This window comes from Capsicum annuum, chromosome 4 (assembly GCF_002878395.1).
Source record: "Capsicum annuum cultivar UCD-10X-F1 chromosome 4, UCD10Xv1.1, whole genome shotgun sequence".
In the NCBI taxonomy this organism is placed as follows: domain Eukaryota; kingdom Viridiplantae; phylum Streptophyta; class Magnoliopsida; order Solanales; family Solanaceae; genus Capsicum; species Capsicum annuum.
Window position 1 is genome coordinate 227,691,168 of NC_061114.1, and position 70,225 is coordinate 227,761,392.

Consider the following 70,225-nt stretch of genomic DNA (forward strand, 5'->3'; position numbering starts at 1 on the left):
AGTCATAGGCACTACAATAGTAGCAAAAATTTCTAAAAACCATCTATATTAGACTTCAAAACAAATAAAAGTGTAAACTTAGTTGGAGATATTGGCCACTCATGAATAGCCTCAATCTTTGTTACATATTATATAGTCCCATCCTTGGATACCATGTGCCACAATACTGCTAAGACTCAAGCAAGAATTCACACTTTAATAATTGGCATAAAGCCGCTAATCTATCAAAGTTTGGATCATAATCTACAAATACTACTTATGTTATTCTTTACTCCTTCAATAAACAAGGATATCATTAATGAAAATAATCATGAAAGAGTCTAAATAAGGCCTAAAAATATAGTTCATCAAGTCCATGAACATTTCTGGGCCAATGTTCAATCAAAAAGGCGTCACCAAAAACTCAAAATGGACATAGTGAGTCCTGAAAGCTATCTTTGGGACGTCCTATGCCTGAATCCTCAATTAGTGGTAACAAGATCTCAAGTCGATCTTAGAAAACACTATCATACCTTGATGTTGGTCAAATAAATCATTAATATGAGGCAGAAGATACTTATTTTTCACTATCACCTAATTCAACTGCCTATAGTCAAAACACATATGCATAGAACCATTTTTTTTCTTTGCAAATAAGACAAGAGAACCCTTGGATGATGCATTTAGCCTAATAAAACCCTTACCTAGAAGATATTGAAGTTGAGAATTTAGCTTTTTAAGATCGACTGAATCCATACGATAAGGTTTTATGAAAATAGGTTGGGTTCTTGACTAAAGATCAATAGCAAACTCAATATCACGCTTAGGAGAAAGGCTATGTAGGTTGGTAGGGAAATATTAAAAAACTCACAAACAAGAAAGATAAAATCAAGTGAAGGAATATATGTACAAATATCCTGATCATAAGCGAGATAAGACTCATAATACCTCGATACTAGCCTCCTAGATCAAACATAAGAAATAATTCTTTTCGATTTATAGCTACAAAAAACCCCGACCACATAACCAAGGGTATGTCAAGCATAGCTAAGGCAACGATATTGGCAACATAGTCAAGGAATGCATGATAGAGAGATAACTAGTCCATGCCCATAATCATATAAATATCCACCCTGTCTAATACATAAGGGCATGTTTGGGTTTCAGAAATAGTAGCATCAATCTAATTCATCTCTTTAAAGCTTGATAAGGGATCCAACACTTAGAAAATTTTAGCTAAGTGTTAAGGACTTAGTTTCTTTTAAAGCCTTCGATCTTCGAGGATTTATTTTATGACCTTGCAAACCCTTTTTTGTCAATTTTTAAGTTGATTCAAGATGGGGAAGTCAATAGTATATTTCAGGTAAGTTTTGGGATTTTTGGTATAGTATAAGGGCATGTTTGGATTTCAAAAATAGTAGCATAAGGCAATAAACCCGTGTAGCGCCAGCCAGTTTGGGGCTCCAAGCAGGGTGGCGCCCAGCTCAGTCGGATGCTCCAGGAAGGGAGGCGCCCTAGCCATTCCAGCTGGGGCAATTTCTTGCAGTCCAGCTGTAATACCCCGTATACTTCTAAACTAGAAAATGAATCATTCTTCCTACGTGTGAAACCTCTAATCTTGTAATTCATATTTGAGTACAGAATTTACAATGAGTATACTAGTGAAAAGAGAGATTATGATGTGTTTAACGCGTTCATAGGAGTCACTTAAGGTAATGCAAGCTAAGAGCTTTTGAATCCATCAAGTTATAGTATTTTATTTTGTAAGGGTCATATTTAAATAAGTGTAGCTTGATTTTATGTGGTATTTTGTCATATTTAGACCCACCAAATTTTAGAGAATTGAATTAGCCTTCCAACGATACCAATTTTGCCTTAATCCAATACCCGAGCAAAAAGTTATGCCCATTTTCGTGAGAGACAGTAAGGGTATGCGATTGGTTAGGCACCGCCCAACCAAACTTAGGTGATTGGTTAGGTGCCACCCAACTTGGCTTGTGTGATTACTTGGACGCTGCCTAAGTCAGTTCCAAGTGCCAAAAATACTCCGTTTTGACTTATATCAAGGGTGTTGAAGTCATTTCACACCCCTAAACCGTCCCTAATCACTCCAAATCATTGATAAGGGGTTTTTAAACACATAATTACAATCCCTAAGCCCTAAATCAGTTAAGTTACAATCCAAAACCCTTCGTCTCTTCCCAAGAAAAAAATCTAAGTTTACCTCTCAAGAATCAAGAAGTTAAGCTCCGAATTCAATCAAGCTTGAAGGCCCAATCTTTCAGCAAATCCGTTACCATAAAGGTATGTGGGGTTATGAACAAGAACACCTTTTCGTTCTTGTGCCCAAAATATTTATGTAATTATGAAAGATACATGATTTTACATGTTTTACTATGAATTTGAAATATTATTTTATATACCATGTTCTTGTTCAAGAGATTATGATATTTCTAAATGCCTAGAAGATAAATTCCATGAGTTTGATGTTGTTATTATGCTTAAAGCTGAAATTTCCAGATTTTTAAATGAATTATGCATGTTTATGTTATAAAGCATGAACTTTGAGATGTTTTGTCAAAGTATTGATATATGGGTCATTAAACCCTCTTTGAGATTGATGTTTTTGAGAATTTATATGCTACATGCACCCAAGTTTAGACTATTTGGAAGAAATTTAGAAAGATTTGACCTTTTGGTCACAATAGAGTTGAAATCCACTTTATGAAACGAGATTAGAGACTTTATCATTGATTTCCTTATGAAATATGAGATTACCTTTAAAGTGGATTTTCTTGAGATTTTTGAGCATAGTATTGGGAGTAGTATTTAGCACCGAGTTGGGTATGTTACTACGGTTTCATACTCCAGAACTACGTGCCACCTTAGGTTGAGATATTTATTCCCACTATACATGGATGACTGAGATAGTGATCACTGAGATGAGATTGTTCTATTCCAATGGCAAGGGTAGAACAACCCTAACCTTATGGGGGCAAGTCGTGGGACATCATGGATGCACTATGGTGTACATGTCAGTTAGAAGAACCTCCCAAATAGAGGTCCCCCACACTTAAAACGGTTTATAGATTTAAAGCTTTAAGATAAAGTATTTACTATGCATAATGAGTTTCAGAATTCATTTATCCTATGAGTTTTGGGAATAAAAATAGGACTCAGATTTTAGAACTAAGTGTAATGGCTCACAAGATATAGATTTTGTGCTTTACTATTCATGATTTATATCTTCAGATTTTAGATTTACTTGAGCTTTGTGAGTCATTTACATTTAGTATGCATAGTTTTATAAACTGTGATGATATTAAGATATCATTTTATATATGCATTGCACCCCCATATACTTGGTATGTTTCTATGGTACTTACACACATATTCGTATGTGGGCTACGTTTTCTCAGAATGTAGGTACAACGTATAGTGTACATCTTCCGATCCAGTCAGTTCGCAACATCCAGTCAGCAAGTGATGAGTCCTTTTAATTAGAGGGCTTAAGTTAGTTATACTGTTTGAGAAGTGTTGTATTTTCTTTATTCAGTCATATTGAGTTGGGTTAGTCAGGAGTCATGACCCGGCTACCTACAGTCAGTACTAGTAGAGGCTTCATAGACAGTCAGTAGAAGTTGTCATATTCCATTTCAGTTTTGGTTGTAAAAGCAGAGTTGTAATCTTGTAAATTTAGTTTTGTATCTATCATATTCAGAAAAGAGTTATTTTCCGCAGATTTGTATAGATTTATACTTTTTGTTTAGTTGATTATGAGTTATGCCAGTAGAAGGGTTAGCTTGGGGTCACTTTTGATCCTAAGTACCGTGTGATGTCTCGGGACCCAATTTTGGGGCGTTACAAACTTGGTATCAGAGAACAAAGTTCAAGTGTCCTAGGGTGTCTATGAAGCCGTGTCTAGTAGAGTCTTGTGGAACGGTATGGAGACGTCTGTACTTTTCTTTGAGAGGCTACAGGGCATTTAGGAAATTTCTCCATTCTTTCAAGTCTTAAATCGTGCTATAGAAAAGTTCTCCAAGAAACTTATACAGATTCTCATCTTACTCTAGTCAGGCCATCTCTACCTTATTTCCAAGGTATCAAAAACAGTTGAGCTTCATTCTCCATAGATAGTTATGGGACTATAAGAGAGCTAAAAAGTATCCTATCAGTACTTTTGAGTTCCAAAAACTGAAGTGCTTTATCAGGCCTATAGAAATCGTGCACCAAGCCCGAGTCAGATGTACTTTTGAATTTCTCCTCATAATACATAATGATAATCTATACTTCTCTATCTATGTTCTTGAAGTAACATGTTTGTTAAGTTCCAATTCCTCCTCAGATAGTGGTTTTATAATTGTTAGCAGAAGTTTCAGAAGTTTTATAAAGGGGCTTGAGAGGAGCCTTCTAGTATGTTATAAGTCCATCAGATTTGAAGTTATACCCTTGTTCTTATGAGTTATTTAATTAAGACAGAGTAATGTGTATTATTAGATCGTTGAATATTGTGTGTCAACTTTCTATCTCTTGTATTATGTAATCTTATTATCATTATGTTTGTGAAAAATTAAAGTCTAGTGAAGCCGTGTGAGGCCTATTTTGATTCACTAGCATAGTTGCTTTGTTATTCATCTAATTTTCTTGTTCAAAATACAAAACAAAGTCTAGTGAAGCCGTGTGAGGCCTATTTCGATTCACTAGAAACTTGTTGTTTATCTTGTTGTTCTGGTGTTAGTTGAAAGTGTGGGTTTCTATGTAGTGACAGAAGTAGTAACGTTTAGTTGAAAGTCTTGTGTTAGTTGAACTTGTGGGTTTATAAGTATAGTGGCAAGAATGGTGGTAAGGGCGATTTATTGAATATGTATAGCTGAGTTTTTGCTTATGATTGAATTAGTAATGAAGTGATATACCCTTGTTTGTTAGTTTACTGAAGTTAGAGAAGGAGATTATTAGTTAAGGTGGATTGTTGTGTGCTTGAAGTATGAAAAGAGTTATTGATGGTATTTGTTGTTCTAGGAAAGTATAGGTTTTGATGGAAGTACTTGGTGGTTGAGTATTGTTAATTTAGGCTTTCCTAAGATTGCAAGAGAAAGTTTAGTTGAAACTTATAGATCTATGAAAGAAGTTTAGGTGCATGGATGGGTAAATGGTAGTGATGTGTAGAAGGAGGATGTGATAATGGATTGTAAATAAGATAGGCCATATGATTATTGATCAATTATCGTGTTTATGAGATTCTAGTGGGCTAGTGTTTCTTGATGCTTTGTTTTATGGTTTCCAAGTGAGAATAGTATATGAGGTTTTGTTGTTAATCATGCCTAGCACTAGATACTAAGTTTGAATAGTAGATTATCATCAAGGTAGAAATAATGATTGCTTCGTTAGTAATGCTAGCTGTATGGAGGTGAACAAATAGGCTTGTAACAGTGAATGCAAGAGTGTAAGTTTACTTATTTGAGATTAAGTATGATGTTGTATAAATGATGTAGAAGTATGCCTAAGGTAATATGGGGCTACTTTATTTTCGAGGATTATGACATATTATGTGTGGCTAGTAGTACCATTGAGTTGCTAGGTGGAGAAAGACTAGTTAGATAGTATATGGTGTTCTAAATAGCCAAGCTAAGGAGTTTTGATGGATAGTGTTGAGCCTTTTGTTATGGTCTTGATTCTCATGGCCTAGAGATATAAGTTTGGAGATGCAATATTGGTAGGCTATGATGGAAGTATTATGGTTCATTAAGGGTTGAAGATATCTGTGTTAAGTGTTGGAACCTAAGTTGAGTTTCTTAAAGATTGAGCTAATAGAAAGTAGAGTTGAAGAACTAGTTTGTGTGAACTCCTAGTATGGTGATACACCTAAAGATTCTAAGTTAGTAAGTGTTCAAGTTATTAGATGATGAATATTGGGGACATAGAAAGATAAAGTTGTTTCTTAGAATGAAGTATGAGCAGTGGGTTTTACAATTTAAGGTGTAGTCTTTCAGGGTAAGTTTATTATTTATGGGTATTATTATGCCCTAGACTCTAGAGTTAAGGGATTGTAGTTTAGATTAGAGTTAGTAAAGGGTTCCATAGACTTAGAATATCATCTTTGATCTAAGGGGGAGATGGTAGAGTGAAGAACCAAACCAAGTTTTTAGAGTTAGATTGCGTTATATGTCAACAAGAGTTGCGATGAGATATTGATCCTTTATTTCTCTAGAGTATTCCTTGGATTTCAATCTTTATCACATCAGATTCATGTCATGCATGATAGATCCATGCCAAAGTCCAATGCTTATACCTATCATGTGTGCTCAAGCCCATTCTTAGCTTCTAATAAGCATGTAACAGCTTCACTCTGTGATTTGAGTTATCTCTTATGAATCTATGAACTCCAGTCTTATGTTGAATAGCTCATGATAAGTATAAACTCATGCTTCAGAGTATGACTAGTTTTTAAACTCATGATACTAGTGAAGTTCGCATTATATCATGGATGTCCTCAGCTTAGATTTCTTTAATGAATCCATGCCTTTGAAATTTTATTCCTCAGGACAAAGATAAGTGTTAATGTTATGTATTGTAGTTTTCATGCTTCTGGTTCATATGTGTTAGCCCTTCGGTGACCTCTTCCTATGTTAAGATAGTGGTGATGATAGTGGATAAGCAATAGTTTATATGTGAGAGAGTTGATGACCCTTATTAAGAAAGATTATTTATGCTTTTCTATCTAAGGCTAAAGTGTGAAGTAAGATTGAGGCCAAGTCTTTGATACATGTCATGGTTAGTTAGAAATTGTGTGTATGTTTTTAAGAATAGTGCAAGAAAATTGTTGTTGATAAAGGTTTAGAGAATATGCGAAGTATGCCTTTAGGGATATTTGCCTTAAAGTTATATGTGATTTTTAATGATAGGCTTGAATGTCATGTTGGGTGTAAGATGATGCATGCAATATGCACTAGTGAATCCATAGTAAGAGTTTAGAGTTAGTCATTGAAGTGATAAGAAAAATCATCTTAGAGAGGAAAAGTTGTGAAAATTCTTGGGGTATTAAATTCATGGTTCATACTAGTGTTATAATGTTATGTGTAGTAAGTTGTGATTCAAGTTAGGCTTGAACATGGTGAGAGAATTTAGTTCAAATCAGACATTAGTATATGAAGTTATATGAACCCATGTGAGCATGGTATTAAAGGGGAGAAAGTATAGTTGAAAAGAGTATTTGAGAAGTGTTTCTAAGCTTGAAAATTAGCAGTTGCATTGTATAAGGCCTAGTAATTCTAAACTAGTTTATGTTTAAGAAACCTATGTTACATGTTACAAAGTTATAGCTATACTGAGACTTCCTTCTTCAGATATCTCACTCTGATCATACCCATGATTCTTTTTCCCTAATGTTATTATAATTCTTGCTAAGAGTGCTGAAGAAATATTCTAGTTGAGTATAAGCTTTCAGTATAATTCAGTCCGTATAGCCAGCAATTTAGTTTAGTAATCAGACAGATAAGTTTCCATGGTTTTTGTATCTTTCCTATTCTTGAGGTAATTCATTCACGTCCATGCAAGTTACAAATTCAGTTTAGTCCAAGCATCATGTTTAAGATTCAACTATTTAGTCATGATTCAGTTCGTAAGTGCTCAGAGCATAACCTCGGTTTTCCAAGTATACTAACTCAGATAGTGTTGCACTTCTTGTAAAATCTTAGTCTCATTGTCTCATGATTCATGCCTGAATAATTTATCACTTCGTAGTTCTGTATTAATGATTGTATCATGGAAATCTCAAGTGAGTTCTAAACTCCTAGCATGAATCAGTTCCTGATGGTGAGTAAGTCAAGTTAGCTTAGAATTCAGTTTCATGAAAGAATTTCTAATGTTTCAGCTCAGCTATATTCTTTATTAGAAGACACATTATTCCATACCTTAATGTTTCAATAAGTTCCTACCCATCATTCAAGGACGAATGATTCCAACGGGGAGATATTGTAATACCCCGTATCCTAGTGAAAAGAGAGCTTATGATTTGTTTAACGCGTTCATAGGAGTCACTTAAGGTGATGCAAGCTAAGAGCTTTTGAATCCATCAAGTTTTAGTATTTTATTTTGCAAGGGTCATATTTAAATGAGCGTAACTTGATGTTATGTGGTATTTTGTCATATTTAGACGCACCAAATTTTAGAGAATCAAATTAGCCTTCCAAGGATACCAATTTCGCCTTAATCCAATACCCGAGCAAAAAGTTATGCCCATTTTCGTGAGAGACAGTAAGGGTATGCGATTGGTTAGGCGCCGCCCAACCAAACTTAGGTGATTGGTTAGGCGCTGCCCAACGTGGCTTGTGCGATTACTTGGGTGCTATCTAAGTCAGTTCCAAGTGCCAAAAATACTCCATTTTGACTTATATCAAGGGTGTTGAAGTCATTTCACACCCCTAAACCGTCCCTAATCACTCCAAATCATTGATAAGGGGTTTTTAAACACATAATTACAATCCCTAAGCCCTAAATCAGTCAAGTTACGATCCAAAGACCTTCCTCTCTTCCCAATAAAAAAATCTAAGTTTACCTCTCAAGAATCAAGAAGTTAAACTCCGATTCAATCAAGCTTAAAGGTCCAATCTTTCAGCAAATCCGTTACCATAAAGGTATGTGGGGTTATGAACAAGAACACCTTTTCATTCTTGTGCCCAAAATATTTATTTAATTATGAAAGATACATGATTTTACATGTTTTAATATGAATTTGAAATATTATTTTACATACCATGTTGTTGTTCAAGAGATTATGATATTTCTAAATGCCTAGAAGATATATTCCATGAGTTTGATGTTGTTATTATGTGTAAAGCTGAAATTTCCAGATTTTTAAATGAATTATGCATGTTTATGATATAAAGCATAAACTTTGAGATGTTTTGTCAAAGTATTGATATATGGGTCATTAAACCCTCTTTGAGATTGATGTTTTTGAGAATTTATATACTACATGCACCCAAGTTTAGACTATTTGGAAGAAGTTTAGAAAGATTTGACCTTTTGGTCACAACAGAGTTGAAACCACTTTATGAAATGAGATTAGAGACTTTATCATTGATTTCCTTATGAAATATGAGATTACCTTTAAAGTGGATTTTCTTGAGATTTTTTAGCATAGTATTGGGAGTAGTATTTAGTACCGATTTGGGTATGTTACTACAGTTTCATACTCCAGAACTACGTGCCACCTTAGGTTGAGATATTTATTCCCACTATACGTGGATGACTGAGATAGTGATCACTGAGATGAGATTGTTCTATTCCAATGGCAAGGGTAGAACAGCCCTAACCTTATGGGGGCAAGTCGTGGGACATCATGGATGCACTATGGTGTACATGTCGGTTAGAAGAACCTCCTAAATAGAGGTCCCCCACTCTTAAAATAGTTTATAGATTTAAAGCTTTAATATAAAGTATTTACTATGCATAATGAGTTTCAGAATTCATTTAGCCAATGAGTTCTGGGAACAGAAACAGGACTCAGATTTTAGAACTAAGTTTAATGGCTCACAAGATATAGATTTTGTGCTTTACTATTCATGATTTATATCTTCAGATTTTAGATTTACTTGAGCTTTGTGAGTCATTTACATTTAGTATGCATAGTTTTATAAACTGTGATGATATTAAGATATCATTTTATATATGCATTGCACCCCCATATACTTGGTATGTTTCTATGGTACTGACACACATATTCGTATGTGGGCTACGTTTTCTCGGAATGTAGGTACAACGTATAGTGTACATCTTCCGATCCAGTCAGTTCGCAACATCCAGTCAGCAAGTGATGAGTCCTTTTAATTAGAGGGCTTAAGTTAGTTATACTGTTTGAGAAGTGTTGTATTTTCTTTATTCAGTCGTATTGAGTTAGGTTAGTCAGGAGTCATGACCCGGCTACCTACAGTCAGTACTAGTAGAGGCTTCATAGACATTCAGTAGAAGTTGACATATTCCATTTCAGTTTTGGTTGTAAAAGCAGAGTTGTAATCTTGTAAATTTAGTTTTGTATCTATCATATTCAGAAAAGAGTTATTTTCCGCAGATTTGTATAGATTTATACTTTTTGTTCAGTTGATTATGAGTTATACCAGTAGAAGGGTTAGCTTGGGGTCACTTGTGATCCTAAGCACCGTGTGATGTCTCAGGACCCAATTTCGGGGCGTTACACCAGCCCTAAAATTTTCAGGGAAAAAAGGTCATTTCCCTTCACCCAATTCAACCATAACACGAGATTTAACCCTAATTTACAAAAGTATATTCATTTTGTCTTAATTATTCTCAAGAATAAGCCTTAGAGGTGGAAAGGACCATTCAGACCTTAGAATATATGCTAAGGGCATGTGCAATGTATCTTAAAGGTAGTTGGGATGACCACTTTCTTTTGATTGAGTTTGCATACAACAATAACTATCATTCCAGTATTTAGATGGCTCCATATGGAGCTCTCTATGGTAGGATATGTAGATCTCCTATCGTTTGGTTTAAAGTCGATGAGGCAGCAGTTGTAGGGCCTGAATTGGTATTTGATACCTTAGAAAAAATTCAGTTAATCATAGAAAGGCTTAAGACAGCTTAGAGCCACCAAAAATCGTACGTATATGTATGCAGAAAGGATCTCGAGTTTGAGATTGGAGATTATGTGTATTTAAAAATCTCTCCCATGAAAGGAATGAAGAGGTTCTATAAGAAGGGAAAGCTTAATCCCTGATATGCCGGTCCCTTCAAAATTCTAGTTACTTCGGCAAAGTAGCTTATGAGATCGAATTGCCTTCAGATCTAGACTCAGTTCATCCAGTGTTTCATGTCTTCTTTCTTAAGAAGTGAATAGGTGACCCAACAGTTGTAGTCCCTATAGAGGGCATAGATATTCAAAACAACCTCTCTTATAAAGAGATTCCACTCGAAATTCTTGACTACCAGATTTGCAGACTGAGGAACAAAGAAGTCCCTCTAGTCAAAGTTCTTTGGCAGAATCAGTCCATTGAGGGAGATACTTGGGAATCAGAAGTAGATATGCGGACCAAGTACCCTCACCTCTTCTCCGTAAACTTAGACTCAGCTCAAGGTAATAGCTTTCCTTAAGCTTATTTAGTTTTATGCTCAGATTTTCATTACAATCTTGGTATCATTTACCATTTCATATTCAGTCATGCATTTATTTGTCAGTTCAATCATGTATTTATGCATCAGATATGCATGTTTAGTATGAGAAAACTCAGTTTATCAGTAATCCCAATCATGCATTCATAAGTCAATTATTCATGCATCAGTTATACATGTTCAGTATGATAAACTTAGCTTATCAGTTATATCAGTCATGAAATCATGTTTCAGTTGTACATGTTAAGTATATACCTCATTTTATCATTTATCCCGTCTCAGTCAGTCTCATTCTAGGATGAATATTCCCAAGGGGGAGATATTGTAAGACCCCGTAAAATTCCAAAGTCTAATTCAGCCTCTTAAAGTTTGATAAGGGATCCAACACTTAGAAAATTTTAGCTTAGTATTAAGGACTTAGTTTCTTTTAAAGCCTTCGAACTTCGATAATTTATTTCATGACCTTCCTAACCTTCTTTGTTGATTTTTAAGTTGATTCATGATGGGAAAAGACAATAGTATATCTCGGATAAGTTCCAGGATTTTTGGAATAGCATAAGGGCATGTTGGTTTCATAAACAGTAGCATAAGGCGATAAGCTTGCATCGCGCTAGCTAGTTTGGGGCTCCAAGCAGGGTGGCGCCCAGCTCAATCTGGCGCTCCAGGTAGAGTGATGCCCTGGACATTTCGGCCAGGACAATTTTCTGCAGTCCAGCCCCAAATTTTAAGGGCAAAAGGGTCATTTTCCTTTACCCTATTCAACCATAACATGAGATTTAACCCCAATTTACAAAAGTATATTTACTTTCTCTCAATTATTCTCAAGAACAAGCCTTAGGGTTTTTAATTAAAGATCCAAATCCAAGATATTTCACCATTAATCTTCAAGAAACTACTAACCAAGGTATGCCAAGTGTTCATCCAAGGGTCCCTTCCACCCATGGAGTTCAAGAATCTTCTTTTCAAAAGTTGAATTATGATTTTCATGTTATAGGTAGAATTGAATCCATGTTGATGTTTCTATATAGTTTCCAAGTTGAGATCTTAAACGTGTTTCATGATATTATGTTAGCATGTGGATTGAAATCCTTGAAATTTAAGTAATTGATGTAGCCATGATGTATTAGTTGTTATTCATGCCCTAGAAAAGGTTATGTCTTCCATGTGTTTGTTAAAATGCCTAAGTGAATGATAATTGTGCATTATGACCCATTTGTGATCTAAATGTTGAACTCATGATAAACCCACATGTTCAAGATGACTCCTATGCTAAAGCTATGCCTTGAAATTGTTTGATGGAATGCTCATGAGATTAGATTTGTGAAATTATGATATGTTAAAATGCATTCCTACTCATGTACTACATTATGATTATCAAGTGCTTCATGAAATCCCTCAATGATTGTAATATGAATTGTTGACTATGGTCATGTGTTCAAGAATGTTCATGTCTTATTATTTTTATGCTATCGAGTATTGGGGGTATTTAATACCCGATAATTTAGCTGTGTGCCTAGAGCCAGTGTCAGTTTTCAAGATACTCTCAGTCAAGCCATGATCGGTAGTATTCAGTCAGTTATATAACTCAAGAAAACTTAGTAAATTCAGTATCAGTCCATCCCTATTTAATATTCAATTAAATCCTCAGTCAGTTAGCAAAACTCAGTAGTATTCCGTCAGTCAACAGAACTCAGTGAACTTAGTCCAGTTCAGCTCAGTATAATTAGTTCAGTATCAATTCAGATAGGAGTAGAATTCAACACCGAGTGAGCCTAAGGATGCGAACTCACCTGCCAGAAAAAGGTGTGATTCTTAGAAGTAATCCTTGCGTTCCACAACGACGTAGTTAGCATAGGTTGAGACATAAAACCTGACAGTTGAGGTTGATGAGGTGTCTTAACCTGTCAGATGAGAGTCCTACCATTCTCATTAGAGTACCTGTCAGATAAGGGTCACTCACAACTTGTCCTTACCAGTGGCGCGGTATTGACACCCTTCCAATTGGGGTTACAGATTAGACCCCAACTTACCTATAATATCTTATTTGGGGAATGTCGGTTAGATGATTACCTCCCATAGTCTTAATTGTAGTCTTCAGAATAGAACTTAGATAGTTCTACAGAGTTCAAGACTATCAGATACAGTTACTCAGCTCAGTACAAAACTCTGCTAGTTCCATCAGAATCAGGACTGTCAGACACAGTTACTCAGTTAACTGTATATTAGTTATAAGAAATCCATGTTATCAGTATTTAGATTCAGTATTCAGTGTTATCACGATCTCAGCTCTCGTCCACATATTCATACATGTACTCTCAATCAGTTATACTTATGTTATTTAGTTAGTATTATTCATGCATATGAACTCATGCATCTAGCCTACCTGACTTTGCATACCAGTACATTCCCACATAATGACACATACTTTTCTCTTAAGCTATGGTGTCTTATACCATAGGTTCGTATGCTCAGGTTCCCGATCGCATTTAGTAGTTCATATATCAGTAGTCAGAGCCAGTGGTGAGTACTCATAGTTCAAAGACATGATTATTTCATTAGTTCCATACTTAGTCATTTCAGTAGATGGAGTTAGTTGGGGATTGTCCCATCAACTCCACAGCTTGAACAGTTTTAAAGGCTTTTCAGACTATAGCCATTCAGATAGTTGTTTTCAGTTTTGGTATTTATACCTCGTTCAGACATGGTTTTATTCAGTTTTGAACCTTATGGCAGTTTTCTGCTAGATTTTTGCATTTATCTCAGTTATATTGTTATTACAATATTACTATTATGCAGTGCTCACAGCAGGTACCAGCCATGGGTTAGCTAGTGATCCTTCTGGATTATTAGCATCATGTAGCGTTTGTGGTACCAGACATAGGGCGTTACACCATCGAACATTCATAATACATGATCTATAAACCAAATCCGCTACTAAAAAATCACCCACAAAAGTACATACACACAATGGCATAGATAATGACTCCTAAGACAACTCTAACTATAATGCATAATAAGTACGGACATATAAAGAAATGGATCCCAAATCAAATAAAATAATAACTTGTTAACGATATACTAAAATTATACCTATAATAAAAAACTTTTAAAGACTCTACTTCCGTCCTACCATGCACATTATATAATTGACCACGACCACCTTCGAACTAGGTACTTGACCGACCACCATCCTACTTGCCTAAGGACCTCCTTTAAAACCTCAAAGTCTACCCTTATGACCTTGTGCATCACCTCTAGCTATGTAACGATTTAAATTTTGATAAATTATGTGAAATATGTTTTTTGGTTTGATTTAACTATTTTTATGATTGCTTTGTGTTATTTTTGGGGTGGGGAGATAATTGACATGGTTCTCAATGTATTTCGGTGTTATTTATGTGAAATTGTGATTTTGGTAGCTTTGAGAGCCTTAGAGATGACTTTGATTAACATTTATTGATTTGTATATTGGATGGCAAAATAAACTATGCCAACAGATCCGCGTGATTTTATAACTTTTAAATCTCATTTCGACCCTCAATTTGAAAAGTTGTGAAATTGGGTTTTAGGGGTTGACTTTGCGAAAACAACATTTTTTCAAAAATTTGATATTGTCATTGAGTCCGGAGTGTCGAATTTGATAGGATAGCATAATTCATTTGATTTTATGAGATTTCGTATGAATCTCAAGGGGTCCGCAAAGACTTGGAATTTTCCAACTTTCAACTGCTGCACCACTCACTCACTTATGCGACTCGATAGTGCAATCCAAACTATTGGATAAGTGACATCAGCATCACATCCATGACACAGAATAAACGGTGACAAGATCATGATTGTGTTACCCACCATTAGCCAGGTACCACGAATGCAACACCTGGTCACGTATGCGATGCCTAGACCCTATATATAACTTTTTTTAAAATCATTTTTCATCATTTTTGAGACTTGTAGCTTAGGTTTTTGTGATTTTGAGCAATTTATCCCACTATTAATCTCGGGTAGGATCAATAACTCCTATTTTAACTACCTTTCTTTAATTTCATCATTTAATTCTTGTTTTTAATGCGGATTAAGAAATAAAAATTGTGGATTTTGGCCCGAGAAGGCCTATTACATGATCCAAACCAGGTCCTAGTCATGTCGGGTATCTCAAGTCCAACCAGGACCGAAGACCACCCCCAATACCCAACCGTAACTGCCCAACACCCTCTGTTGGAAGAATTTCAAGCATATAACAAGATGAAACAATAATAATTTAAAGACATAAGATGAAGTCTATAACCATAACCAAACATTCACAACTAAGTGTCCAATAAATACCAAACCCAATGCCAATACCAATACCAAGACTAACACTACTACCGACACCGTCCATAACTATAGTAGTCCTACAAAACCTCTAACCAGAATCAAAGAACATCCGATTGGGGCATGCCCCCGACCATATACAAAACCTAAACCAAATAAATAACAATAAATAAAGAAGTTTATAACATGAAGTAGATTTTTCTAGAGTATATAAGCTCACCACTTCACTTTGACTCAAAGTTGGCCCAGAATTCATGTCAATAGACAGGAGAAATGGTAGTATGGCCGATTCCTGCATCGCATGGGGATATAGTGATAAAAAATGGTTATTGAAGTGAATACTATCATGTAAATCAGGGATAAAGGTAAAATAATGCCATTGATCTGATGTGGATTTATGCACCTCAGTGTTGTTATCCAAGCATATTTAGCCTTGTTTTGAGTACTTTTTGTGTGATTAATATGTCGATAATGATATAAATAAACATTCAAGTTTTAAATTACTTGATTAAAATGTTGAATATGTATTTCAAACAAGTTTGTACTAAAATTGGTCACTTAGAGTTCAAACGATAAAACTAGTGTTACTAGCTTGTGCTAGGTGTTGTTCTAGTGATCTCGATGGACTCTAATGTGTGTAATGAGTTCCTAATGATATAATTGTGTAATTATGTGTATAATTATTTTATAGTTTTTAGTTTTCAATTGAATCAAGCCAAGAGTCAAGAAACTAAGTTAAAGATTAAAAGGGCAAAAGTAGTTCCTAGATTAAGTTTCTAGTTCGTCGTCTTGGATGATTGTGTTGTTTTGAGCTCTAATTTGTGTTTTTTAATCATATAGGATGATTTTGAATTGATTATTATGATATTTTAACTGTATAAAATCTGTAAATCAAGTTTAAACAACACAAAAAGTCTTGAAATGGATCAACGAAAGCACAAGACAAGACTTGACGTAAAATGGACACTTTGGATGTCCATGGAGCGGCGTGGACCCAAGAAACTGATATGGGTAACGTGACACACATATGGATCTTCCTAAGGGACCAAATAAAGTGTGTATCCATGATTATGTCACGGATTGGAACCTATATACCACGATAGAGGGAGCGACACAAATCCAAGTCCATTTTCCGTAAATTTAACCTCCTATAAATAAGACACTTAAACATGAAGCTAAACATCTTGGAAGGATTTGAAACTTGAAAAGGGGATGGAAAACACTTAAATTAAGGCTTTTACATCTTTAATTTAGTTTTTTTTTTATGGATTTTAACATGTTTTCTATCTTTGCGATTACAATTATGTTCATGGGCGGTTAAAAGTTTCCTTTCTGGGGTTAAGGCCGAGAACATTAGTATTATTGATTTGAATTGATTTGGTTTTAATTATTTATCATATGTTTTTATTTATTTTCCCTTTTTATCACTATTTTGATTATTCACGACCCTTAGAATACATCTATTGTCGTCTTGTGAGCCCGAGAGGAGAAATAAGAAGATAGAACATGGGGTAAATAGAGTAGGATTATAATATTCTATAGAATGAAGTTATATTTTCATGTATAATAGATATATACCTAAATGACCTATTTGTTTCACATATGGGATGAAATATAAAAGCATTTAACCTAATAACCACATCCCCGCTTAATGATATAATTGTGGAGCTAAGTTAGATAAGTGATTAGAAGCTCGAGAGACCATGATCATAAATTCAACCTCATGAACCAATAACAAAGATAAGTAAATTAACCAATGAAGTTAAATATAATAGTATGATTGTTCGTGGAGTGTTAACCCTGGGTTTCTCTCTATTGATAGTCCAAGCACTTAAATTTACCGCATTGTTTAGTTTACAGACAGTTATAAATTTTGAACTATTTTGATTTCCTTTTCACCACTTTAATCTCAATATTTAAACTTGAATTAGATATTTGTAGATACAAGTCCCTGTGGTATTGATACTTGGCATGTAAAAGGCCACTATACTACTTGGTGGGACCATGTACACTTGCATATACGTAATAAGTTTTTGGCGCCTTTGTCGGGGACTTATAAATAGGCAACTATATTATTTTTAGCTTATATATATTGAGTTGTACATAGTTAATATTTTTTGCTTATTATGTTTTTTTACTTTTTTGTCACACTTCTTGATATGACAGCATGGGATATATGGTTTTCGAGTGGTGAAGATTCTTGTTATTTTTGTGAAGGACCCCACAAGGAGGGTGTTTTTCCAAATTTTGATGGAATTACATGGATGGAACTTTTAATATATGAGTTGGATACTACCCAAATATATGGAGCAGACACAAGAATCTCAGCCACTCAGCTATCATCTTTCTCTAGAGACTGATATTGAAAAGGTGAATATGAGTGAGCGTGTTGTAGATAATGTAAATTTGGAAGTAGGATTGGTTGGGACTCATTCAAAGAACTTTTTTACATTATATTTAGATAATGACATATCTTTGGAATCATCTGAAATAGTAGAAGAGTGTGAAGATGAGGAATAAGAATCCTATACTCTTAAATTTGCACAAGATAAGAAACACAAAAACATACCTCACTATAAGTATGATTGATTTTCCATGCACCATCCATTACTTGGTTTCTTCATATTTATACCACCACCCTATGAGAGAAGCAGAAATATGGATATGAGGTTAGGGGTGAAATTCATATCCTCAAGGTAGAGGAAAAAATTGATGTGGGTCGTGCCGCTACACTAAGGTAGGCTCTACTTGGGAGGCAACCCAAGTTAAGGTAGAATTTAGTTTTAGTATTTTAGTTTTTACTTCACGTAGTTTTATTTTGGTTGGGTCACAAGTTGATGGAAAGTCTAAGTACCGAAAAACTGAGCTAAGGAGCATGTCGAAGACCGACCCTCTTGCTATATAAAGATGCTACTAGGTAGGTCTATAGGCCTCATGGAGTATTTCTATCTCTACTTTAAAGTATATTTTGGGGCCAAAGTAGGTTATAAGTGTGGGATGAGGAAATTCCCATTTTTAGGAGTAATTTTAAAAATTTTGTGTTAGAATGAGTAAGATATTATTGTTGGTGCTATGTATGATTGCATAATGCAAGTGGGTCTTAAATGAAAAGAGCATGTTGATTGTGTGAAGCACTACTTTAGAGACTCCTAGGCTCTAGTTTATGAATCTTGTACTTGTTGGCTTAATGTTGAATTCATGTTATTGTTTGGTTGAGAGTTTATAATGATCTTACTTTAGTTGAGCATGTGCCATATGTGTGAGAGGTTTTTGTGTATTCCTTGTTAAACTTGATGTCTAGAACTTACCTAGTATGTGTGCAAAGCAAAATAAAGAGTGTGGGTTTAGGAGACAATATAGGCATTTCTTTGATAACCATGTTTATACCCTTTTTTTGACCTACCTTTGTGTATAATCCTTGTTAACACCATTGAGAATTTAGCTTATTTTCTTTGGCATCCTCATATGCAGCTTGTATCCCATTCTTTGTTTGACCATAATTTATCCAAAGCTACTAAGCTTTAGTTTAAAACTAATTAAGTTAAGGAGTTTCAAATTCAAGTAAGGAAAAATTAAAATTGAAGACCCAAGAAATAATTATTGGTGTTAAAAATTTAGTGTGATGTGGTTAGGAGTTGTAAAATTAAAAAAATGAAGAATTGTTAAAAATTGAATAAGATGTGAATAAAAACTACTCCCTTCCATATTATGTGTGAGTGATCTTAATGAGATGTGGTAAAATAAAAGATGTGTGAAGATAGTGGAGGTGAAACTTGGTTGTTAGAGGTGAATTGAATGGAAAGTGTGATGTATTAAAGGCTTAGGGAAGATAGTCACTATTCTTGGCCAACATAGTTCCTATCCATCCCTTAGTCTGAATTACAACCCTTAAACACCTATTTGATCCTAAGCTTCATCATTCTGATATTAGTGGTGTACTACTCTTAGGGCAAGCCTACGGTTTATCTTGTGTAACTTGATAGGTTTATCTTGTGTAACTTCTGAATTCTTTGAGAGAGTGAGCAGAATTTGATTCTTGTACCCATTTTGTGATAAATTGCATCTATGTGAGTGATTATGGGTAACTCTCTTATGGTGAGGGAAAAATGTTTGATGATAGCTGGGTGATTTATATGATGTCTTTGATTAAAAAATATGTATGAGTTTTCCAATTTGGTGAGTCAATTCTTGAGACTAGGATATTTTGCAGTAGTATTCTTGAGCTTTCAATTGTGTGTATAAAATGCTTAGTGTAAAAACAAGTCATCTATGTAATCATTGTAGTACTAGCTTGAGTGTCTTTCTTATAGTAGAAGTGATGAGTATTCACTGGTTATGATTATTAGAGTAAAGACTTGTTTGAGGACGAATAAGGTTTTAAGTATGGGGTGATGATCTAAGGTGGATTTATCCACCTTAGTGTTGTTATCCGAGCTTATTTAGCCTTATTTTGAGGAATTTTTGTGCATTTAGTGTGTTGATAATGATATAAATAAGAATTTAAGTGTTAAAGTACTTGATTACAATGTTGAAAATTTATTTCAAACAAGTTTGGACTAAATTTGGTCACTTAGAGTTCAAACGAGAAAACTAGTGTTACTAGCTTGATCTAGGTGTTATTCTAATAATCTCAATGGTCTCTAATTTTTGTAATGAGTTCCTAATGATATTATTATGTAATTATGTGTGAAAAAATTTCTTATAGTGTTTAATTCTCAATTGAATCAATCCAAGAGTCAAAACACTAAGTTAAAGATTAAAAGGGCAAAACTAGATCTTAGCTTATATTCTAGTTCGTCGTCTGGGATGATTGTGTTATTTTGAGCTATAATTTGTAGTGTTTAATTATATAGGATGTTTTTTGAGTTTATTATTATGATATAATAATGATATACAAGTTTTAAATCAAGTGTAAACAACACAAAACATCTTGGAATGGATCTACTAAAGCAAAAGACAAGACTTGACGTAAAATGGACACTTTGGATGTCCATGGTGCGTTGCGGACCCAATAAACTGCTATGGGGATTTTTACACACATAGAAATATTCCTAATGGATCCAAAAGAATGTTTATATATGACTATGGCACATCTCAAAACCTAGCTACCGCGATGGATGGCGCGACACGAACCCTAGTCCAATTTCGGCAGATTTGACCTCTTATAAATAAGACATTTAAACATGAGGCTAAACATCTTTGACGGACTTGAAACTTGGAGAGTCTATTGAAAAAAATTAAATTAGGATTTTTATATCTTTAATTTAGTTTATTTATGGATTTTAATATGTTTTCTATCTTTGTAATTATGGTTATGTCCATGAGCGGCTAAAAGCCCCCTTCCCGGGGTTAAAGCCAAGAACATGAGTATTATTGCTTTGAATTGATTTGGTTTTGCTTATTTATCATATTTGGTTGTTTATTTACCCTTATTATCACTATTTTGAGGATTAACAACCCTTATAATTCTTCTATTGTCACCTAGTGATCCCAAGACAAGGAACAAGAGGACAGAACGTAGGGGTAAATAAAGTAGGATTGAAATCTTCTATAGAAAGAAGTCATAATTTGCATGTAGGATAGAGATATACCTACATGGACTATTTGGTTCACTTAAGGTATTAAATATTAATGCATTTAACCTTTTAATCACATCCCCACTCAACACTGTAGTTGTGGAGCTAAGTTAGATATTCGATTACAGGTTTAAGAGACCATGTTCATAAAATTAACCCCGTGAATCAATAACCAAGATAAGTAACTTTACCAATGAAGTTCAATAGCATAGTATGATTGTTCATGGAGATTTGACCCTGGGTTTCTCTCCATTTATAGTCTAAGCACTTAAATTTACCACATTGTTTAGTTTACAAACAGTTATAAATTCCAAACTCTTTTGATTTCCTTTGCACCACTTTAATATCAATAGTTAAACTTAAATTAGATAGTTATTGATAGAAGTCTCTGTGGGATTGATACTTGTATTATAAAAGGCCACTTTACTACTTGGTGGGACCATGTGCAATTGCTTTTGCTCTTGGCTGCAACAACCATCATTCAAAACTAAATCAAATAACCCTATGCAACCACATATATACATATATATCGTGCCAGGATAGGGAACAAGGTTTAGAATGCATTTAAATCCTTAACCCTGGTTGTATAGCTTGGCTATCCTAAAACCATCCATGCTCTATGGGTTTAGCTCCCCCTGCTGAAAGGGTCCCAGTGTATGTTATCCGCATGGTTGGAGAACAGAACATGAGATGAGTAATACTTCACCAAAATATAAAGTGTGACATCATGCACACGGTCACTAAGACCACCCTCACATTCGGAAACGTGAGTTTCTAGTGTCGAGCCCCCAGGGACCCCCACCTTCCATGACTTTGATGATAAACAACCTTTAAGCCCATATTAAATCATTTACACATTCCCGACCATTTACCAAGGAGTCTTTTAATTAGGCATTAACCATTGGTATCGTCATACCAAAATTAGAGTTTGCAAGTCTATTAGTTTATGCCATAAAAACCATTAAACCAAATTAGACTCCATCGTTTCCAATTAACCAAAACCGTTTATAATCAAACCGTGGCAACCAAGTCCTTTCCAGAAACATATGAAACCAACCAAAACCAATTCATGTTTTTTAACCATTTATGCAATGCAGGGACTCCAAGAATAATTAAACTATGTGAAAAATCATTCTCATTGACAATTTCACAAAATGGTTGAGGCATGCCATTATCAAAGATAAAATCATCAAATTTGGGGCTCAACCATGACCCCTCAATTAAATCACAATTCACACGCACCCACATGCGGAAAACCATAATTAAAACATGAAAAAAAACATAATTAAGTCATGAGGAAGATTAATCAATCCTGAACATCCTAAACCCCCAACCTTTATTTCAAAACCATTACAATACCATGAAAACCATATATTAAAACACATGTTTTTTTGTAAAATAACAATAAGGGAAGATTCACATACTCGAATTACAATGATTCACAGAGAGAAATTGATTCTTAAGTCCTTAGATTACCACTTTGGAGAAACCCTAGCCAATTTTTCTTGAGAGGATTTTTAGAGAGTAAAGAGGATGTTTAATCTCATAAAGTGTGGAATGAGTAACCAAAAAATGTTATAGGGACATGCGGTCTTAAAGGTTTTGAGTGGGAATTGTCTAAAGTTCCCCCAACTTAAAAATGTAAAAAGACCGCAGGTGGTTACGAGTAGACCCCATGACTCGTGACTATAACATACAACTCGTACCATTGAGTCGTCACCAAGACAATGATTTATACACCCACACACTGTCCACCATACGAATTCATGACCCCACCCGTTACCTGACCATATAACTCATATGATCTAGTTGAATCCAAGATAGAATCCAAGGGATTGGACACTAGGACAACATACGGCTCAACCTTACCACTCGTAATCTATCCTCACGGCTCTTGGTGAGCCACTCGTACTCAGATCCAAGTCAAGTGACTAAGTTTCTAATTTGATAAAGGATCAAACAAACGACTCGACAACACACTTAACGACCAGTAACACCAAGTCATAACCATAACAGAACCCCAACCACCATTCACTAGAAATTTAATGACTATGGTCACCAGAAACATACCCAACCACATGACTCATATTATGAGTCGTTACTAGGACAGTGAGCTCAAAACTCAGGAAATTTCCAAGGGTCAAAACCTAGGGTGTTTCAACTCTCCCCCACTTGGATCATTCATCCTAGAATGATGGGACAAGGCAGTGTCTAGCACGATTAAACCCCCAAACATCTCTATGCTTAACTTTAAGACAAAAAAAACATTACCAAGGAATTCATAATTCACCTTTAAGAAAGAAAGAAAACAAATATATTAAGATCAACACATACTTTAAGCAAGATTTTTCGGAACGGGAAATAGGAATGGGTACTTGTACTTCATGTCCTCTTTAGTTTCCCATGTAGCCTCTTCCATCCTGTGGTTCCTCAATAGAAACTTTATCGAAGCTATGTCCTTGGTTCGGAACGATGAGCCTGCCGATCCAAAATCTCAACATGGACCTCTTCATAAGATAGGGAATCCGAAATACTAATATCCTTGATAGTCACTACTTGTGATGAATCTCCCACACACATCCTCGACATAGAAACATGGAACATCAAGTGAATGGAGCTCAAACTAGAAGGCAACTCCAACTCATACTCAACATTGACAACCTTTCTCAAAACCAAGTACGGACTAATATACCAGGGACTAAGCTCCCTCTTTTTCCCAAACCACATCACTCCCTTCATGGGTGACACTTTCAAGAACACCATATTCCCAACCTCAAACTCTAACTTCCTATGCCTCACTTTGGGTGGCTTTAAACCTATCTCGAATCACCTTCACCTTATCCATGGCTTGGTGAACCAAATCCAAACCAAATATTTCTGCCTCACCAACCTCAAACCACTCAATAGGAGACCTAGACCTCCTATAATGCAAGGCCTCAAAAGGAGCCATTCCAATGCTAGAGTAGTAGCTATTCTTATACGCAAACTCTATAAGAGTCAAATGATCAACCCAACTGCCACCATAGTCAATCACGTAAGCTCGAAGCATATGTTCCGATGTCTGAATATTTCTTTTTGCTTGCCCATTCGACTATGGGTTGAAAGCACTACTAAGACTCACCTTGGTCCCAAAATCTTTCTAAAATGGCCGCCAAAAGTGAGATGAAAACTTCATACCATGATCCGAGATGATATAAATAGTCACCCCATGCAACTGCACAATCTCATGGAGGTACAACCTCACATAGTCTCTGCCAAAAAATTTGTCCTCATGGGTAAGAAATAAGCAGACTTTGCCATCCTATCCTTAATAACCCAAATCAAACCAAATTGATTTCGAGACCTAGGAAGACCTGTAATGAAATCCATGTTGATCACTTCCCACTCCCATACAGGCAACTCAATTTCTTGACACAACCCTCCGGGCTACATATGCTCAACTTTTAGTTATTGGCATACCATGCACTTATCTACAAAACTAGCCATATCCTGCTTTATATTATTCCACCAATACATATCCTTAAGGTCATGATATATTTTCATCGAATCAGGATAAATAGCATATCTCGACTCATACGCCTCAGCTAAGATCCTCTCTCGCAATCCATCTATGTTGGGAACACACAATCTTCCTTGGTACCGAAAGGTACCATCGCCACTAACCTCAAAAGCCATTACTTTTTGCCCACCTAAATCATACTTGATCCTTATAAGGATAGGATCTAACACTTTCTTCTCCTTCACCGCAGCACCTAGAGATGACTGGGCCACCTTCTGCACAGACACACTACCATCATCAGAGTCCAAGAGTAAAACTCCAAGGTTAGCCAAATGGTGAACATCTTTCTCCAACTCCCGCTTTTCTTCATTCACATGATCTAGATTCCCCATGGATAACCTACTAAAAGCATCAGCAACCACGTTAGCTTTACCTGGATGGTAGTGAAGAATCATGTCATATCCTTGAACAGCTCAAGCTATCTCTTTTGCTCGAGGTTAAGAACTTTCTGAGTAAACACATATTGAAGGCTCTTATGATCAGAAAAGATATCCACATGCACTCCATACAGATATTGGTGCCAGATTTTTAATGCAGACACCATAGCCAACAATTCTAAGTCATGAGTCGGATAATTCTTCTCATGCACATTTAACTGTTTAGAGGAATAAGCTATCACTTTGCCATACTGCATTAACACTCAACCAATCCCCATATAGGACGCATCAAAATAGACCACAAAACCCTCCACGCCTTCAAGAAAATTCAAGATCAGTGACCAAGTCAGCTTCTCCTTCAGTTTTTCAAAGATACCCCCACAAGTATCAGACCATGAGAACTTTACCTTCTTCTGAGTTAACTTAGTCAACGGGGAAGCTATAGTAAAAAAAAAATCCACAAACCTCCTGTAGTAACCAGCTAAACCCAAGAAGCTTCCAATATCGGTTGGAGTCATGGGTCTAAGCCACTTCTTAACCACTGCAACTTTCTGTGGATCCATCATGATCCCTTCACTAGAAATGAAATAACCTAGAAAAGTGATAGCTTTATACCAGAATTCATAGTTTTAAAATTTAACATACAACTGTTGCTCCTTCAGGATAAATAATACAATACAGAGGTGATTGGCATGATCCACCTCACTTTTAGATTAAACTAGAATATCATCTATGAACACAATGATGAGCAAATCCAGAAACTAATGAAAGACTATTCATCAAATCCATGGATACCACCAAGGCATTGGTCAACCCAAAGGGCATACTAGAAACTCAAAATACCTATACTAGGTATGGTAGGCAGTCTTAGGAGCATCCACCTCCCTGGCAACCACAGAGTCACCCACTGAGGTAGAGACAAAAAAAGGTCTAAAATACACTCGAGATTGAAATCAAAATGCAAAGCCATAAACGGGGTCACATATGAAAGAATGAACCCTGAATTAAGTAAATAGTACATATCACAAGAAAAGAGTTTCAACATACCAGTAATGATATTAGGTGATGCCTCAAACTCCCAAAAGGTAGTGAGAGCATAGAGTCAATTCTGACAAGTGCCGGAGCAAGATGGTGCACCCTTTGGTGCCGTACCTAATGAAGAGGCAACCAGAACCTTGTTTGCCCTAGAAACAACCTTGGCCACTAGACAGTTTCTAATTATATGCTCTGGATGACTACAATTTAAGCACTTGTCCTTACCTTCTTCACAATAACCCCAATGCAATCAACTATAAATCCTACAGAGAGGATAGGATAGAGCTTATTGGGCCCCACTGGCTTGAGATTAGGAACCCTATGCCTAATTATTATCGTCACCATGAAAATATTTGTCACCATAGGACTTTGGTTAGGGAGAACTAGCCATCGAGTGAGACCCAGAATTGACCTACTTCTTCTAGCGATTTAGTGAGACCCAGAATTGACCCACTTCTTCTAGCCATCTAGTGTGACCCAGAATTGACCCACTTCTTCTTAGACCACTTTCCACCATCCCTGCCACTTTACTGTTGTCCACCATTTTTCTCAGAAAATCTAAACTTCTTGCTCTATCTTTCCCCCCCAAATCTACATGCTTCTTCTTCTCTTCCTCAACCTGCTACATCTATACCACTAACCTGGAGATATCTATGTACTTGTTCAACAAGGCAGCCTTTTTATCAAAATTCAAGTCTTGGGATAACCCGAAAGTAAACTTTCTCATTCTATACCTTATGCTAGAAACCAACTCCGTAGCATATTGAGATAACTGGTGAAACTTCAAGGTATACTCCTTGACTAATATCTTTCCTTGCTTCAAGTTAACAAACTCTTCTACCTTTTCTTCCCTCAAATCCTAATAAAAAAAAAGCAATTCAAAAAAACACTAGAGAAATTATCCCATAAGGTTGACTCATCATTGTCACCTCTAGACTGTTCCTATTCCTCATATCATTAGTATTCCATATCTTTCACTTAGTAGTCAAAAAATTCCACACCCTCCATATTAATAGCATGCATAATTTGGAAGATTCTCTCCATCCAGTCAATAAAACCTTGAGGATCCTCCTCAATCTTAACACCTGTAAAGGTTGGAGGATTCAACCTCATAAACTGGACAACCCTTGTGGCCTCATAAGATGCAGTAACAGAAGCACCACGCTCGGCCTGAGAAGCTACCAACTGAGCTAATATATGAATAGACTAACGAAACTCAGCATTCATCACATCAGCCAGAAGAGCTCGAGAAGGACTGGAGGGACCATGGAACTCCAGGAGGGAAATCAGGAACTGTACCCTTAGACTTAGTCTGGACCCAATAAGTACAACATGTCCTATGAACATTGTCCTCAAAAGGGATAGAGGAGTTTCCGTGAACTTCAGATCCTCTGGGAGAAATGATCTTAAAAGTGAAAAAATGGGTATTAGATAAGATTTTAGGACCTTGGACTCTACATCTCAAAAAAAGAACATAATAAAGAGAAACATTCATAAATGCCTTGTATCCTCTCCCTTATGAGGCTGGCGCACTACACACACCTAAAAGAGACTCTACTTGGCATAGCTTTGTGGACTCCCAATTGTACATGAGACTGGGGCTCTAATACCAATCTAACACAACCCAAACCAGGGCCTAGTTGTGTCGGTTATCTTAAGTCTAACTAGGACCGGAGATGACCCCAAATAATCTAACCATAACTGCCCTACTTCGCTCGTCGTAAGAATTTTGAGCATATACTAAGATGAAATAATAATAAGTTAAAGACATAAGATAAAGTATATATCCATAACTAAATAATCATAACCAAGTGTACAACTAATCCCAATCCCAATGCCAATACCAAGGTTAACACTACTACCGACACCGCCCATGCTCATAATTGTCCCTGAATCTAAGTCATGAGCAGGAGGAATGGTAGTATGGTAAATTCCTGCATCAAGTGGGGATAAAGGTAAAATAATGCCATTGTTCAAAACCAAATCAAGTAACCATATGCAACCATATACAAAATTATATATCATGCAAGGATAGGGAATAAGGTTTAGCAAGCATTTAAATCCTTAACCTGGTTTGTATAGCTTGGTTGTCCTAAAACCACCAATTGGCAGTATAGGTTCAGTTCCCCTTGCTGAATGGGCTCCAATGCATGTTCACCACATGACCGGAGAAAAGAACATTAGATGAATAGTAAGTATTCAAAATATAAAGTGTGACATCATTCACACGATCACCAAGACCATTCTCATATCGGCAAATGTAAGTTTCTAGTGTCGGTTCTCCCAAGATCCCCACCTTCCATGGCTTTAATACCTTTTTAATAACAACAACAACAATAATAAACCCAGTAGATTCCTACATCATAGGGTCTGGGAAGAGTAGAGTGTACGTAGTCCATACCACTACCTCTAAAGAAGTGGAAAAGCTATTACCGATAGACCCCCAGATCAAGACAAATAACAGTATACAAAAAACACATCAAAAGCATAGAACATGATAAAATAACATAGGCATGAAATCTATGAAAATATTGTACATTTCCAAAATAAGGAGACCAAAGCCCTATTAACTACTAACTACCACTCACCCACACACCTTAGCCCTCTATCATAATGTTCTTCCTCCATACCTTCCTATCTAAGGTCATGTCCTCAGTCAACTATAACTTTCCCATGTCACATTTGATCACTTCTCTCCAGTATTTCTTTGGTCTACCCCTAGCTTGCTTGAAACCATCCAAGGCCAACCTCTCATACCTACGAACTGGGGCATTCGTACCCCTCCTCATCACATGACCAAACCAACTTAAACTCACTTTCTGGATTTTATCACCCAACAATACCACACCTACCTTCTCCTAAATAATCTTATTTCTAACCCTGTCAGCCCTAGTAAATCCACAAATCCAACACAGCATCCTCATCTCTGCCACCTTCATCTTTTGGATATGAGAATTCTTTACCGGCTAAAAATCCGTTCTATATAACATAGTGGGTCGGACTACGACTCATAGAATTTATCTTTTAGCTTGGGTTCACCTTCTCATCGCATAAAATTCTCAAAGAGAGCCTCCATTTCATCCAACCTGCCTCAATATGGTGGGAGATATCCTCATCTATCTCTCCATTCCCCAGAACCATAGACCCAAGATACTTAAAACTATCTCTCTTGCAAACCGCCGGGGGATCCAACTTTACTACCACCTCCTCCTCTTTCCTCGAGTCACTAAATTTGCACTCCAAGTACTCCATCTTGGTCCTACTCAATCAAAAACCTTTAGACTTCAGGGTTTGTCTCCAAACCTCCAGCTTAGCATTAAAACCTTGTCGCAACTCATCGATCAAAACTACATCATCTGCAAAAAGCATACACCAAGGCACCTTACCTTGTATACTCCGCATCAATACATCTAACACCAAGATAAACAAAAATGGACTAAGAGTTGATCCCTGGTGCAATCTTGTCAAGGTCGGGAAATGCTCGGAATCTCCTCCCACTATCCTTACCCGAGTCTTTGCCCCCTCATACATGTCCTTAATTACTCTATTGTACACCACAGGGACCCCCCATGCCTCCAAGCAGCTCCACAGAACCTCCCTAGGGACCTTGTTATATGTCTTTTCTAAGTCAATAAACACCATATGTAGATCCCTCTTCCTCTCTCTATACTGCTCTACCAGTATCCATTCTAGGTGAATTGCCTCGGTCGTGGAGTGACCAGGCATAAGTCTAAATTGATTTTTCAAAATAGACACAATCTTTCTCAACCTTCGCTCCACCACCTCTCCCAAATCTTCATCGTGTGACTCAACAACTTAATACCCCGATAGTTATTGCAACTCTGAATGTCATCATTGTTCTTATATAAAGGAATCATCATGCTCTATCTCCACTTCTCAGGCATATTTATGGACTTGAAAATGTTGTTAAACAAGTTGGTTAGCCATCTCAAGCCTGCACCACTAGAAAACTTCCAAAAATCCACTGGGATCTCGTCGGGCTCTGTCGCCCTTCCCCTTCGCATCTTGCGCATAGACTCACTGACCTCCTCTATATTAAAATGGCAACAAAATTTGAAATCGCAACACTCCCCGGAGTGCTCCAACTCCCATAACACAACACCTCTGTCCCCTTCCTCATTCAAGAGCCTATGAAAATACGACTGCCATCTTTTCTTAATGAGGACGCTTCAACCAATACTTGTCATCGTCCCCCTTTATGTATTTCACCTGATCCAGATCCTGCTCCTTCCACTTCCTAACCTTAGCAAGCTTAACAACCTCTTTTCCCCGCTTTTATCCTCTAGCCCCTTATACAAACTCTTAAAAGTTTCTGTCTTAGCAGCCGTAATTGCTAACTTAGCCTCCTTCTTAGCTAAATTTTATTCCTCCCTACTCACCCTCTTCTTCTCATTATCCTTACTCTCAACCAACTTTAAACCCCTTTTAATCCCACATTAAATTATTTACATATTCCCAACCATTTACCACGGAGTTTTTTAATTATGCATTAACCATTGGTATCGTCATTCCCAAATTAGAACTTTCAAGTCTATTACCTTATGCCATATAAAACATTAAACCAAATTAGAGTCCATCATTCCAATTAACCAAAACTATTTTTAATCAAACTTTGGCAACCAATGCCTTTCCAAAACCATATGAAACCAATCAAAACCAATTCATATTCCATTAACAATTTATGCAATACAAGGACTCTAAGAATAATTAAACTATGTGACAAAATCATTCTCATTGAAAATTTCACAAATAGGTTGAGGTCATGGCATTATTATAGCTAAAATCATCAAATTTGGGGAACAACCATGACCACTAATTTAAATTACCATTCCTATGCACCCACATATGGAAAACCATAACTAAAACATGAAAAACCATAATTAAGAGGATGTTTAAGAATGAATAACCAAAAAGTGTTATAGGTATGTAGGGTCTTAAGGGTTTTGAGCAGGAAGTGTCTAAAGTACCCCCAACGTAAAACTGTAAAAAGACCGCAGGTGGTTATGAGTTGACCCCCTGACTTGTGACCACAAAACATAACTCAAACCATTGAGTCATCACCAAGATAGTGAGCTAGACACCCACACACTATCCACCATACGAATTCATGACCCCACCCATGACCGACTATACGAATCAAATGATCTAGTTGTATCTAAGATAGAATCCAAGGGATTGGAGATTAGACAACATACAACACAACGTTACTGCTTGTAACCTATCATCATAGGTCTTAGTGAGCCACTCATACCTAGAGTCATGTCAAGTCACTAAATTTCTAATTTGATAAAGGATCGACCAAATGAACCGTACCAAAAAGTCGTAACCATAACAGAACATCAACCACCATTCACTGGAAACCTAATAACTAGGGTCACATGACCCATACCCATACCACGCGATTCGGATGATGATTTGTTACTAGGACAGTAATCTCAAAGCTCAAGAAATTTCCAAGAGCCAAAACCCAACGTATTTCATCCTAAAACTTATATTTCTTTAATTCAAACCCTCTTTTCAACCCATTTTCACTTGAAAAAGTTTTTGGATATAATATCAATTTCATCTTCAAAGCAATTTCAATTTCCAGTTTTTAGAATGGATTTTGGAGATTTTGTTGGTAAAGCTTGAAAATAGGTTTTCAATGATTTAGACCTTGTTTTAACTCATTTTTGCTTGGATTTTTAATTGTAGACTCCTAAAAATATGGAGAGAATATTTCAAGTATGAAATTATGCTTTTCCATTATTTTTTAAAAACTTATTTTGGAGGTTCATTTTGACCCCAACTTGAAAATAGGTAATGTGGGTATCGTTGGCTTTATTTTGATGCATAGATTTTATATTTATCTTATTTAGTTGATTATGAGTCCATTCATGAGGATTAAGGCTTTGGATTGAAGGCTTTCAGATTAGTTTATAGCAAATGAGATAGGTTATGGCTTAACTTTATTCAGACTGTCTGGGTTGTTAATATAGATACAAAATCATGCTAAGGGTGGGGAAAATAATCATGAAAATGTCTATAATAATTGTACTATGCCCATGTGAGGGCCTTTATGTTGATACATTTGGTTGTTTTTGGAACATTGTTTGCTATATATGACCGTGTGGGGTCCTATATGATATTATTGATTTTGTATACATGAAACTAATTGTATCTTATTTAATGAAAAATTCTAATGTGGTATCAATGGTGTTTGTTAATGTACTTATTCTATTGGCATATGGACTATGTTTTTTTTTTTCCAAAATTTTCAGTTATTTATTCACAAAGAACTATACAAGAGGGGGGGCATAAACCTAACCTCAAAATATAACAACATATAGGAGTGAAACAACAATTGACAATAAACCAGTATGCTATACTACAAACATGGAGATGTTTCTTCCCAAATACTGTTTTGTACTATGGTGGATCATAAAGCTTGTTCACCGTCCTTCTTCTGAAGCTTGGCATGTTTACTTTATCCAACTGATAATAACCTGCTATAGTTGAAGGTAAATGACAACTATAAAAATAATGTTGTGGCTGTTTGAACTGATGGCTCACTTTTGACAATCCATCTGCTACAAAGTTGGCTTCTCTGTATATATGCCTACAAATACATAGTTAAAATTGTGCAATGATCTTTAGTAACAATTCCACAAAAGGTTGTAGTTGCCACGGAATGACCATTTGGTTCCTTATCCATTTGATCAGTAATTCATAATCCACCTCCACAATTACCTGCTGAATACCATTATTCAAACACCAAGTAAGACCCCATACAGCAGCCTCCAATTCAGCTTGGTTATTGGACCCATGTCCCAAAGGACCAGCATAGGCATAAATGAGATCACCATTGTGATTTCTAATAACTCCCCCTGCACCAATTCATCCAGGGTTAGTTATAGCACTACCATTCGAGTTCAATTTAACCATTGGAGCTGGTGGTTTAATCCAATAGATAGTGATTACTCTGGTCCCTTAGAGATACTTCTCCACATAATCTATCAGATTGAATCATCCAGTAGGCCAGTGAATGTAATGGAATGCATTGTATAATAGGAGGAAGATATCCTTGTATATGAGAAATTTAGCTCTGGCTAATTGGGGTTTTTTACCATCATATTTAACTGTACATCTATTTTTCCATAGATTCCAACAAATGAAAATAGGAAGAGCCTGAAACACCAGCTTATGAGCTCTATTAGCTGCTCTCATTCTCCACCATTTCAGTAGCAAGTTCTTGATAGTTACAGGAATATGTGGAATTCCCATAGAAGATGAGAAATACCTCCAAATATGGTTTGCAAAGTAACCTTCAACAAAGGTGGGGGAAATATTGTCCCAACCTGACTGAGCACAACATCCACACCTTACAGGTGATATACCAAAGGGACAGAGCCTTTAATTGGTAGGGAGTTTCATTCTTAGGATTCTCCAAATAAGAAAAGAGCATTTGAATAGAATCATGGTGTGCCGGATATGACTATTCAGGATTGTCCTCTCTCTGTGTTCTCTAATCATCTCCCAAGCAGATGAACTACTGAACTCACCACTTGGACTTAGCATCCAGATTGGGAAGTCTTGAACTCTTTTATGATACTGGATTGAAATTCTGAGGAAGAATAGTAGATAGCATCTGAAAATTTCATTCACCATTAGTAAGGAACTTTGATACTTTAGCATTATTTGATTTAACACCATCAAATTTGTAGTTGTTTAATACTCCCAAACCAGACCAGTTGTCCCACTAAAAGTAATAAGAGCCAGACCAGATTCTCCATAAGATATGTTGTTCAGCATCACTCTTGGTCTTCATCATAGTTCTCCACATCAAAGATTGTCTAGTGGATCTTTTTCTGGCTACAGCATGCTTCCTCTTACAGTATTTACATAATAAAAATTTTCCCTAAAGAGTGTTGTTGCTTCTGAATATCCACCATTGCTTCAATTGTAATGCCTTAGATATATCAGCAATGTGCCTAACACCAATACCTCCTTCAGCAACTGGATGACATAACTCCTTCCAAGAAGCCCAATGAAACTTCTTTTTGTTTTCTTTACATCCCCAAAAGAAGTCAGCAAACAAACAAGTGAGTTATTTTAAAGTAGACTTTGGAGATATGTAAGTAGAGAGAATATGGAGAGGCATAGAATATAAGACATATTTAATCAGCACATATCTACCCCTATAACTAAGAAGTTTAGAATGCCATCCAGCTATTTTTGAAGCCACACTACAGACCAGGCCGTTATAATAACTAATTTTTTGTCTGATAATATAAATAGGACATCCAAGGTATGTAATTGGGTTATGTGTTTGTTTAATCCCAGTTAAATCCTTAATTCTTAAGATAGTGGAGGGAAAAACATGATCTGGTAAAACAAAGTGGCTCTTATTCTTACTGATCATTTGACCAGAAGTTACTTCATAAAAGGCCAATGTTTGCATAACCAGTTTGAGAGTATTTCTTCTTCCAGTGGTGAAGATGATGCTATCATCAGCAAAGCTGAGATGGTTAATTTGTGGCCCTGCTCTGTCCATTTGAAAGCCATGATATTAAGGGTGGTGGTGTAAATTGTTAAGAGCTCTTGATAAGACTTCTGCCAGTATGATAAAAAAGCAGGGGAAAGGGGATCCCCCTGTTTCAATCTACTTGTAGAATGAAGAAAAACCATGTCTAGTACCATTCACCAATACTAAATACCAGTTGTTTGACAAGGTTCTCCATATCATATCAATAATGGTTTCCCCAAATACAAACCTCTTTAAAACTAGGTATGTATATGACCAAGACACCCAGTCATATGCCTTGGCCATATCTAGTTTGATAACAACATTACCCCCTACAATTGGTTTCTTGATGTCATTAATGTTTCCTGAGCAAGCATAATGTTTTCTGTAATATTTCTTCCCTTCACAAAGCCAGACTGGTTAAGAGAAATAATGTTGGGAAGGATTGGTGCCATTCTGAGGTAGAGAAGCTTAGATATGATTTTGTTGGTAAAATTGCTCAAGCTGATAGGTCTATATTCTAAAAATTTGTTTGGGTGAGACACTTTAGGAAGAAGGATTAAATATGTATGAGAGAAATATTTAGGTATCTCCTGACCACAAAAGAAATCAAGCACCATTTGAAACAGATCCCTACCAATAATATGCCAACAACATTGGAAAAATTTGCCATTCATTCCATCAGGACCTGCTGTTAAGTGAATATTCATTGACAACACCATATTTGTAACCTCTTTTATAGAAGGAATAGCCTGGAGTTTTTCATTCTGATCATCAGTTATCAATTTGGGAATATTAACAAGCATTTCTTCAGGTACAACCTCTGCTACCCTTGTAAATATATCTTGAAAATGTTGAACTGAAGCCGCAGCTATATCAGCATCCCCTTGGACCCACTCCGCAGCCTCAGTCTTGATTTTATGCATAAACATTCTTCTTCTCCTGCCTCTAATAAGTGCATGGAAATAGTTGGAGTTGGCATCACCATACTTTAACCAATGCAACTGAGATTTTTGTCGTAAAATAACTTCCTCCACCTTGAGGTGTTTGATATATTCAGCTTGTGTCTTGTGAAATGCCATTCTGTTCTCATCAAAGCCATTCAGGACTAAATTTTCTTCAGCAGCCTTGACCTTTTCTTCATAACATTTCATATTGGCATAAATGTCACCAAAAGCCTCCCTAGACCACGTACTTATAGTAGAAGTTAGTCTTTTTATTTCTTTATGGAATCTCCACATGGGAGATCCCTCACAGGGCATTTGCCAGTAGGATTCCATTGTGGTAAGGAATGTGGGATGCTCCACCCAACAATCCAGAAATTTGAAGTATTTAGTGTGTGCATCCACCCTTTCCTGAATGTCTAGCAAAAGGGGCAGTGATCAGACCCCACAGAGGACAGATGAGTAATGTTGGCCATTGGCATGTCTCTCAACCAAGTATCTAATACCATATCTCTATCCAGTCTCTTCTAAATTCTACGCTGAATTCCTCTTAAGTTTGACTAAGTAAACTTAGGACCATTGAATCCCAAGTCAGACAAACCACAAGCCTCAATCACCCCCAAGAAGTCAAAACTTTTCCTCATATCATAGGGGATGCCTCCCATTTTTCACTAACCTCAGTAATCACATTGAAATCACTAGTAGTGCACCAAGGTAGAGTTGTTACAGAAAAATGAACTAGATTACTCCACAAAGGCCTTCTAAGAATATCTCTGCACTTAGCATATACAAAGGTCACCAGGTAAGGTTTGTGCATAGCAACATATGTAATAGAACATGTAATTTGCTGATCATCAATGGCAATACTGTCATATAAGATATCCAAGGACCAAAAGATCCAGATTTTGTCATTAGGGTTACATAGAGCATGTTCTATCTTGAGGTTTTTTTTAGCTGTTTCCAAATGAATGTTGCTAGAGAAAGGTTCCAGTATTGTAATAAGAGAGATGTGGTGAATATTTATGAGATGTTGAAGTATTTCCAAAACACCTTGGGTAAATATACCCCTTGCATTCCAAACAAGATGGCTGATCATTTTCTAATTTTTTGTAGATAAGACCTGGTAATAGGTCTAGTTGTGTGTCCATTCACGTTAGAAACATTATGTTTGGTTCTATTCTTTGACTTACTGAGAGAACCCCTGGGAGATAACCCTTGTTGGTAGGCCAATTGATGCACTTCAGTCACAAACACCTCTTGATCTACTGGATCAAACACATCATTTATCATTCCTTCCATCTTCTCCAATTGACACACACTGGTATCATCAGTCTCATCCTCAGAATGTATTACTCTATACTCATCCCCAAGGTCTTGGAAAAAATCCTGGGGTTTATTTTCATTTGCTTGATCCATCACCTGCTTAGATCTATAGGATACAACACCACAAGGCTCATGGATCAAAATAGGAGTATCATCTTCAATTTTCCTCCCCTCATCATGCATCTGATCATGCAGCTGGTCAATTATCACCTCCTCAATTTCTGGTATTACTACAGGATTCACATCCTTATCAGGCACATCATTATTATCAGTTCTATCCTTCTGGTGAACTTCATCACTAACAGGTCGCAATGTCAGGTCCCTGTCGAGCTCTCCCTTATTAGGTTCTTCTAACTGCTGTGGCAACGACCTACAACTATCCTCATTATTATCAGTATGGTCTCACTATCATGTTGTAGAGATGTAAATGCATTCGATGTGGATGGTACAGACATATATTGATCTTTCCTAGAACACCTATTTGGAGACCTTGGTTTGAATATCATTCTTTGATTATCCTTTCCCCTTGTTTTTTGATTTTGCCATTCATTGATAGGTGTTTTTCCTTTCTCTGCCTATTATTGCTGCGTTGTATCAGGAAGCTTTTGCATCCTTTGGTCAACTTGGTTTTTATTAACCGCTGTATCATTCCCTTGTTGTTTCTCCACCAATTTTTTCTGTTTATTTCATCTTTGGCTTTGACAGGGCAAGATCTAATAGTATTCCCTTAATGTTTGCAGTAGGAACAGTATTCAGGAACATCTTTATATAAAATAGTCAACCATCTACCTTCACCATGTTCATCATCATCATAACCCAGCCATACATGGTGGGGCCTTGATTTTGTAAGATTAATTTGCATCTTAACCTTGGCCACACTACCCCTAGTTTTCCTATAGGTTGCCAAATCCAGAAATAGAGCTTTGCCAATAGGAGATAAGAGAGGTGTCACTACCTCCATACACTTCAATGCCATGGAAGTTCTGGTATACTCACCCATAGAGGGACTAGAGGGGTTTCTTCATCAGGACTAAATGTGGGGGTCCAAATCAATGTACAAATGCCTAGAATTGAAGTGAGAAATTTTGACCTTCCCTTTCAATTCCGTCTGTAATAGAAACTGTCGCCTATCACCTCCATCCTGGGCATGCTGCTATCCAATTTCCCAATCAAGGTAAATCTACATCGTTGTGCTAGTTTCACTTTGAAATCCTTCGAACAAAATACAACTGCAGGGAGGCCTTGTTTGGTTGTTATTTTTGGGGGTTCAATTTTTATAATCTCAGCTTTTATGGCCTTTTATGCCCTTAATTTCATTGCTAAAGAGTGTGTAACCCTAGGAATAGGGGGTTCCTATCCATTACCTATTTTGGACCATACCCCATTATTACCCTTAGCCCCAACCGTTGGCATATTCACAGCCTCCGACCTGGGTATTGGAACTTTTATTCCTTTATTGATCACCATAGGATTCTCTGCTTCAGAATTCACTTTATCTGGTTGAGTATTGGTGGTAATAGGCATACCTCTATCATTAGCCTTTGAACCATTCATTATGGGATGTGGTTGAGTATTCCCCGAATTGGTCTCCAATGTATATTGACTTTATTTTAGTATCATCTCCTACATCTTTCCTTGCAATTTTGCTTGAGCCTGATTGAGAATCGCCTAAGCCCATCGTAATTGTCCTTCAAAAATTTGGGGAACAGCATGAGATGTATGTGATATTAGAGTGGGTGGGGTTTTATCGGGGACCGGATGCATGCATGTCGTCCCTATGAGAAGGTTTCCGGAGGTTGGAGAAGCTCCGCCGGTGATTGAGATGCCATAAACCAAGTGTAGATGGAAGAGATCAAGTAGTAACTACCTAGTGAGAGAATTTCTTAGAGAGAGAAAATATCTTTCCTAACTAACTACTTATTATCAAAAATGCCACCTAACTACCACTTAACTAACACTTAACTAACTTAAGTTGGATTAATCTTAGCTGACTTAATCTGTGAAACGTGAACCTAATCTCAACACCCCCCCTCAAGTTGGAGGTGAGATATTCAATGACAACTTGCATAAAATCTCAAAGTTTTTGGGTCCACTCAAGTCCTTGGTGAGGATATCAGCTAGCTGTTTAGTTGTATAAGTGTTGAATAAATATGAGTCTCTCTTGAAGCTTATCTCTGACAAAGTGACAGTCTACCTCTATGTGCTTTGTACGCTCATGAAATACTGGATTCTTTTCTACGTGGATAGTTGACTGACTATCACAGAAAACTGATATTGGCAAGTTGTATGGCTTAGTTAGTTCTTTCATTAATCTTTCCAACCAGACCAGTTCTCCTGCCACCTTTCTTATTACCCTGTATTCTATTTCTGCTGATGAGAGAGACACAGTAGTTTGTTTCTTAGATTTCTATCCAATTGGACTATCTCCCATGAGAATAATATAGCCACTCACTGATTTCCTAGAACTAGAGCAGGCATCCCAGTCTAAATCACAATAGGCAGTGACCTTGCAATCTACATGCTTTGAGAAGAAAATTCCTTGACTCAGATTACTTTTCAAGTACCTCAACACATGAAAGGCTGCCTTAAGATGTGGTTCTCTTGGTGTCTGCAAGAATTGACTTAGATGTTGGACACTGTAAGTGAAATCTATTCTTGTATGAGTGAGAAAGTTCAATTTTCCAATCAACTTCCTGTAATAAGTAGGATCAACCAGTGGATTTCCCTCATTTGGACTCAACTTTATGTTGGTCTCAAGAGGTGAAGTGTTGGTGCTATACTCCATCTTCTTTATATATGATCTCTAGCCGTAGAAAGTAGTGTAGTCTTCCCAAATCCTTGATCTTGAATTGGTCATGCAAGAAAGCCTTCAATGATTGTATTTCTGCCATATCAGTCCCAGTCATTATTATGTCATCAACATATACAGCAACAAACACATTACATGTTCCATCCTTCTTGTAAAATAGTGAGTAATCACTGGTAGAGTGTGAGTAACCTCTTGAGTATAGGGCTACAGTTAACTTCTCACACCATTGTCTACTAGCTTGTTTGATTCCATATAAGGACTTGTTGAGCTTGCAGACTATGGTTTTGTCACCGATCAACAACCCTTGTGGAAGACTCATATACACTTCCTCATGAAAGTTACCATGGAGGAAGGCATTATTCACATCAAGCTGATATAAATCCCAACCTCATTTCACTGCTAAGGCAATCCATGTCCTTACAGTGGTCATTTTCACCACTGGTGAGAAAGTTTCTATGTAGTAAATCCCAGTCTGCTGTGTATAACCTTTCACAACAAGTCTAGCTTTGTATCTTTCAACAGAACCATCAGCCTTGTGCTTAATCTTGTACACTCACTTGCATCCAATTGCCCTTTTTTCCGTGTGTAAGGGAACTAGGTCCCAAGTATTATTTGCATATAAAGCTTTAAACTCCAAGGTCATGGCTGCTTGCCATGCAGGGTTCAAACTTTCCTCTTCATATGAAGAAGGCTCAATGTCATGTTCAATGTGATTTATCATCTACTGACTGTTATGTAAAAGGGAAGCAAGGGAAGTGTGTTGTGCAGGCAATTTGTAATTATAATCTTTCAGATAGGGTGGTATAGTGTGTGTTCTATTAAATCTTCTAATACTTGGGAAAGATTCATTTATCACTGGTAAGGTACTTTGTGGAAATGATAAAGTGGTGTCAGGCACACCAGGGGAAGTTGAAGTTAAAGATGTGATAGGTTGTGAGGTGTCAGTACTAGGAGCATGGTCAGATGATATATTTGTAGACACAGGGTGGTAAGGATCAGTAACATCTGCAACATTCTCATCCAGCATATAAGCACCATCAAGATTGTTAAAGCCAGGTGTTAGGAAACTATTGGAAGGATTGAGCTTTCTTAAAATAGAACCAAAATTAGTATTAGGAAAACAAAGTGCAAAAAGGAATATATGCTCAAAAAATACCACATCCTTGGAAATGTGTACCCTCCTAATGGACAAATCTAGCACCTTGTATCCCTTAGTGTTGAAAGGGTACCCAATAAAGACATGGGGTTTGGCTCTTGATTCAAACTTTTCCATATGAGTTTTGAGTGTGGCAGGGTAACAAAGGCATCCAAAGGAATTGAGGTGTGAATAGGTAGGTTGTTAGTTGTATAGGACTTCAAAAGGGGTTTTATTTTTAAGTGTTGTGCTAAGGAACCTGTTTATCAGGTAAGTAGTTGTTAGAATACATTTCCCCCAGTATCTTAAAGGTAATTTGGAGTGGTACAACAAAGCTCTGGCAGTTTCAAGAAGATGTTTGTATTTTCTCTCTACCATGCCATTTTGTTGTGGTATGTAGGGACAGGTTTTTGGATGCACAATGCCCTTACTTTGTAGAAAAATGGAAGTTTCTTTATTTGTGAACTCCAGTCCATTATCAGTTCTGATGGACTTAACCTTGGTATTGAACTGAGTTTCTATTAGTGTGACAAGTGCTTGAATGGTCTGTAGAACATTACTCTTACAGTGTAGGAGTTGGGTCCATGTTGATCTGCTGGAGTCATCAACCATGGTCAGGAAGTACCTGTGGTTGGTATGGGTTGGTGTGTGATATGGTCCTCATAGATCAATGTGCAGAAGTTCAAATAGATGTGTGGTTTGGTGTGATGAGTTTTGTGGAAAGGGGAGTCTTGTATGTCTGGCCATAGGACAAATAGTACATGTAAAAGGTTGCCTGGGAGCAAATGGACCAGGTATAGTAATCATTTTTTTTCATTTTGCTGAATGGTATGTGACCTAGTCTAGTATGCCACAGATGGTCTACACTAATTCCTTGGGATGAAAGTGATGCATGAGAAATATGAGAACACAACTTTGAGTCTGAAAACTGACAAGTCTTAAGATTGCAAGCGTGTTTATTACTGGGAAAAATGGATCTTACAAGTGGAGTAGAGTAGGTATTAACATCTTGCTTATTTAATGCAGACAAAACAGGCATAGAAAAAGTAGAACAAATTGAATTGGATGACACTAATCTAGGAGAAATTGAACAAGTAGATGATGAGAAACCACATGAGTTATTTTGAGAGGTGGAATATGAGCAGCAGGGAGGAGAGTGATTGTGGCAGCTTATACATAGGTAATACAGGCCACTTCTTGCTCTACCAATCTCTAGAGGGCTCTTCAGTGAAGGGCCCTGCATGAAGCATGATGAACTATTAAAGCTAACAACACCTTTAAGGTGAGAGGCCAAACAACGAACAGAAATTAGATTGAACTTAAAACTAGGAACAAACAACACCTTTGTAGAGTAATTGCTGGACTCAAATGTGCATCTCCAATTTCAGTTACTCTAACCTTATAACCATTTGGCAAGGTAATTAAGTATGGATAGGCTAGGCTTTTGATTTTAACAAGTAGTGACCTATTATATGTCATGTGATTTGTTGCTCCGGAGTCTAAAATCCAAGAGTCAGCTGATAGTGTATCATATTTACAGGACAAATCACCAATTTCAGTAATAGAAGAGTGACAAGCTAGGATACCTGCAAGGTTCACAACACCCTGTCCATTGATAAAATCATCCACTGACTTTTTGGGATCCATGGGGTTATCTGCATCCTTCACATAGACATTTTCCAACAACCTCAGAAGTTAATTGTACTGCTCTGTGGTCAAGCTGTGTGCATGTGGATTTGTGTGCTTGTTACAACCATCAAAGCTTCTAAGTGGTGTGTTGTCAGTACTTTCCATCACATTAGCTGTTGTAAGACTGACATTTTTGCCTTTGGTAAACTTGAAATCTGGTGGAAATCCATGTAACTTGTAATATTTTGCCTCAGTGTGGCCATTTTTCTTGCAATAAGTGCAAAATAATCCACTTTTATAGGTGAATTGACTTGCAGAGTAATTCTCAGAGGGAGAACCATAGTTCCTATATGAAGTTTTACCCCCATTCCTATAGGCAACATTTGCAGGTCCATAGTTGGTTCTGAAGGTCCCATTACCAGAACTTCCACCTATGTTTCTATGACTATAGGTGTCGGCTGAGCGAGTGCTGGCAACCAATGAAGTGGACTCTAGATGAAGTTTATTGATAGGTCTCACTTCACGTTGTTTTTCTTCCTGGATCGGAATAGAAAAGGCCTGAGCTACGGCAGGTAAGGGGTTCATCAACCGTATGTTTCCCCTAACCACTGTATAAACTTCATTGAGGCCCATTAAAAATTGAATTAGCCGTCTATCCTTCTCAGCCTTGTGCAGTTTATTCTTTCCACCATAATTGTACGCATAGGTACACTAAGTATTAGCATCTAAGGCACTCATTCCCTCCCACAAACGTCTCGCATTAGTGTAATATCCTGTGATATCTAGGGTTCCTTGGGTGAGATTGTTGATTTCTTGTTGGAGTTGATACAACCTAGCACCATTAGTTTGGTCATACCTAGCCTCTAATTCATCCCATAATTCCTTAGCATTAATCACAAACTGTAAACTATCACTAAGATCCTTGGACAGAGAATTCAAAATCCAGGAAGTTACCATATCATTGCATCGTTCCCATTGTGCGAACTCAGGGGAATCAACATTCAGTTTTTGAACTTTTCCATTGATGAATCCAGCTTTGTTCTTCACCTACAGAGCTCGAAGTACTCCTCTCTTCCATGAATTATAACCGGTGCCGTCAAATTGGATCGGAATAATCGAGGATCCAACATTCTCTGAAGGATGCATATAGAACACATTGTTCGAATTTAATGTTTCATGATGAAAATTGGGGATTGCAGTCTCCTATGTGTTATCCGCCATTGATTGAGAAAAAAAACCACGATTAACAAAATTTCAACTGATTGGGGAACTGAATTGTAATTGTGCAAAAAATTGAGGAATGTCGAAGAGAAATCAATTCGGAAAGGGTATATATGAACCTCTATGGCTCTGATACCATATTAAGATGTTGAATTGAGATGAGGAATTGACCATGAACCATCCTAAGCTTTCATGGAAGATTAGGTGAACATAAATGAAGCTGGGAGCTCAAAAGGAATGCAATGAAATGAAATTCCCTTTTCTTACTTAATTGGAAAACTCTGCTGCTTTTGTGATGTAATGTGTATATATATACAAGTAGCTGAATCAAAACTAGAGAGAGAAAATATCTATCCTAACTAACTATTTATTATCGAAACTGCCACCTAACTACCACTTAACTAACACTTAACTAACTTAAGTTGGATTAATCTTAACTGACTTAATATGTGAAACGTGAACCTAATCTCAACAACGTAATTAACCTCGATATATTTTTTTCGATTTTGGGTTTGTCGAGTACATAATTAGCTCCCGAATACATCTAACGAAGATACATAATTAGTTTAGATTTTTATAATTATTTCGTAGGGGTGGAAATTTGTGTACATATGATAAGTTAAGATGTATATTTAGGTTATTTTTCCTAAAATTATAGGACAAACCTCAAATCATAGCAGGATACGTACATATGGGCTCATGTGGCCATTTCAATAAGTTCGGAACATTAACACAAATGGGTTAGCCCAACTCTGTAATTTTCTGTGTAGTGTGTTTTACTCCATTATAGAGGTACCAATTGCACTTTATAGCCACTTTTCAGATAACTATTTACACTTATATCCAATTATCGACTAGACAAATTTCTAACAAAAGTATATTACTCTTTTACTTCTTCTCCTTCTCTTCCTTCAAGAACTTTGCTCGACGTCGGTGACCAACATACCTAATGATCTTTTTATTCGCAGTATTTCGGTTACTATATCGTATATCTTATTAGATATCTCATATCAATTGATGATTAAGTAGCACAAAGAAGTTGAACTAGAAGAACAAGTCAGAAGGATTATTTGAATTTAAAGTCAAAAGTCTCAAATATGAGTTGTATCTTGTTTGTCAGCTTCATACTTTCTTTTGCTAAAAGAATATTAGAAATTATTCCAAAACTAACATCATCATTAACATCCAATCACTACCCTTCCTTTAAGACCTAATATATAAGTAATACTTTCTCCTTTTCTTTTTCTTTCCATTGATTCTTTCAATTTGCCAGTATGTCAGTCAAGCACAATAATGCATGGCATGGTCTGGTCGGATGAATCTGATCTCTTTATTCTTAATTTTGGCCTTTTAGGTCTCAAATTGAATCTTTAAAATTAAATAAATCTTTTCGCAACATAAGTCTTAATTAATTATGCTCTAAAATATACATAGACTAGTAAGAATAAACGGAAGCACAATCAGTGGCGGAGCCAGGATATTTATTAAGGGGTTCATAAGTGAACATACGAACTAACTGAAGGGGGTTCAACATCTAATATATCTACATAAAAAATAATTTTAACCATACATATATAACATAATTTTTCGCCGAAGGGAGTTCGGATGAACCCCTCGGCAAAGGATAGATCCACCACTTAGCACAATAACGTAACAAAATGAAGAATCAAGGCTTCATCATTTATACTTAGAATTTTAAATACTTATACAAACGAAAATTAATTTGTTTTGAACTCTGCAATCAAAATAAATTGTAAATTTGATAACAAGTTCAGAACTCATAAACTCTTCACGTATTGGAAGTTGGTTGAACTCATGCAAAACTATGTAGTCTGGCATGCAATTCAATGTGGAAGTTGTTGAGTGTCATGTTACTCCAATTGACAAAACATAAGAACAGGTCAAAACCAAAAACATCATAAAATAGCCCCCACCACCCCCACAACACACAGTACGTAGTACGTGAGAAAGAGTACTGTGGGTATTCACATGGGAATGTTATCATTGTAACTCCTATAACGACCTGCACGTTACTACTCAATTATTCCCACACTACATATAAACAAAAACATATTTTATATTCATTCCAAAAAAAAAAAAAAAAAAACACTTACCCAATAAAGATTGTGGTGGAACGATAACAGTTTTTTCATCCTTAATCAACACAGAGCAGAATCAGTTTTGAGTTAAAAGGAGTTTCTTCGATTAAAAATTATATTATTTATATATGGTTAAAATTATATTTGAAGTGTATATACTAAATATTGAACCTCATTTGACTAGTTTGTTCGCTTGCTTCCTCACACTTTAAACCTCTCTTAGGTAAAATCCTAGCTCTACCACTGATTAATGGTCTTGGATTAAGCCCTGAATGTGAAATCATCATTGTCAGGAAGCGATTTAAAGTCAATATGAGTCTTTATCATACGAAACTGAATTTAATCGGATTCTAATACAATACCAAACACTGAATGAAACAAAAAAAAAAAAAAAAAGGAAACACGTATATTCACAGTGTGTAACTGTGTATACCATAAAAAATAATGGACAGCCACATTTGATCATCAAATTTCTGTACATATTTCCATTCCTCAATCAACAATAATGAAGTTACACAAAAATAAAAATTTACAATAATCGAATTATTAATAGGAGTAATCACTTAATTAATCTCCTTCTCATCACTTGTCTGTGTTTCTTGAATTTCACTCCGAGCAGAACTCGGGACGACTCAGTGGTAAAATACGACTCGCCCACCGTTTTGCCATCTCCAATCACACCTTCGGAGTATGTACACTTGACTCGTAATAAATATTCAATAAAAAAAAAAAAAAAATTTAACTTTTTTTTTTTAATTAATAGCATAAATATTTTTTACACAGTATAAATTTACTTGTTATAGCATCTTAATCATCTTATTTATCGGATTACTAGCTTCACAAAACATACACAATTATGTGCATTAATGTATTGTGAAACTAGTAACCCAAGAAACAAAACAATTAAATCGTTATAACAAGTGAATATATACTGGCAGGGTAAAAATTATTTACACGATTAGTAAAAAAGTTGAATCCTATAAAGAAAAACCTTTAAACTTACCGGTAAATTTTAGGTCCGGTAAGCAAAGAATAATTCCCTCAATTAGTAAAAGGAAAAAAAAAGAAAACCCATCTACAAACCGAGTCAAGTGAGTTAACTGTTCAGGCGAACCAACTCGGCCGAGTCGAATCCCGAGTCAAAATCAGCAGCATCTTTATTTTTATTCTTCTCGTCAATCAATTTTCTGAAATTTCAACTGTCTCACGTAAATTAAGACAGAAGGAGTTATGATCTACCAAATGGACTTGTCAGAAATTCCATTCAAAAGTGGTCTCGAATCAGCCCAAAAATCGAGGTTACTCCGAATACCAACGTGGCAATATCTCTGAAAATCCTCAAAATTAACGAAACATCCAACGTTATTTTTATCGGATTCGTAGCGAGCTAGGTAACATATTATATCTTCGAATAATGTCTCGTCGCAAGGGATCGATAATGGGCCTGAATTTAAGAAACCGTATTCTTCCTCGGCACGTGCTAGCAACTTTTTGAATAATGGATGATTCAAATAATTCGCTCGCACAACGAATCTTTTACAATTTGCGCCTACAATAACTGCTACGTGACCAGAAGGTACATCGGATGGTACACGACTGCGAGCAGTCATCGCGGCCTTCTTCCTCCATCTTCTTAGCATTTGACGAAGTCGAACAATGTAACGAATTTTACTACAAGCTGACATTTTCTCGAGAAAATGTGAAGGAAAGTGAGAAGGATTTTTTTTCGATATGTTGATGTCGTTTTATGGGTAAATGATTGTCGTTTTGATGCAGTAAATGATTTTCCAGGATTTTCAGAATGGGTACTTCGCGGGTTTATATAAATGTCTGACTTAATTAATAACCCTTGATTGTTGATTTATTTACGATATTTGCCACTATTGCTAATTTTGGTATATTTACAACCTTTGCCACTATATTTTTGCAATTTGCAAATTTGGCATGGAAAGTTTTTGGGATTACACAATTTCGGCGTTGAAGTTTCTCAATAAGGCAATTCTAGCATAGGAGATTTTGTCAAATGTTTTTTTATACTTATGCACTTATTAACATAAATCTATAGTTATAATTTTGACTAAATGATTATGATGTTTGAGCCTAGAGGATAAAACATTCTAATTAAGATAGAAAAAAAAAACATTTTTGTTTACTCGAATTCCTTGCATTAATTTGATCCAAATTGAATTTGATCAGATAGAGTAGGTCCAAAAATATATACCACTAGGGATCGGAGTAGGGACATTGATTTTTCTTCTTATAAAGTTTTATATTTTCATCAAGAGATATATTCACAAATTTGCTCATAGTTCAGCATCTGCTTCTTTAAAGTCTTATCTTTGCAACATCAGATCGAATTACATAACGTTACTAACTAGCCCTACTTACTCAATTGTGTACCTTACACAAGTCATTTTTTTTTAACCGAAACCTCAATTTTCACGAGCTTATTAGCTAAATGAAACATGACATATACAAATAGCTCAATCATTTCCAGTGAATTTTCATTAACCTTAGTGTAAAAATTAATTGTGATTCCTTTTTTGCTTTTCGCTTGCTTAGTATCCTTAATGAATATAAAAAAACTTTGGACTTTTTCTATTATTGTGATCGACGAAGAAGAAAGAAATGAATGAATCCTCATTATAACAATGAATGAAACATTGTGATATCAATTTTTCGATATAGTCTTAACTCTTAACAACATATATGATATATGTAAATGTCAGAGGTGACGTCACTAGAATTTTATAGCAAAAACTAATGAAGGGAGCCAAAGTCAATTATAATTGGAAGCTCTCAACTAAATATTAAGTGGTTCTAATGTTTTACGTAAATCTTTAATTATTATTAATTTTTTGGTTAAGATATTTTACGTAATGCGATAAAACCTTTCCAAATTAATAAAAAGCTAGGCATTATAGCTACTTATCGACAGTTAACTAAATAAAGCAAATTTAAGCACACACGAATCCTCTATGTTTTTTCTCTTTTCTTTTCAATTTATAATTATATGGAGGGATCATTCATGATACTGAAATAAGGGTTCTTTTTCATTAAGGGTTGAATTATTTGTTGATTGAAAATATATTTTTAGTTTTAAAAAGAATAGTCTATTTTAATTTAGCAGGAAGTTTAAGAAAATAATATTTTTTAAAAAAAAAAGGATTGCAGTTTTAATTTAAGTTTATGTCAAATGTACCAAATTTCACTTTAATCTTGTAGTCTTAAATATGTCACGTGGAGAATTGAAATTACAGTATTATCATAAAAAGAAGATGTCATTTTTTTCTAAACGAAATAAAAAAAAAAGTATATCTTTTTTTTAAAACGAAGGGAGTAACTGATAAGCATTAAAGGTTGAAATGATTTTGTAGTACATAAACCGATAGTTACATGTTTGAAAAACGAACTGAAAATGATAATAAACAATTGATATATTTGACTAAAATGTTGATAACGATATTTTTCTAGTTATAGTGACCTTAAATTAAAGTTATTTAAGAATTTTGAATGTTAAAGTAGTATATTTTGCAAGAAAAGTAGTAGTATATTTATCAGTTGGGTTTAACCCAAACTCACTTTAATATTGATTTTAAATTCATTTTTATAAGGTCTAATTAAACTTTTTTCTCTCATTTTAATGTGGGATTCGTCTAAGATGTAGTGTCCAACATGGGCATCATGAAATCGGTCAAATTAGTTGTGTATTTATAGACTAAAAAGTCATAATAATTGTATCATACACGAAACAAGTAAAATTACCGGTTGTTCACATCGAGTTATACTAATTTAATGTAGTTAAATGATTTAATTTAGAGCGGTGAAAATAAAAACGTATTCTCTAAACACGTCATATATCTATTGATTTTGCGTTTAACTACCTAATACTCGAAAATATTTACCGCACTTCTAAATTTTTCTATGTTTGGACCAATTGTAGATCTAATTTAGAGCAATAGCAAGTTCAATAAAGGCCTGCCATATACCAACTTACTATTAGTTTAAAACAAAAAAACAGCACAAAAAAAGAAAGAGTAATTAGACCAATTTATTAATTAATTTATTGTCTTGATTTTCTCTAGTTGACACTTTAAGAACCAAGAAAAGTTAAAATTCTAATTAGCAGAGTTGTTGCTGGAATCTTTTGGTACAGTACTGAACTCTAATCAACCAGCTATGCTATGATCCTTTAATTAAGAAAATAAAAATACAGTACCAAAATCAACAACTTATTAGTTCATTTTTTTAAGAAAGTGAAATTAACATTATCTAATTAGGATTAATTTGGTAAGTAGTGGGTTGATCAGTTGTCTTCATTCGGGGTCTATCGAAAACAATCTCTCTTCCTCACACATATGGTAGTAATATGAACGGCGTACACTCTATACCCTCTTCAGACCTCACTTTGTGGGAATATACTAAATATGTTGTTGTTTTAGCGGGTTCATTAGTTGTCTTGAATCGGGAGTCTATCGAAAATATCACTCTTTACCTTACATACATGATATTAGTATGGACGGCGTATAGTACTCTAACCCTCCCCAAACTTCAACTTTGTTGGAATACATATTGAATATGTTATTGTTGTAGCGAGTTGATTAGTTTTCTTGTGCCGGGGGTTTATCGGAAATAGTCTAGCTTTCCACCTCACCTCTAAAGTAGTAATATGAACTGCATAAACTTTACGTACCTTCTTCAAATCTGCTTTAGAAGAATATACTGAATATATTATTGTAACGGGTTGATTAGAATACCAGGCTAGCCTAAAGGAACAAAAAGACAGTAGAGAACAGGCATAGTGGAGTTCGTGTGCTTTCCAAATGCTTTTTTTGAACGTACTGCACGTATTGTCTAAACTCTAAACTCTAAAGTCGAAGACCCCCCCCCCCCGCTCCAACACCCCACATGTCAGGTATTCATTGCCACACAAAATTAATAATGTAAATAAGTATTAATTTTTCGTAAAGAAAATGAACGTTGAGTCTAATTGAATTTAGAAGTTAGCTTGTGATTTGAGAATGTCTCAATTACAATATAAGTGGGATCAACGAGGGCAGGGGCGACTCTACCTTGTAAAAGAATAGACGGTCGCTTTAGGCCCCAAATTTGTGGGCCTCATTTTTTATAATTATATATATATATATATTTTAAAAAATGAATATTTTTTTATATAAATGAAAAGAATTATTAGAAGAAGTTCATATATCTAGAGTACTATATCTCAAGAAAGATTAAATGCATAGATTATATTATTACTTAAAAAAAATTAAAAAAAATCGACTGTATAATTTTGAAAATAGAGTTTATTAAAAGAAAGTTATTTTTTCTTAAAATTTTAAGGTCTCCATTTGATTTTTGTCTTAGGCCATGAATATGCTTCAACCGCTCATGATCGAGGGTTGATAAAATTTAAACGACGTGAAACATTTATAAGAATAATCTTGTGTAAGAATGACACACTAAATCGAGAAATGATCAGATATCATGTAAGGAGATTGTCATTTTCATAATAAATGTAGAGTCGAATTTTCGACTAAAAATAAATATTTAGAATGTAAATAATTACACATAAATTGAGAAATAAGCAGATACTATCTCTTTTCTTGTTCCTACTATCCACCAACATAAATGGACTGCACTATAAATTGTTATTTGATACACAATTTAGAGTTGGTGTATTTAAAGTTTATATTTACAATTAAATGAACAAATTTATATATATATAGATATATAATTTTATAATCCATATTGAGATATATGTGAGTGTTGAAATTTGATCAACCTAGCAAGGTAGATATATCAATCGGTTGTTCACAAACATATATACAACGAGATGCTCTTTGTTCGAATTTAAATATCATTATTTTACTTTTCTTATTGAAAACAAATTAAAAGAAAGTAGAGTTTATTTTTTAACATTTCTATAAATGAATATTAATTTTTGGAAGTTCTCCATATCTGACCATTACCCATGTGCAAGGATGGCCCATTGTTCTTTTATTAATTTTCCTTAACAATTTTAAGCTAACTTCCAAAATGTGTTTCTCATAATAATCTATTATTGTATCATAGCCCATCTTTTCAAAATTTTAAAAATATTTTTTCAGCTAATTTTTCTCTAATTTCTTTTTTAAGTGGGAGTGTCGAAAAGCGAAATTAAGACGATTCAAGTGTGTGAATAGAGGAGCACGAATATTCCATTGCAAAGATGTAAGCGGCTGATTATAGATGATTTCAGCCTACAAAGGAGATCACTCTAAATAGTAAGATATGAAGGATATATATTAGGATAAAAGGTTAGTACATACGCGCTTGAGAGTTAACTCGCTTATCCTTTCATACAAGTACTTGTAATATTACTCTTTTGGTTTATTGTTATTCGATTTCTATTACTCTTTTATTATTGTTTTACCTTGATTTTTGTCTTATTATGTTGTAGTTATTGTTTCTTTCAATGATATTTTATCATGCTTTCTTTCGTTTTATTTGTCAAGCATAGCTTCTTCGATTAAAGTTACTTTTTTCTTAGCCCAATACCTAAGTTGTGAGATTATATTAGTTATTTTTTTTTAGACTGTATAATCATTTCTATAACAATCATCTTTTATGATAATATTTTTTTTAATTGTCATTTTTGGGGGAACTAATTTTCATCGTGCATTGGATTTTTACACTTGAAAATATGATATTTTCAATAGTGTATATAACAACATTTCTCTATAGCAACGACTAACAAACATTCGTATATACGTTGCCATTACAAAGACGTTTGGCCACATTTTTTATCCTTTGAACACAAATGCTATAACATGTGGCATGTATTTTAAGCATCCAAAAATCGAAATTAATAATGCATAGGTCTTTTGCTTTTCTTTATAATGAATTTTGGTCAGAGATTTTTGGATGTCTCAAATTAATTGGGACAAAAGTGTAATAATAAAAAGTATTAAGAAGGGCTAGTAGGAAACAAATTATGGCCCCGCATGCTTTAAAAAGGTATAAATTCATCCCCCCAGAAAGTATTTAACTGCATAAATGCCCCCACTTGTTTAATTTATCCAAATTTAATTTCATTATTCATTTATTTATCCAACATAGTTCAATGTTTTCAGCAAATATACCTCCAAACTAACAACAATATTTCCTAAATTTAAAGCTCATTTCCCCCCAACATGTACATATCCATTTATTGATTAATCCTTTTTCCATATATCAAATTATGACTAAAATTAAAAGTTCTTTGTTTTTGCTTGAGACATATATAATACACTTTTATGAATTATTGAGTGGTATAGGCTAACATATTAAAATGGATTTTGGGAATATATGCTAAGATTTTGAAAGGTAATGCCAATTTGATTGTAAATTATTTGGGGATCTCTAGTTTAAGTGCATGAATACTGATTCAGTTTTTTCTTTTGTGGGTTATACATTAATTAACACTTTAGTTTTTTTTTATGTTTGTGAATTATATTTCTTTTGATAATAGTTTTTTAATAGAGTTTTCCATTTAGTATTAATTATTGAAAAATATCTGAATAGGCAACAACTACTAAAAAGTTACTAACCTCGTGACACTAAATGTAAAGTTTTCTCGAATTATTAAAGCTACAACTTCTAGCTTTTTATTTTTATTTTCCACAACTATATCACCAATTTATCATCAAAGGTGGATGGTCTGATGGATAGATACATATAGGATCTTTAATTTCAACTTTTATGTCTCTGAATCGAGCTTTGTAAATTGGGAAACAACCCTCATAGGAAGTGTTGTTTTCTTTTACGACAGTTATATAAAACAAATCCAAATTAATTAAATTTTAAAATAGGTATTAGCTATCGAACAATATATGATAAACTTAAAATAAATAGCTACTATTCCAACTAGTGCACTACTAGTACTATTTTAGTGTTGGTTGCCTACTAGAACAAAAAAGTGAAATATAAGTGGGATCCAAAATAAATAAATTAAATATAACATGGGATCCAAATAAATAGCTGAACAGCGATTAATTACTGGATAAATAAAAAATTTCAAGGTGGACCACATTCTCATTTCTCAATGAAATACCGTTATCTCACGTAAGCTCCAGAAGCTGACATGGCACCTTCTTGGGACTCATCAACCTCCCATTTGCAATTTTGCTCTGCTAGAAGTTAGGACTATCAGTAGCGAGGTAGGATTTTTACAATATTCTATCATACTTAACGCTACGTATAGAGTTAAGTTATCAAACAAAAACATGCATTGTACAATATATATTTTTGATGAACCCCCTTCCGCGATTTTGGCTTCGCCTCTGCCCCTGCTTACGAACCCTCTAGGGCGGATCAATGATAACGGGTGGGGATTTTTAAAAATTTTCGTTCACTACCATAAGACTTATAATTACATTAGAAAAATTATCAATATATTTAAATATTAACAGGTGAGAACTCATAACTAAGTACTCGAATGACTCATTGATAGGAGGGGCATACTTGGAACGCATGTCATGCTGTTGTTGATCGTGAGTTTAAACTCTTGTGGACGTTTCTTTTTTCTCCATTTAATTTTCTTTTAATTTTATTTATTTTATTGAAACCTATAAATTTAAAATTTAAAATTTTAAATCCGCCTAAGCGAATCCTCCAAATGGATATTATCTCAACAAGTCATTTTCTCAGAATATTTTAACAGCACACAATGAAACAGTTAGGGGACTTTTGCTTTTTAATGTAAAACGTCTAGGTTCGAAGAAGCTTAGTTGTATACTGAACAACAGTAGTCACGGGCCTCTCACGGACCCACTTGGGCACATCTGTACGACGCATGCAGTTGTATTTTAATTTTAATATTAAGGTACCAAAAAAGTAAAATACTGTGGGCGTCATGTTGACTCTTGAATCTTGATAACTGCCAATTTTGTTAACTTTTATGAAGAATTATAAGTTAGCGGGTCGTAGTATATTTGGTTTCGTTATATGGTACTTATAAGATATTTTTACTTTTGAAATTAGCTTCCGCAACTTTATTCTTCTTATCATAATATTAGTGATAAATTACTCATCCCACTTCACACGAACATAATAAATATATTGCTATCCTTTAGATATCTAGTTTTTGATGACCAAAAAAAGATAATTCCTCGGTTTAAATAAAATGACTTGATTTACTTTGACATGAAATTTAAAAAAATTAAGAAAACTTTTAAATATTGTGATCTTAAATAAAAGATATTTTAATTCTATGATTTTAAGCATGCCATGTGAAAAGTTAAAAGTAAAAAGTTGTTAAAAATAAAAAAATGATTATTCTTTTTAAAACGAACTAAAAAGAAAAGTAAGTTATTTTTTTTAACGGAGGGAGTATCTAGTTTTTGATATGTGACTTGGTGTTGAGCCACACATTGGCGAATGATGAGTGTTTTCATCGATCTCTTAATATGATTTTGAATAATACTAGACTTGTGAATTAATTTTTGAGATTGCGTTTGGACAACTTATTTTTACTTGCACTTATATTTGCGTTAGAGCAACAAATAAATAAGATGTTTTTATAAGATATTTATAACTTTCTTACTAAGAACTTTTTATTTTTGACAGTATAGGTGTAGATATCTAAAATTTATGGAATTCTTTAAGAATAATTTAAATTCTGCCAGAGTTTTAGAAGACTACTTTATCCTAAATCCTGCCTATTTAAAAGGTAACATGTTCCCTGAAGGCTATTTTACCCTAAATCCTGCCTATTTAAAAGGTAACATGTTCCCTAAAATAAGCATCTTGAATATCCCATAAGCTGATGGATATTCGTAAAAAGATCGAGATCTCCAATATCCCACAAAATTATGGGATATTCATAAAGAGATCATCCTATGTTCGAGAATAAGCCACTAACGGTCTTCGAATTACGAAAAAAATCAAGAGAATAAGCCACTAACGGCCCTCGAATTATGGAGAAAATCAAGAGAGAAGAATCAAGGGAGGAACAGATTTGTAACCACAATCGTTTATCAATAAAAAATTCTTGTTTCTTCATATTTTTGTTTGTTTTTAAAATTTATTTGTCATGAATTTAAATTATGTTGCAAACAAATTGGCACGCCCAGTGGGATCAAATCTGTCATTCATCTCTTCTCTCATAAATCAAATATGCAAATCTGTAGCTGCAGAATCGTAATGATGGAAGCGGTACTTCAAGACTCGTCTTTGAGTTTCATCAAGTCTACACTTCGATAAACCTTGAAGAAGGGGGCATTTGTAGACATCTAAAAAATGTAGGACTCTTTAAGAATAATCCAAATTCTGTTAGAGTTTTAGGAGGCTACTTTACCTTAATCCTGCCTATTTAAAGGGTAACATGTTTCCTGAAACAGACATCTTGAATATTCTATAAGTTGATGGGTATTCGTAAAAAGATTGGGATCTCCAATATTCCACAAAATCATGGGATATTAATAAAGAGATTATCCTATGTTCGAGAATAAGCCACTAACGACCTTCGAATTACGAAGAAAATCAAGAGAAAAGAATTAAGGGAAGAACAGATTTGTACCCACAATTATTTATCAATAAATTTGTTATTTCTTCGTATTTTTATTTATGATTAAAATTTATTTTTTATGAATTTAAATTATGTTGAAACAATAGGAAAATGGAACTCGAAGGGAATAATACTCTGTATGGTAACCATTTGGGTCTTTACACCCTAATAAATTAGTTGAAAAAATAAAATATGTTTCAGATAAGATTTTATTTGTAGTTGCAGAGATTTTTTCTGTGGGTGAATTTTGTTTGAACTGTCAATTGTACGTGTGCAACTGTGCATGCACTTTCATTGTTGTTTGTTTTTTTCCCTCTTTTGTTTTGGTGTTTGTCTTGAAAAAACCACAGCCTGTAAAAGGATTTGGTATGTAAAGAGAATAACAAAAACGACAAATTTCACAATGGATAAAACTTATAGAAAAAAAAAAAAGACATTGATTTAAGTATAATTTATATAAATTAAATTGCATGGGTATTTTGAGTGGTAGAGAGGTGACATGTGTATACTTTTAACTTTAAACCCTAATTAACAATGTTTTGTGTTTGTTGTTTAATTTAATTTTTGCTTTATTCAAGAATCTTTTTTTTTAATACTTTTGGCTTTTACGTTAATCATGTTTGGATTAAGCCCGACAATCTCGGCTAATTAAACATGTTACATAATATTTTTCTAATCACCATGAAGTTGGCACCACCCCATGCGCATGTACCTTATTGTATTTCAAAATAACAACATCAAAGTTCACATAAATACAATTTTATCTTTCAAACAAAGGTGAATCCAAAATTAACTTTATACCTTTTTTTTTTTGTTTCTTATTCGATGTTCTGTATCTATATTGGAGCCTGATTAATCTGGATCCGCGCTGGACAGGGATCATTTGGGAGTAGCTATATTGGAGCCTGATTAATCTGGATCCGTGTTGGATAGGGATCATTTGGGAGTAGCGCTCCCTAACAAGAATTTTTTCATACTCAGAGCTCGAACCCGAGACCTCTATTTAAAAGAGGAGCAGCCCCACCCCCTACCACATCCCTTTGGTGGTAACTTTATAGGTTCAATTTCTAATACTCTTTATATTTCGTTCGGTGTACTTTAAAATTATGTGAATTTTACACGTAAATTTGTGTTGTGCATCGCACTAGATTCAGATAAATTCGATTTCTGAAAGCTACATGATAATAAAATATCAATATATTTAACGTAGTGATAATATACATTTAATGAAATTTTAATAGGTTGCAGTTTTATTTCTTATCATATTTTTCTTCAACTACCCTAATAATAACCTTGTATAGTACTTAAAATTTTTTCTCAATGAGTTGTGTTTCGATTTTGTATAACATTCGATTTTGGCGTATGTAGCACCGCACGAAGGGGGGCAATGCCAGATGTCTGTTGTTACTAAAAATAATTAAGGATTTTAAGGCAAAAATTAGACAAAAGATAAGATCATAATCCAAAATTAAATATCTTGATGTTTTTTGTAAAGAGGTTCTGATTATTATCACATGGTTTTGTGAAAAAAGACGAGCAACATTTTCTCTACATTAATTATGAAAAACATGCATGCCTAATGCATTGTTTGCTGATCAGTGAGTCTTGCTAATTATAATGTTTTAATTATGATTATTTTGTCCTAATTAAACGTACATAATTAGTGATGTTCAATGAATATAACACAAAGTTATTGTTGGATTTGTAATCTTTGACTACAAGATTTTGTTTGCAGAAATTCACATGCTTTTAATTTTAATGCTCCAACAGATTTCATTTGGATCAAATGCATGCAATTGATGGAATTATAGGGAAATTTTTGGTTCTTGTCTATAATTATTTGGCTATTAATCATAGATCAGAATTCTCAAGATTAGATTTAAGATTCCTTTGCATTGTTACAAAATTGAACATAATTAAGAGTCTGTTTGGTCAAAAGGTTAAAAACTGTTTATTTTGAAAATCACTTTCGGCAAAGTAACGAGAATTTAAAAAAAAATATTTTTGAGAGTAACAATTTGTATTGGCTAATTTCTTTGTGTTGTTATTTTATACTAAAGGTGAGAAGGGGAAAATCTAATAAAATAGATTTCATAAATTAGATAAGCAAATTAAAATATTTATTTTTAGTATGAAAGCCAAGTAACTTGAAATGGATGAACTATGGATTAAACTGAAATCACTATTTTTGATAAAGGGCAAGTAAAATGAAACTAAAAAAGTAACAATAAAAGTCTATTTTCAGAATAATATACAAGTAAAAATGAACGAAGTAATTTAAAATTTCCTTTTTAAGCACTGACTTGACGACATGCTATAAAGTTGGCACTTTAGGAATTAAATTAAATTAAATAAGCTTATCGTCATTACTTTTCTTAATTGTATTTTAATGCATTGAACTGCTCAATTTTAAAGCTATTTTGTCGTCAACAAACGACTTAATTAAAATATAATAAACCTTAATTAATTTCGAAAACCCTATATATATATAAATAATCACTTAGTTTGTTTGCATGTTTAAGACGCTCTTGGATTGCACATGTACTTCACTTAGCGTACTAAGAAGACTCATAAGGTGTCTTAAAACTAGAGCTAAAGACAAAATATTTGTTTAATTTTTTTAATTATCTTTTAAAGTAATGATTAGTGAATAAACATTAGAATTTTAATTAGCCAAAGAGAAGAAGCTAAAATATTCGTCTATCATTTTTTTTTTCTTTTGAAAAATCAAATTGGTCTATTCTAGACATATGTACCTTAATATTCTGCTGAGTAGGATTCGATGATGGATTTGAGTCACTGATCGTAAAAGCTCCCTTATAGCAATTTTGATTCACACATGAATTCTGACCTAATTGAATTGGAGATTCTCGAAGTCGCGATGATATCATAAAATTACATTAGGTACCATATTAAATATACCTGAAAAAAACACTCAAAAATAAATAAAATTGAAGCCTCACAGCTGTGTGACGGACTATATGTACTAATAAATTGTTCATTAGATGTGTAAAGAATATATTGACTTAATCAGGTACATTAATAATATTAATTCATCCATTCTAAAGTATATGCATAATTTTGTTTGTTCTTAATCAAGCAAGTTCAAGGAATTTGCACGTTTGGTTTTATTAGAAAATGGAAGAGATTATTGATTGCTGGGTCAGAGGGAACTTATCTGAATGTGACAGTAATATGAGTTACGGATTTGAACGAACTTAATAGCTTCAATGATCAATTTAATATATTTGCTTTAAAGATTAATTGTATATGTATTAATTATTAATTCAGAAACCAATAGTTTAAATAGACTAGAATCTGAATGCATAAACTTTAAATTCTAGTTCTCCCTCTATATAATGACAATTCTTCTTGACTAAATATTCAATCTTCAAAAACTTTTAGCTAAAAATGGTGATAATTAGTTGGCCACACAATTCAAACTATCAGAGCACGTCGTTCTTCTTGCTACTCGCTTCCTAATTCGCAACCAAACAGGAAATGTAAACTGCATCGGCAATTCTCATATGCCGAGCTCATGACAGAGCAGCAGATAGATGCTAGATTCAATCCCAGGTCTCCCGATCCCAATCATTCAACCATGACCTTATGGTCTATCAAGGTTATTTTGAAAAAAAAAATACGCTCTCACATAACATTTATGATAAGATGATTACACACCTTAATAACTTGACTATAGTAAGTAAATATACAAAAGCAAAAAGTACCTAAGGAAAATAGAGACGGAAATTAGGAACTCAACATTATGAAAATAATAAATAACAAATAATCCTATTATAAGGTGGTTATATATATATATATATGTTGATATATAAAATCATGAACTGGAAATAGAATATATATAGGTGCACCAGACTCAATATATATCCCCACCACCACTCACGAACAATTTATACACTTACTATTTGCCTTACAAACCGTACGACCCAAAATTCAAGTTATAATATATAGTATTTATATGTTTGAACTGAAAAACAGCTAAGGTGATGATGTATATAAAATTAAACTTATTAAGTTAGTGCAAGTATGTGTTGTAAAATTCCAATCAAAAAGGGTTGAAGACAGTACAGATAGAGTTGCACTAACACGTACGTACCCCCATATCATTCTCCTACTCTTCTTTCCATACAATTATAAGTTTATAACTAATTCCTTACGTAAACCTATGTGTATGTACTCCTATATTTATTTTATTGGTTATACATTATGCTTCATTTTATTCCTTTCGTTCGTATTTACTTGTCACTTTTTTTAATTGCATGCTCTTAAAAAAACACTAACTTAGAAGGTAAATTGACTAAATTATCTTTATTTTTTTGGCTCATCTTTATCTAATGTTTCTCTTTTCTACACTTTAATAATATTTTTCCATATTAATTGCTTAGGATAAAAGTAGAAGCAAACAACTAATTATGTTTAGATTTTGTGAAATGATAAGTATTAATAAATATTTATTTTTTAATAAGAACGACAAGTAATTAGGAACAAGGAAAGTATTAAAGTACTTTAATTTTATTTTTGTCGTTTTAATTCTAACTTCTGTGCATTTTTTGGTCAAATAAACTAAGCTCATGAATATATGTGAATTTATGCTTTGACAGTATGCATATATTTTTATACAATCAGTCATGTACGTTGACGTATACATATAATTACATACTATATATGCACTAATTCCTTACATCAAGCTCCATAAGATAATTTGTAGAATATACAGTATCAATAACATATTATATAATAAAAAGTCAACAATACACTCATTATACTTCTACATGTGGAATCATCGATAGTATGTGCACCATCTAACTCCTACCTTGTGAAACTAGAAAGGATATTATGGAAGTACTATCACCTCAAATAAAGATCAATAATTAGGAGCTGATCTATAACCAAACTTTTGGTGCTCCAACATCCATTAAATTCAACATAAATTAGATATAATTATATAAAAACGTATAAAATCTGATATAGGATTTAGAAAAGCATCCACTATGCTAAGAGGATATTGTTGCTTTAGTTTACAAGCAGAACCTTAAAACTTTAAACGTCAATGTATGTGTTCGAACTTTCTATGCAACAATGATCTCTAAATTTTGAGTCCGTCACTGTCAATAACAAGTTATAGATAGTAAAATTGATTAACGAGATGGTTAATTAACCAATTAATTATACTATCACTTATAAAATAAATCTAATTACAGCGAACAAATTTGACCAATTATTCTCGAAAATAATAAGCAGAGGACTGATATTTTTCTTTGAATTATTCAGGAGTATTATAGGAGTATAATTTAATTAAAGTCCCCAGCACAAAGCCGAAAGCTAATTTGGAAAGGCTGTAATCAGACTTTATAGAGGACACGTGGACACCCATAATATTTTTGGACGGTGAGATGTGAATCTATTTCTAACTATTAGGTTAATAAAGCCTGGTGGCTGGTACCTCATGATCAAATATATCCCTACAGCCAACTGATTATAATATTAAACAAATTTTAATAATAGTACGTACAACTATATCAAATTTTAATGATTAAGGTGAACTGGAATTCTGACAGAAAATTTGGAATATATATATATATATATGTTGAGGCGAACCCAGAATTTGAGCTTGACGTATGCATCTCTATATTTAAACATAATAATTAATAGTTTCAAGTTTGACATATAGTTATTTAAAAATCTAATATTATTGATATCATTAATTTTGTTTAATATGACAAAGTTCTATTCACCGTACTTAAATTCGATGCACTTTTATATTTTCAACAATAATAGAAAGTTTTTGAAAAATAGAAAATCTGATAGATTCGCTTGCTAGATGGTTGCTAAGAGAAAACGTTAGAATTAAACCTATTTCAAACTTTAAATTGCTAATTTTTAAATAAAAAATAAATCAATGATTAAAAAATAAAAATAAAATAAACATTATGTAGTATAAGATGGGGAGAATCTACCTTTTAAAGTTTGAGGGAAGCTTGCATTTAAAAATAATGCGTGTCTCTCTCTATATAAATAATAGATGAAAATTTTATAATATAATGTTTTCAATGTTGTTTGAAAGGGGGGAGAAAACAACGATGATGGGTTTTGAACCCAAGTCATTCCACACAAAAAGAGCTTTTAGGCAACAACTTCAACCATCTCACCTATTGAATCAATTATCCTAAAGGGTGCACGACCTATTTTATTTAAATTTAGTGATATATGTACAACTGTACACACTACACTTGGGTTAGGGTTCATTCAAACCTCCTTCGACGAAAAATTATGCTATATATATATGGTTAAAATTATTTTTTATGTATATATAGTAGATATTGAATCTTCTTCGATTAGTTCTTATATTCACTTCTGAACACCCTTAGTATAAATTCTACCTCCATCACTGTATATGTGTTTTGAAATCGATGGAGGAACTATTGTAATTTTGACCTATGTTACACATTCTTGGTTATGTACAACAACATCAGCATATTCAATGTGATTCCTTCAGCGAGTGAGGTCTAAAGAGAATGAAGTATATGAAAATTCTATTTCTATCTTGTATGATTTTGGTTGCGTATCTGAATATATAAATAACCGTTTCTGAATATATGAACTGTGAAGCGGGTAAGACGATATTTAAGGGTTAATTTTTGATGTGCAACACTCGCATCCAATTCATTCTAAAAATCATTTGTGTGCATTTGAGGAATTTAGTTCAAGATAATTACTTGGAAAAAGTTACTTAATTTTTTCCAAAATGGTAGACTTAATTATTTTTTTTTGGTTTCCCATCCGATCCGGTGTTCGGTGTCCGCATTGGAGCCCTGACTAATTCGGATCGCGTGTTGCAGGGCCCATTAAGGTGCCAGTGGTCCCAACAGAGTTTTCTCCATACCCAGGGTCAAACCCTCGATCTCTGGCTAAGAATGAAGCAGCCCCATCCAATGCACCACAACCTATGTTGGTGAGACTTAATTATATATACCTATGCAAGTATGCTAAACATTAATATTTTCATATTAAAAATGTTGAAATTAAAGTGTATGTCCTTATATCTTTCTTGGTGGCTATAAAGATTAGGGAATAGCACCATACATAGGTTATGGTGGGATGAATGAAGTTTCTTCGTCCTTAATTTGATGTTTTCAATTTGAGTATTAGGAATGAAAACAATTCGATTGAAAATGTCGTCCCTAAAAGTGGACCTGGATTAGTGATGAATTCATATTTCCGTTATTACTCCCTTCATTCGAATTTACTTATCACTATTTTTTTAATTTACTTTCTAATTTTTATTTGTCATTTTTGACAAACCAAGAAAAAGTATGACTTGTCCTTAGTATTAATTACTTATTCTCCAAATTATTTTTCAGTACCTATTATTAAATATTAATTAATAAAGATAATATGATAAATTCATCATACTAATCATTATTTTCTTAATAGATGTGTCAAGTCAAAATGTGACACCTACCAGTCGAAGTGTTCTTTGCTGAAGGGTAAGGGCACCTTGTACGTTAGTGAAAAATCATGCCCTCTATTCGAAGTTATTGTAAATTGACCTATATATGTTACATTTTATCGGTTACGATCAATAACATAACATATTTAATGTGATTTTATAAATGTGTCGAAAAAAGGGATCGTATGTAAATCTTATTTTTATCTTTTGTTATTCTTGTTTACATACGTGATAATATATATATATATATATATATATATATATATATATTACTGTCTCTAAATATGTTAGCAGTGAATTAGTAACATACCAATTATTATGAATTTCGTAATCAATTCTAATTTTTTATTATGTTGTAGTCTCCTTATTTAAAGGTTAATCGCACCTTGTACGTTAGTGAAAAAAACATGCCCTTTATTTGAAGTAATTAGCTGGATATGTCAAAGAAAATATCATATTCACATGTAACATATATGCAAATTGACAAATTGGAGAATTAGTAATATTATCTTAGTTTATCTCTATCAAATAATCCTTCCTGTTTTGCACATTGGAATATAAAACCAGGCTTGAATATCATTGTCATTTTGATATAACATACTATCGTTTTATAATTTTTATATATTCACGTTCAACAATTTGCCAAATAATATAGAAGCTTCTAAAACAACAGGACACACAGCTTATTTAGCTTGTCCTAATGAAATTAAAACATTATATTATATTATATTATCAATTATTATTTAAATAAGTTGCTCGTTCCCAAGAAAAATATTATTAACGATTTGCTCTTTATATATATATGCATGTATATTGATTTAATTCCCATAATATAGGGCATGTGTTGCAGCCCACAACATTCATTTGCGTACACGTCCCTTACCATACCTTTTTTTCTTAAAGGCATGAAACCCGAGATGAGCATTCAGTATTTTAATTTTGGGTAACGGGTCAAAAATATTCTTCTACTTTGATAAATTGGCTAAATTTGTTCTTCGTTATACTATTAGGCCAAATGTGCCCTTATTGTTATACTATGGGACCAAATATATCCCTACCGTTAGCAAAATTGTCAAAAATATCTCTCTTTTTAACACTTCTCCACCATAGTAAGATGAGACAACGTGACGTGACATTTAAGGTCAAGTGGATGCCACGGGGCATACCACTTTGCTAATAGCATTTCACGTGGCATCCACCTCATCCAAATGTCATACCACGTGGTTCACACTTTGCCTGTTTGACATGATGGAGATGTGTTAAAAAGAGGATATTTTTGATAATTTTGCTCATATATATAACCCGATAGTATAAAAGTTGGATTATGTTTCGCTCAATAGTATAACGAAGGATACATTTAGCCAATTTATCAAAGTAGAGGGTTATCTTTGACCCCTTTCCCTTTGATTTTATTAGTTCAAAGTCCAGGTTTTGAATTTTACTATAGCAAAATACATTTAGCATACTAGGTTTAATTATTTTTATTTTTTTTGGTAAGTATAGTTTTTAAGAATGTATACATAAGGTTCGAGCACATATTAATAAATTTTTATGAAACTATCAAAATTTTAATGAGTATGCGAAAAGTTAATTATTCTACCAAATACATATTTCTAAACCATCTTATTATTTGAATACAATTTCATGTGCAGGATAGTGAATTTGCATGCAGTTATACGGATGCTCATCTTTAATTAGCAATATATAAAAGTAAAAAACTATTATTATTTATCCTGCATTTCAGAAGCAAAAAGATAATGAAACTTGAAGATATATTTTGAGATAATAATATATTTGAAGTAAAAATTTTTTTCCATAAAATAAGAAAAACATATGACTGAGAAAAATGCCTTAGAAAGTGCATGAATAAATTGGTGTATTAAATTTAATTTTCATGTTATTTATCGAAGAATTTGGAAACATGGAAAGTTATATATATGGTGTTCGGCCATAAATATTTATAATCGATCACTAATCAATATAATATTATATATGTCAGATATTTTTATTTTTTTTGGTGAACGGCTATATATATTTTGATTTTTTTATTGTCTCTAATTATTTGCTCTTTTTATTTCCACTTTTGGTTTCTGAAAAAGAAAGTAATACAGTTAGTAGTTAAGTACTATATATAAAAGTGAGTTTAAGTGACTCATTGACGTGATTAAAGGACATAATGATGCAACTAAACTACCTTTATTGTGACACTAGTGATCATTACATTGTTTAATTATTAACCAACAATCTTGGTGAGTTGGATGTTGAAACTTTTAATTAGTCTCAAACTTCAGTCATTTTTTATATTTCTAATTATTTTAAGGGATCCAAATGATTGAAGATGATTGATCGATTCACCAAATATATATACATATAGTTTCTTTTGTCGATAGAATATTTTGTAATGACTTATTTATCGTAATATAAAATTTATTCGCGTAGATGAATGATATATTAGAATTTAGAAATTTTCATCTTAGTTTACATGTACTAATTTACAGTTATCTTTCCATTAATCGACCAATAGAGCAAAAAAGTACTTATTTTCACTACAATTGTAACTTCATTTCATGTATTTAATTATTTAATATTATTATTAAAACGGACAGGAATAAGCAATACCACAAAACGAATGAGAACAAGAAGAACACATAGATTTTACGTGGAAACTTTTGACGGAAAAAACCACGGGCAGAGGAGGAAGAAATTCACTATAATGAAAGGAATACAAGTAGGAGACGAAAGTAACCATGACGAATGTAAACCGCCAAAACAACAACAACAACAACAACAAACCCAGTGTATTCCCACTTAGTGGGGTCTGGGGGGGGTAAGATGTACGCAGTCCATACCTCTACCTCTGATGAAGTAGAAAGGCTGTTTCCGAAAGACCCCCGGCTCAAGTCACGAGATATCACACAAACACATAGTACAGCACAGAAGCAGATGACATAACATAGATACGTCACCCATAAGGAATATAAAACAGAGTAAAGCAGGAATGCAGGAATATAAAGCAGAGGAAAGCACACAGATTCGTAATAAACATGGAACACGGAACACGAAACACTGAATACGGAATCATAACAGGAATGCACCCCCACCAATTAATTCCCTACACTAGCGACCCGAACTGGCCCTAATCCTCTGCCGTAATTCGCATCTTCCAGACCTTCCTATCTAGGGTCATGTCCTCGGTGAGCTGTAACTGTTCCATGTCCCGCCTAATCACCTCACCCCAGTACTTCTTCGGTCTACCCCTTCCCCGTCTAAAACCATCCAACGCTAGCCTCTCACACCTACGGACCGGGGCATCCATGCCCCTCCTCTTCACGTGTCCGAACCATCTCAATCGTGCTTCCCGCATTTTACACTCCACTGAAGTCACACCAACCTTCTCCCGGATAGTCCCATTCCGAACTCTATCCCCTCGGGTCAGTCCACACATCCAGCGCAACATCCGCATTTCTGCCACCTTCATTTTTTGGATGTGGGAGTTCTTAACTGGCCAACACTCCGCTCCATACAGCAAGGCCGGACGGACTACCACCCTATAGAATTTGCCTTTAAGCTTGGGCGGCACCTTCTTATCACACAGCACCCCCGATGCGAGTTTCCACTTCATCCATCCCGCCCCAATACGGTGCGAGACATCCTCGTCAATCTCACCGTTACTCTGGATCACGGACCCGAGATACTTGAACTTATCCCTCTTCCCTACCTCCTGTGCTTCTAGCGTCACTCCTACCTCATTCTCCCGCCTCACGTCATTAAACTTACATTCCACATACTCTGTCTTGGTTCTGCTCACCCTGAACCCTTTAGACTCCAGAGTTTGCCTCCACAACTCTAATTTGTCATTCACACCCCCTCGAGTCTCATCTATCAGGACTACATCGTCTGCAAAAAGCATATACCACGGCACCTCCCCTTGGATACGCCGCGTCAACACATCCATTACTAACGCAAACAAAAAGGGACTAAGAGTAGATCCGTGATGCAATCCTGTCAGGACAGTGAAATGCTCCGAGTCTCCTCCCGCCGTCCTCACCTGGGTTTTCGCTCCCTCATACATATCCTTAATTACTCTGATATATGCCTGCGGTACTTCACTCACCTCCAAGCATCTCCAAAGCACTTCCCTGGGGACTTTGTCGTACGCCTTTTCCAGGTCGATGAACACCATGTGCAGATCCTTCTTCCTCTCCCTATACTGCTCCACCAACCTCCGTACCAGGTGGATTGCCTCCGTCGTCGAGCGGCCGGGCATAAATCCGAACTGGTTTTCCGAAATAGACACTATCCGTCTCAGCCTCACCTCGACCACTCTCTCCCATATCTTCATAGAGTGACTCAGTAACTTAATCCCCCTATAGTTATTGCAACACTGAATGTCCCCCTTATTCTTATAGAGGGGGATCATGGTACTCCACCTCCACGCCTCGGGCATCTTTGCCGTCCTGAAAATTTCATTGAACAATGCAGTCAACCACCTTACACCAGCCTCTCCAACGAACTTCCAAAACTCCACCGGTATCTCATCCGGCCCCGTCGCCCTACCCCTTCGCATCCTGCGGACTGCCTGTCTAACCTCGTCTACCTTAAAACGTCTACAATAGCTAAAATCCCGACACTCTCCTGAGTGCTCCAGTTCCCCTAACACAATAGCTCTGTCCCCCTCGTCATTCAAGAGCCTATGAAAGTACGACTGCCATCTCTTCTTTATGTGACCGTCCTCCACCAACACTCTACCGTCCTCCCCCTTAATGCACCTCACCTGATCGAGGTCACGACCCTTCCTCTCCCTAGCCTTAGCGAGTCGGAACAACTTTTTCTCCCCTCCTTTCCCCTGTAACCCTGCATACAAGCTCTCAAAAGCGGCCGTCTTAGCTGCCGTGACCGCTGACTTCGCCTCCTTCCTCGCTAGCTTGTACTCTTTCCTGTTTACCCGCTTCTCTTCTTCGTCCTTGCTTTCCACCAACTTAGCATACGCCTCTTTCTTGGTCTCCACTTTCTTCCCCACCTCTTCATTCCACCACCAATCCCCCCGATGATGTCTGGCCCGGCCCCTAGAAACACCCAACACCTCCCTTGCATTCTCCCTGATGCACGTTGCCGCCCTGTCCCACATATTATCCACGTCCCCCCTACACTCCCACACCCCCATTCCCGCCAACCTCTCCCCTATCTCCCACGCATTCACTGGCGTCAAGCCGCCCCACTTAATTCTCGGTCTACACTCCTTACTCCTCCTCTTTCTATTCTTCTTTATACCCAAATCCATAACCAAGAGCCTATGTTGGCTCGAAAGATTCTCACTCGGGATGACTTTACAGTTTTTACACAACGCCCTATCCCCTTTCCTAAGCAACAAAAAGTCAATCTGGGTCCTGGCTATCGCGCTCCGAAAAGTGATCAGGTGCTCGTCCTTCTTCGGGAAGCCCGAGTTCACCACCACCAGCCCAAACGCCCTCGCAAACTCCAATAGGGTCGCACCCTCTTCATTTCTCTCCCCAAAACCAAAACCACCATGCACATCCCCAAAGCCTCCCGGTAGCGCCCCGATGTGCCCGTTGAAATCCCCTGCTACAACAATCTTCTCCGAACTGGGCACGCCTCTCACCACCTCCTCCAAAGCCTCCCAGAACCGCATCTTCTCCTCCCCCTCCGATCCCACATGCGGCGCATAGGCACTACACACGTTCAGGGTAAACCCCCGAATGACCAACTTAATAGTCATCAACCTATCGTTGATCCTCTTCACCTCCACTACCTGACCTCTAAGCTCTTCATCTACCAAGATGCCAACTCCATTCCTACGCCTGTCGCTCCCAGAGTACCACAGCTTGTAACCGTCCACATCCCTAGCCTTAGACCCTACCCACTTGGTCTCTTGAACACACGCAAGGTTGATCCTTCTCTTCCTAAGAATCTTCACCAGCTCTATGGACTTCCCCTGAAGGGTCCCTATATTCCAAGACCCAACCCTCAGCCTACCGTCGCTATCCACGCGCCCCCCACTACCCCCCCCTCGGCCAAACCTTGGCCTCCCACCCACTCCCGCTCTCTCCCCATCTCCCGCCCCCGCCACAGCCCCACGCCCCAACCCTCTCGGACATGACCCTAACCACCCATTACCACCCACAGCCACAACTACACGAAAAAAATAGGAAAATATAAGGATATACCCGGTGGCAATATCAAAGCAGCAGCAAGGAGATATAAGGCACACACACGTTCAAAGGAATACTCCCGAAGCAAAACTAAGAAGCGACCACAGCAACAGCAACAACAGACAACAGACAATGTTCACAAATCCCACGCAAGTCAAGGTACACGGGCTACTACGAGCATAGTACTAAGAATGGAATATGAAATCATGAACTAAAATGCAATATGAAATAACGAAATAACAAAGGTTAGAAGTCACCGGATTTCGCTTGGGGCTGCGGCTGCTGGAGACGGCGTGGCGGGTGCAGGCGGAGTCTCGGCCTGTTGGAGACCAAGTTGGCGGCTGGGGACCGGGCGGCAGCTGGTTGAATGCCGGGTTGGGGGGGGGACTGGTGTACCTCGCGAGGGGG

The 70,225-nt window shown here is 35.3% G+C and overlaps 1 protein-coding gene across 1 annotated transcript; it reads right to left on the reverse strand.

Annotated features, from left to right (window-relative positions):
- Positions 1–46,055: 46,055 nt before the first annotated feature.
- LOC107869397 (auxin-responsive protein SAUR50) lies at positions 46,056–47,434 on the reverse strand. Its single transcript, XM_016715929.2, has one exon. It carries the CDS (start codon positions 47,331–47,333, stop codon positions 46,884–46,886), a length of 450 nt encoding a protein of 149 aa, XP_016571415.1. The 5' UTR covers positions 47,334–47,434; the 3' UTR covers positions 46,056–46,883.
- Positions 47,435–70,225: the final 22,791 nt, after the last annotated feature.

Excerpts from the sequence above, each read along its gene's own strand:
- LOC107869397 (XM_016715929.2), bottom strand. The coding sequence starts at position 47,333 with ATGTCAGCTTGTAGTAAAATTCGTTACATTGTTCGACTTCGTCAAATG.